The sequence below is a fragment of the Eulemur rufifrons genome, chromosome 9, assembly GCF_041146395.1.
Source record: "Eulemur rufifrons isolate Redbay chromosome 9, OSU_ERuf_1, whole genome shotgun sequence".
Lineage (NCBI taxonomy): Eukaryota > Metazoa > Chordata > Mammalia > Primates > Lemuridae > Eulemur > Eulemur rufifrons.
In genome coordinates this window covers 53,070,103-53,123,793 of record NC_090991.1, presented here as the reverse complement: position 1 = coordinate 53,123,793, position 53,691 = coordinate 53,070,103, and the positions used below count along the sequence as shown (strand labels likewise).

Genomic DNA, 53,691 nt, shown 5'->3' with positions numbered 1-53,691 from the left:
GAACGGTGAATGTTCAAACTTGGGGAGGCAGGGAAGGCCCCACTCTCCTCCCAGCTCTTTGTCCTCAGTGGGTCCCGCCAAGACAGTGCCAGCTCCCCTGAGCCCCCAGGAGCTTCCTGTCACCTTGAAGCAATGGAGGGAGACAGGAGGGGGCTGCAGGGAGGAAGAACAAGCCCGGAGGGGCTGCCACTTTGCCCCACACACGTCCCGAGACTCAGGAAGGGCCTCTGCACCCAAAATGGGACCATCTGGGGCTTCCGGGTGCCGCGCAGCCCCCTGGGACCCTTCTGCAGCCACCTGCTGGCCACTGACATGCAAACAGGCATGCCCCAGGCTCTGTGGCCCTCGTGGCTCAGGTGTGGGCTGGCTGTCCCTGTTCTCCCATCTTGCCCTCGCCCAGCAGTAGCCCGTGAGCCTGGGCCCTCTGGCTAAGAAGCCCCCTCACCCAGGCTACCCACAGGCAGGCGAGGCATGGCCCACACTCCGCCAGGGCACCCTCCCCCCACCCCACCCTCTGGGACCCCCAGGCCTGCCGGTTCAGGGTGGGGCATCAGGCGCTCAGGGTGCGGCAGAGTGGGTGGCCAGGGCCAGAGGGCATGGTGGCCTGCCCCCCGACAGGGGTCTGAGCGCCTGGACGCACTTGGGGAAAGTCACCCTCCAGGATCGGCAGGTGCACCCGGCCTGCTCAGGTCCCACCACCTGCAAACCCCCAGGGCTCCGAGGCCTGTCCCCACCTCCTCCCCACTGGGACCTGCCCTCTGGGGAGAGTGGACATAGCAGGGGCTGGGAGGCCCCTGGCCAGCGAGGGCACCTGGCTCTGCGTGATCTGGGTGGGTCCCTTGCTGCTCCGGGCCTCAGTCTCCGCCTCTGTAAAATGGGGAAAATGGGAACCACTGAGTAGGGCCATGGGGGCCTGGAGAGAGGGGAGCCCTCAGTGCCCAGCATGACGCCCACTTCTCTCTCTGGACTGCCCCAGGTCCTAGGAATGGGGGCAGCGGTGCACACGGGACTGCCCAGGGAAGCACGGGTGCAGGCCACACCCTCGGCAGCCTAGAGCACACGCTGGGTCCCCTAGGGCCACTTGCCTCCTCTTTCTGGACTTGCTTTTCTCCTAAGAAGCAGTTAAACCAGTTAGTCCCTAAAGTCCCTAAAGTCCCTAAATAGGGCAGGGAGCCTCCCCAAACACCTAGGGTGCTCCAAGCAGCCTGGACCCCTGGCTCTGCCCCCAGCCCCTGCCACCCCGGGCTCTCTCCCGTCCAGGACTCCACCTCCTGCCAGTGGCCAAAGGGAACCTGAGCCCGCTCCCCACCACAGCCTGCCTGCTGGGGACTCAGACGACCACAGAGTGGGGGGCCACCGGCCGGCTGAGGGCCCAGGCAGCCGTGAGCAGGAGGGCGCCGCTGAGCGCCTCCGAGGCGCAGGAGCCCCAGGCCAGGGCCACGGACCAGCCGAAGCTGACGCGGACGCTCTGCACGTGCTGCAGGCCGTACTGGCGGGCCGTCTCCGCGAAGGCCAGGTGCGAGTAGCTGATGTAGACGCTGATCCCCGCCAGGGTCAGGGCACCTGGGGGAGAAGGGCACAGGGCTGCACGGCTGCACCACGTGTCTGCACCAGGTGAGCTGGCCTTAGGCAGGTGTCCTTGGGGTGACATCCCTGCCTCAGAGCTCTCCGTGCTGCTGCCCACTGTGCCTGCCCTGGCCCCACCTGGACCACCTAGGGTGGGCCCTGAGAGTGCTGTGCAGCTGACCCAGTCCCCCGGGGACCGCCGTGGGAGGGAAGCAGTGGCAGGACCCTGAGCAAGGGGAGCTGGTGGACTGTCCTTCAAACAGGCCAGACTTGGACCCCACCTCCAGCCCTCAGAGGGGGACACCTTCTGCCTGGGGAGCCGCAGTGGGACGCCCCTCCTGCCACCTGCAGATCCCCGCCCCCTTGCCGGTGGCTTCATGGCCCATGACGTCTCCTAGTTATGAAACCAACCTAATTACTCCTGTGGCTGGCTTCCGAGGGTCCTCTTAATTGGATTTTGAACACTCACAGCTGACATTTTGGTTCCCCTGATTTCATTGTCTAGAGGAGACCTTGACTTCAATGCTGGTCTCATGTGGCCTGCGACCAAATCCAAGGCCACGGGCTTCCCCGCTGTAGGCTCCCAGTCAGCGCCCCACAAGGTGTCCCAAAGTTCAGGGAAGCAGGCCCGCCTGTAGGACGCCCCAGCCCCAGTGGTCTGGTCCCCGTGGCCACAGCTTGAGAGTGGAGCTGGCCTGAGACACCACCCAGCTCAGGCCTGGTCCTGGACAGCAGGGGCCCCCAGCCTCGGCAGTCAGGAGACGGCGGCTGGGCAGACAGCACCAAAAGGCGGTGAAGGGACCCCCAGCCTCGGCGAATCCTCGGACCCCTCCAAGCCTCCAATCTCTCCCGTGTGAGGTGGGACCAAGGAGCCCCTGGGGAGCACTGGCCCAGCGCCAGCAGGCGGTCAGTGCTGGGTCCGGGTCAGCTGGGAGACCCTCACTAGTAACACGTGGGCCTGGGCTGGGGTCAGCGCCAAGGACTCTGATGTCCCCTCTCACCCTGCCTGCCCTGCTCCTCCCAGGACAGTCTGGGAAGGAGAAGGGAGCAGTGGGGGCTGCCCCCACGTCCCCCCACCATGATCTGACCCAGCAGAGCAGGTCCTGGGGTCCCCGTGCAGCTCCTGATGCCCCCACATCCTGGTACCAATCCTGTCCCTGGCTCTGACCCCACAACTAGAAGCCCCTGTCAGGCCCCAGGGCCACCCAGGTACCGCCCTGTGGCTCCATCCCCAGGTGGGCTCAGGTTCTGCACCAGCCCAGAGGGGAGTGGGCGACGCGGCAGAGGAGAGGCAGCACCCGCTCCCAGGACCCACCCGGCTCCCGTCCTCCCAGCTGACCGCCCAGGGGCCCCAGGACTCACCCCCCAGCAGGAAGTAGCAGCCTGTGAAAAGCAGCAGGGGGGCGCTCCGGGCCAGGGAGCTGAGCAGGCCGCAGACCCAGCCGCACACGAGGAGGACCAGGCTCAGGGGCAGGACCACCATGACAGTGCGGTGCAGCGCTGCGGGAGAGGGGACTCAGGCCAGGCCCACCGGACCCTGCCCCACAGCACAGTGGAGGCGAGCTCGGCGCCAGTCTGCCCAGGGACAGATGTGCTGCCCCACCCTCTCCCCGTGCACAGGAACCGCCAGCCCCTCCCAGCGGCCACCTCTCCAAGGCACAGGCTTCCTGGGGCCGGGGAGGCTTCCTAGGCACTTTCCCCACCCCCACCCCTGGCTCTCTGGGGCAGCAGACACACACGCGTCCCCCGGCCCACCAGGGGGAGACGCCAGCCAGGCAGACCAGCAGCCCATTTGGAAAGACAAAGGAGAGTCCCAAAGTGGGGCCACAGGACACAGCCACGCTCAGGGCTGCCTCACTTCCCCCAGAGACAGTGGGGCGAGCCATTGTCACTGTAAGGGAAACTGAGGGACAGGGAGGGTGGGACACGCTGAGAGTCAGGTGCCTAGGTGCCCACAGCAGAGCACCGAGGCGGGTGCGTATGGAAATGTCCCCTGGGAAGTGCAGGGGCCAGCCGGAAGCAGTTCTGCCGGTCTGGGATGGGGGTGCCTCAGATGGGCCTTGCCCAAAGGCTCTGGGAGGACAGGGACAGGCCACCCCAGACTCACCGACGAGACGCTGCACTGCGGTGGAGACGTCCAGGCTCTCACTGGCGAAGGGGTCGACCAGCGGGATGCAGCTGTTCCGCCCTGGAAAGCAGGGATGCAGAGCCCGGCCAGACACCGCGGGGACCCACCGGAGCTGAGGGCCGACCGGCACCGCAGGGCCAGCCTCTCCCGGGGACGCGGAGCTGGGGCTCCAAGTGGGATGGGAGGCCCGAGGACTTTCCTGTTCTTTATTTCCACACCCAAGCCAAGCCCGCATGGAGGCTGGTTTCGGGGCTCAAACACTCCATGGAGACCCCTGGGGAATCCCTCGGGCAGGGCTCCTATAACGTGTTCACGTGTGGAAATCAGACTTGGCTTGAAAGGAAAAAGCTGTGCAAAATGGGCTCGCCGGGAAGCCTCACGCTCGGAATCCTCACGGCTCATGTCACTGGGCATGCGTGCTCTCTGAGCGTCACACACATGCACAGTCACCTGCATACGCACACACGTGTACGTCAGGAGGCACAGTCTGCCAGAGGGAGGAACAGCTCAGTCCCTGGTCCCCAGCTGCCTCCACCACACACACACTTCACACTTACACACATGCCCACTCGCGTGCGCACACACTCACACGTTCATAGTCACACGTGCACTCACACACGCTCACATTCCCACACACGCTCACACACATTCGTATTCACACACACATTTGTTCACACACACATGCATATCTACACACACATTTGTTCACACATGCACAGTCACACACATGCTCACACACATTCATATCCACATACACACTCATTTACACACACATAGTCACACACACACATTTATATCTACATACACACTCGTTCACACGCACACACACGATCACACACACATTCATATCTGCATATACATTTGTTCACACATGCAGTCACACACATGCTCACACACACGTTCATATCTACATACACACTTGTTTACACACGCACACACATGCTCACACACACATTCATATCTGCATACACACTCCTTCGCACACACTCACTCGCATCCTTTCCACCCCAGCACCTGCCCTGTGCCTGGGAAGCCCCCAGGCTGCCCCCACTTGGTGAGGAGGGAGCTGTGAGGGGCAGCAGTGGGGGGCACGTGGCCCCTCCAGCCTGCTGGGAACCCCTCCTCCCTCCTAGACCAAGGGTTTGAAACCCCCGCCCAGGCACTCCTCAGGCGGGCAGGCTGCGGGGTCCAACCCGGGCAAGGTGAGCAAGAACCGACTCCTGGTCACTTGGAGGAAACCCTGCAGCCGCCCTGGAGGACCCCCAGCTACACACATGGGGCCTCCGTCCCTGACATGCACTGCCACAGCCCCCTTCTCCAGCAAGGGTGCACCAGGGTCTCCGTGGAGACCTGAGGAACAGCCACCGCACCTGCACCCACCGGCACCCAGGGGCCCGGCCTTTCCCTCCCTCCTGCGATGACCCAGTCTCCCAGGGAGGCAGTGGCCTGGGCTCCCGCGGATGCACCCTTTTCTCCCCATCCCAGGGACTTGGAGGTTGAGTCCCTGAAGAAGATGTCAGGTCACCCAGCAGCAGGTGGCAGAGCCCCTGCCAGCTTCAGGAGACCTGCTGCCCCAATTGTGCGCCAGACAGGCTCCAGAAGCCAGGGGTCAGCCCCAGGTCCTGGTTTCCGCTCAGGAAGGTTCTCACGACCCTAACCTTGACCCTTACGGGGCCACACAGTGCCCGCCCACTTCCCCGCCCCTGGCCTGCCTGGGCAGGAGCCCCTTCCTCCGCACCACCCCTCCGCCCGACTGTCGCGGCCACAGGGGTGGGGGGCGCCTGGGGAGCCAGGGCGATGGGGAGGGAGCCGAGAGCCCTGGGGTCCGCGGTGCGGGGAGGAGGTCTGGAGGAGGGGGCATCCGGGGGGCGGCGCGGGCGGGGCGGAGGGGAGAGTCGCTGGAGGGGGGAGGTCGCTGGAGGGGGGCGGGCGGGGGCGGTTACCTTCGCAGATGCGCCACAGCCCTGAGTGCGAGGACAGCTGCTCGGCCAGCCCGGGCCCGCGGCTGCGGTTGCCGGCGTCCGCCACCTCCAGGATGTACCAGTAGTCGCTGGCCACCGCGGCGGCCAGCAGCGCGAAGCTGAGCAGCGCGCCCAGGGCGGCGGCCAGGAGCAGCGCGCCCAGCCGGGCCATGGGGCCGCGCCGGGCCGGGGCGGGCGCGCAGAGGCTCTCCGGGCACGGCCGCTCCTGCCGCCGCCGGCCTCGCGTGGCCCCCTCGGTTCGCCGGGAAGCCGTTCCCACCTCCCTGCGGTCGCCCGCCGAGCTCGTCCCTCGGGGAAGGAGCAGGAAGTCGCAGAGTCGCAGGTGGCCGTGCTGCAGTCTGGGTTCAAATCCCAGTGTCCCCAAGGCTGGCCGGGCGCAGGTTTTCCTGGGTGTATTTCCTTTTTTGGTTTGTTTTGTTTTTGAGACGGGGTCTCGCTCTGTCGCCCAGGCTGGCGTGCAGTGGCGTCATCACAGCTCACCGCAGCCTTGAACTAACTCCTGGGCTCAAGCCATCCCCACACCTCGGCCTCCCCAGTGGCTGGGACTACAAACGCCCACCACTATGCCCTGGGCATATTTCTGTTATCTCCTTTTTTTTTTTATAGGCAAGATTTCTTTATCTCTCGAAACCTGGTTCTCCAGCAGCGGAGAGGACGTGCCTGTCTGGCCAGGCTGTGCAGAGCTGGAGAGGAGGAGGAAGGATCTGGCCAGAGACAGGCCCAGACGGTGCTCAGCAGGACCCCGGCCACTGCGGTTCCTGGCAGCATCTGAGCCCCAACGTGGCAGGGACATGCGGTGCTGGCTGGCCCTGGGGCCCTGGTCTTAGCCCCGAGCACCAACCAGATGGGACCCAGGGAAGTGCAGTGGGTGGGCCAGGGCCTAGGCAGGCTGGCGAGGAGGCTGCTTCAGAAGGAAAACGCCTTGCTTGAGATTAGTTCCTGATTACAAACACACGTCCAGCAAGGCCAGCCTCTGCCGCATGGTCACTTCTGGACCAAACATGCATAAAGAACCTTCAAGAACAGGTGTGGAGGGAGACAGAGGAGCCAAGAGGAGACCTCCAGCCAGGAGCAGGTCTCTGGGAGGAGCCCATCATAGTGACGGTTGGGAGGGACGGGCCAGGCAGCCGTGGTGGGTGGTCTGGGGTTAAATCTTGGGTGCTCCTCTGGGTCACTGCACTGGGCTGGGCGGAGCCTGCAGGTAGGGGGGCGAGCCAGGGCTCTCATCTCAGTGTTTGGCCATTTTGTTCTCTGCTGGGCTTTTGTTGGTTTGAGGAATGTAGTCAGAAGGAAAAACAATCCCAGTGGTTATTGAAACCATATTTCAAACAGAATTTAGATAGAGTGGCATAGAATTGCTGGGGCATTTTGTAGGCCGTCCATCTTTCCATACACCTGCACTGAAGACCGTAGGGGTACGTGGGCCGCCCTGGGCTCTCCCGGCTGCATCAGTGCAGGTGCCTGACAGCCCCTGGAGCTTGCACTCCCTGCCCACAGCCCTGTGCTGGGAGCCCTTGGAAGGTGTTCAGAGGGCAGCAGCCCCTACAAAGGCAGGAGGGGTGGGGGGTAGGGCAGCTTCTCCCTGGGCCTCCTTCCAGCCCCAGACTCTGTTACGGCTGGGGAAAGAATGGTGAATAATGAAAACTCTAGTCACCTAGTGTTTATCCTGCAATAAAGCAATATAATAAGGATCAGTATTACGTTAGTTGGGTCGAAACCTCCTGTGTGTATGAGGTATGAACTGACTATGTTTAGGGAGAAAGAACGACAGGAACCTGTTTGGCTGCATGAGCCACGCTCCTCCCCAGTGACCCCTGCCACTTGAGCTGAGCTGGTTTGAGAGGGTCTGTCCTTTGCACCCACATAAAGCTTAAGCAGGACAGAATCCAGCTGTCGAGACCCCAGACAGGCACTGTTTGAGGCCACTGCTACCTAGGGGGAGGTTTTAGCAACAGGCGACACAGAGCCACACGCCTCTGTGGAAGGGATGCGTGTTTCACGCATGCTGCAGGGCAGGTTAGCAAGCTACACCCTGTCTGCTTTGAAGGCTGGGTTCAGTGTTTTAAACTCAGATTAGATTGTCTCCTCAGCAGCGGCGCTGCCTCGTCCTCAAGGGCTACTTTGATGAATTCCACTAGTTTACTTCCCTTGAGATAGACCCAAATTACACCTAGCGCAGTCTGAAAGATACTGCTTTAGACCGACCCATTATTTTCCACTCTCCGTCCTTCTTTCATCAACCGAGATGAAACGCCAAGCCTGCCTCCAGGCTGGCAGGGTCACTTCAAAGCCAGCGTCAGACCACTGCCACTGAAGTCAGGGGCAGGGATGGCCTTTTGATGGAGGACATTCCAATTACAAGTGACAAAACACAAGGCTGCATCCAGGCCTCTTTTCTTTAAAAACACATTTAACTACCGCATGCCAGCGGTCGGAGGAGCAGGATGCCGGCCCGGCCACGGCCACGGGCAGATGAGCCCTGCTTCAGGCTGGTGACACCTCACTGCCTCCAGCGAGGGGCTGGGGAAGCAGCTGAAACCATCAGCTCAGCTCAGCTCAGCCACACTATGACCAACGTCGCTGCTTTTGGCAAATATCCTGCAACAGAAAACGAACCTCACTGAATGTCCCTACCCGACAGGTCGAGTCATTCGCTGAGGGGCTTTTATGCAGCTCATCCATCCTGGAAGACTTGACACTGTTCTACTCAAAACCAAACATTCCAAAGGGCTCCCAGATGGCTGTGGGCACAGGTTGGAAACCTGCCTTCCATTCTGCAGAGAGCCCTTTGACATGTGGCCGTGACTGGGAGGCATAGCTGGGTGGTCTCATCCCCAAGCACAACTCACAGGCCTGAGGGGCTCAACGCGGCCGCCCTGGCCTCACCTGTCCAGAGAGCCCGGCAACCTCCGATAGGGTTTTGCTAACGGGGAAATCAGGCAGAGGCTCCTGGGGCCACATCCCTTCCCCCATTACAGGAATGCACATGCTCTTCTGTCCCTCTGCCCTGCACACCTGTCCCTTCCTGTCCACCCAGCAGCCTGCTCCATAGGTTTGGACAGACACAAGCTCAGTGAAACCTGTCCTGTTGCCACCCAAAGCGGTTAATCGCTCTTGTCTTGGTATCCCGCAGGCCTTTGCTACCTGCTAACCTGTCTTCCCACCATTCGGAAAACAAGAACAAGAAATCCGTGAGCTCACTGCAGGACCCAGCTCTCCTGGGCTTCAGTCCTGGATGCGGCACCTGTTGCACGGTGGGCCTGGAGGCGAATATCTGGGGGAACACATGGATTGATGTCACCACTTCAGACATGCGGTGGAAACCCCAGAAGCCAAGGGCCCAGTCTGGTCCCACCCAGCTGAAAATGGGTACAAATACTGTAGGCCAAGTCCAGCGGAGAGAAGACCCACAGGCCAGTTGGTTCTCTGCTTCAAGGGCTAGATTCGCCCAAGTCAAGACAAGATCCTTTATGATGGCAGGACTGGGTCAGGGCAAGCTGGGCTCCTCCTCTCAGCACGGACCGTGTGTGTCAAGTACAGATGTCGTGCTGTCACCATGGTGGGGAAATTAGGGAAGGGTACACAGGACCCCCCCCCCCGCAAATACCATCTTTATAACTTCATGTGAATCTTAAATTCAAAATAAAAGGCTAAAATGTTGTACGGTAAGGATCTCTGGAAGCCTTGGAAAGTGGGCTTCTGTTCCATCTGACTTTCTGAAAACGGAATGGGGACACTTTAAAGATAGCCCTCCTCCCTGGAACCAGGCGGCTGACCACACCTGAGGCCGGTCATTGTCAAGCAGTGAGGGCCCAGCTCTACAGCCAGACTGCCCGCGTTCAAACTGCAGGCCTAAGACTGTTAATACTAGTTCTATAATCCTGGACAGTTATTTCACCTCTTTAGGCTCCATTTCTGCATTTTAAAATGCAGATAAAAATCACATTAGGCCTTACTGGCAATTGTGTGTTCTTTTTAAGCGAGCACAGCCGCAGCGTGCAGCTCCAGCTTGGCACGCTCTCAGTCGGCAGGCATGGTTTTGCCCAACACCCTGCTGCCTCTGCTCCCTGCGAGATGGAGGAGTCTGGCCCGTGGGGCTCTAACCTGCCATTCGAACCCAACTTGGCAGCCTGAGAATCACCCTCCCAACTGCCAGCCCAGAGCCCCCACTTACAACCCTCCCAGACCCCACCGACTCAGAGAGCCTGAGAAGCAGACACATACTTGAAAGAAAGTTGAGGCGGTTGCCCTTAGACATGGGCCTCAGGCTTTATTAATAGATGTTGATTAACCTTTCAGACGCTGGTAGTCATTGAGGTCTGGTGACAAATACGCCTTTAGAAAACAAGTTTCTCTTCAGGTCGTATGTGGTGATCAGAAATAAAAATTAAAAAAAAAAGAAAAGAAAAGAAAAAGAAAACAAGTTTTTAGGCCAGGCACAGTGGCTCACGCCTGTAATCCTAGCACTCTGGAGCCGAGGCAGGAGGATCGCATGAGGTCAACAGTTTGAGATCAGCCTGAGCAAGAGCAAGACCCGTCTCTACCAAATAAATAGAAAGAAAAATTAGCTGGACAACAACAACAACAACAAAAAAAAATAGAAAAAATTAGCCGGGCATCATGTTGTGCACCTCTACTCGGGAGGCCGAGGCAGGAGGATCGCTTGAGCCCAGGAGTCTTGCTGTGAGCTAGGCTAATGCCACTGCACTCTAGCCCAGGTGACAGAGTGAGATTCTGTCTCAAAAAAAAAAAAAGAAAACAAGTTTCTAGAAGAGGAAAAGTGTGGGAGGGTGGACTGAGAGGGGCAGCTCCAGCTCAGCCTCGCCCACAGCACAGTCTGACAAAAGCCGAAATCTGCATCATCGCCCAGTGTGCAAGGGGACTGAGGACAAAAACGCTTTATTCCAGCTTCTCTACAAAGCCAATTTGTAAGCACCAGTTATTAAAGTGAAGTATGCACTTACAGACTGGCACAAATATAAAAAGCAAACAGCTTAGATGAGCATAGTGGCTGGAGTGTATTTTTCTCCTCACAAAAACCACTGCAATATTCTCCAAGTTCAGAGGGAAAAATACATCTCACTCTCTGAGACGTGGCAAAAACACACAAGCCAGCGGTGCATTTCCATAGGAGTCCAGACGATACAAATAGGTCTGGGGTCAAGTGGCGCTGGCCGGGAGCCTGAGGCGGGCTTTGCTCCTGCGCGGGAGGCATCCTCACTGCCACCGTCCAGGCGGGAGGCTCAGCTTGCAGGCTAAGAGGGCCGGCCACGAAAAACCGACAATATTTTAAAAACCCAGTAGGGGCTGCAGCCCTGTTTGAAATGACATGCTTTTATTTCTCAGAAACAACTGAGACACCCTCCAGAGGTTTCCAGTGGAGCTGTAACAACCCTCCCTGCAGCTTTACTTGAAGGAGGGTGAACCCGAATTTATCTTAACATCAGGACTCAGCCTGGGGGAGCTGCCTCCGGAGGCCCCTGGGGACCGGTGCAGGCCGCGCCTCCCACCACCCGCTCTGTGACAGATGTGCCGACGGAGCAGCAATGGAGGCGGCCAAACCTGCGCAGCCCGTCCAGGCTGACAGCCATGTGGCCTGCAGCAGCCCCGCCGGTCCCCACAGTGCCGAGCCAAGTCATCTAAAAAGGATTCAGGCCACTGCCTTTTTCAGGGAGGGAACAGCTGGCATGTGCCCTACGGCTCACGAGGCCTGTCTAATCCCGCGGCAATCTCATAAATGAGATCTGCTAGATGTTTCCTGCTACCTCACTTCATCTCCAAATCCACCTAACGCTCGCCCTTGTTTCCCCAGTGACTTAGAACGGCTTTGTGCTCGCCCCCAGCTGTAGTCTGTGCTGTTTTCTGAAATAATACTTCAAACAAAATAGGAAAACCATGTTCAGACATTAGGAGGAGCTGGGGGCTGTGTCTCAATTCCCCCCTCGTCACACAAAAATCGAGTATCTAGCGGGGAGGGGCGGTGTGGGAAAAGAAAGGAAGGAAGGAAACCCGCTGAAGCAGCACAGGCGTGTGACAGGTGAGGCACCTGCAGCTCAGATTCAACAAGCCCCGCCAAGTCCACGCTGGGGCTGAGAGTGACAGCGAGGCAAAGACCTGAGGTCACACAAACAAAGCCATCAGCCCTGCCTTCCTCCTCACCCGCGTCTCGCCTGCCAGGTCCGGGAATTAAAAAAGCAAAACCACCAAGGAAAGAAAGAGAATCGGTTACTGTAATTGGCAGCGGCAGCTGCCCAGGCGGAAGCAGCCTCTGGTGCCACTTTGCAAGAAAACAGAAATATAGTCAAAATATCTAAATTCAAAGTTCTGATGTTCTCTTTCCCCAGACATTGCTCAGGGGTCCCAGCGAACGGCTGGAGACACTGGGAACAGGCCTTGGAGATGAGGACCCCGGGGACCAGGTGAGCAGGTCGCAGGCCTCACTCCAGGGCAGCGAGCTGCTCAATGGCACAGCGCACTTTCTTTGCAGTTTCTTCAAATTCTTTCTTCTTGTTGCTGGTTTCCTTTGCCTAGAAATAAAGGATAAGCACACAAAACTGAAATAAGAGCTTCCAAATCATGCTTTGTAAGTAAGATCAAAAAGAAAGAAACAAAAGGGAACACTTATTAGCACCTAAATAAACTGGGCACTGTGCAAGGGTAGACACCCAGCCATCCGGGCCAAGATCCGATTCACCTCAGCTGCCTGCAATTTAAGCTGCCTCCTAACCGTTTCGTACTGAAAACACGCACGGAACACTTCGTACGTGCCAAGCGCTGAGCCACCTGCCTCATGATCTTAGCTGTTTATTGCTCACAGGGTCCCCGCGAGGAAGCGCTCACACTCATTACACAGCTGAGGAACCTGAGTCCAGGGTGACGCAGTCCGCTCCAGGCTGCTCTGCAGCTCTGCTCTCAGCCACCCTCTACCTTGCTTCTGAACCCCTAGAGGAAAAGTCCAGAGCCTTCCTCCTCTTATCCAATTCCACAGAGCCTATCAAACACCAGCTTTTTCCTCAGACAGAAATTCTTTATGCTTCCAGTCCCTCCATGAATCTGGCTTCCAACCGTTTCATTCTGCCAACAGCGCTCTCTGAGGGGCAAATGACAATCACATTAGCAAACCCCAATCCAGGGAACTCCTCCCTAACCTACTTTTTATTCTCCCTAACTTCTCTGCCACATTAAAGAGCAAACCAAAAGACCTTTCTTGGGTTAAATTTTTTTCTTTCTTTTTTTTGAGATAGGGTCTCACTCTGTCACCCCAGCTAGAGTACCATGGTGTCAGCCTAGCTTACTGCAACCTCAAACTCCTGGGCTCAAGCAATCCTCCTGGCCTCAGCCTCCCCGAGTAGCTGGGACTACAGGCGCCACCATCGCACCCAGCTAATTTTTCTATTTTTTATAGAGATGGATCTCGATATTGCCCAGGCTGGCCTGGAACTCCTGGGCTCAAGCGATCCTCCCACCTCAGCCTCCCAGAGTGCTGGGATTACAGGCGTGAGAACCGCGCCCGGCCCCTTTCATACATTTTCTAATAAAGGGAGGGGGTAAAGCAAAAACAGGAACTCTCACTATTGAAAAACAAAACTAAAACTCACAAAACCTCTGCCACCCAGGGCTACGACTGGCTTCTTTCAGTACTTCATTTTGTCCCTGTCACAGATACTTACAAACCAAAGTCTTACGAAATAAGTTTCTCTGTGGCCATATTTTGCAACAGGACTGTGTCAGAGCTCAGTGTCATCCCACTTGCAGCAGCCACGACCCTACTCCTTTGCCCTTCTCAGTGCTCCCCGAGCTGGCTGCCACCCTGCTGCACCGCCCCCCTTCCCCTCACTGAGCTCAGGCACCTGCCTTGTGACAGTTCCTCAGGGGCATAAGCCGCTCCGCCTCCTAGAACAGGGCTTGGCAAACTCCTTGGCCGACAGCCAAATCCATCCCGCCCATCAAGGCCTTTTCCTGCACAGCCCACAGGCTAAGAGTAAGAGTAGCTTTTATGTTTTTAAATGGTTATGAAAAAACAACAAAGAATAACATACAACACAGACTATGTGGCCTAGGAGGGGTTTGCTGACCCCTGACCCGGAAGGCTCCCCTTGCCCACTTTCCAACACTGCAGTTTCCAAAACCTCAAGTGAGTAACTAGTTTCTCCACAACACACTTGACTGGCCACTGATTTCTTTCCCTTTTCCTGACAAAACACAATTCCAGTCCTTAGCATTTAAAAGCTACTATAATAGATGGAGTTATTTTATACTGATCTCTAAAAGGGTACACAATTTTCAAGCTGAAAAAGGACCACAGAAACCATGGGGTGGGGGTCAGGGGGTCCTATCCTCTATGTAGCAAGGAAAGTGTGACCAAGACTGGCTTAAACTTGCAAAGTCTGTAAATAGCAGGAATAGAACTAGGGTGTCCCTGACTCCCCGCCCAGAGCTTCGCTACAAGGACATTACCCCCTCCCCATATCTGTTCTCGACAGAGCTGTCCAATTTAGCAAATAAGAGTCTAAGACGTCGCCGGGCCTGGTGGCTCACGCCTATGATCCTAGCACTGTGGGAGGCCAAGATAGGAGGATCTCTTGAGCCCAAGAGTTTGAGGCCAGACTGGGCAACAGAGTGAGACTCTGTCTCTACTAAAGACAAAAATGAGCCAGATGAGGTGGCATGTGCCTATAGTCCCAGCTACTCGGGAGGATCACTTGAGCCCAGGAGCTTGAGGTTACAGTAACTGTGCCCCTGCACTCCAGCCTGGGGGACAGAACAAGACCCTGTCTCTAAAAAAAGATACAAATGACTAAATTTTTAGTAAATACCTACACAAAATGTGACGATATACTTAAAACTAAGAAATGATTCCTTGATTATCTGAAATCCCAATTTAACTGGGAGCCCTGGTTTTCCCTAGCACGCCTCATTCTCCACAGCCTGGCTGCTTGGGAGCCACCTCTTTGTGGACTCATGCCTCCTGCTCTCGCGATAACCCAGTACCCCTGGCAGGAGCCAAGGTCCACCTGCAGAAACCCCTGCAGGTTCAGCTGCACTGCTGCCTCTTTCTCCCCCTTCCCATGCACTCCACTGTGCTTCCCCAAATCCTGTGCTCACACCACTAACACATGAACATACAACCATGTGACTTCCCATAAGATGGTCACTGAGGCATGAAGGCAGTCCTAACTCTACTGTGTCCCCACCAACCAAGGAACCTCACACTGAACACATCTTTCCTAAGGGAAGGTGTTCTTCCGACCACACAAGCCCAAGATTACACTCCAGGGGCTTTAAAAAAATCACTCACTCACACACACACACACACACATCCTTGGGGCTTTAAAAATGCTTCCTGAGGAAAACACAGTCCTTCTAGTGTTTTGGAGGGACTGGGTAGTTTAGCACTAAGACGTCCAGCAGGGTTTGCTTTCAGTTCTTATTCCCAGCAATACATACAATCTTGTTCTTGGCTCTTTCTCTGTCCAGTTTCAAAAATTCACTGAGGGTTAATTCTTCAAACTGCTTCTTGACAGAAAGGAAAGCACAACCAGATGAATGCTTTTTATGTTCCTCTCTAGAAAAACAAAGACAAGAGCACGTCAACAGAGGAAATCAGGTAAAGGGGGGAAAGCAGCCATCGCCTCCCATTGCCCACCCCTCTCAGGAGCACACCCTGTCCTGCTCCAAGAGTGAGGTGCTAAGTCTGAGCTTGATCGGATCAGTGCTGTGCCCCAAGCACATGCCCACATGGCTTGTCTCAGCTGCTAAGACTTAGCACATTCTCTCTCTGTGGACGTCTCCCCCATATCCTGTGGTTGATGTATTTTATCTGGACTCTTTTAGCAATAGTGGGAAAAGTGTTATATGGTGTAAGTCAAATCCCTCTACAGTCCTCAAGGAACTGTTTGAAGTGGTTTCATTTCCCTAGAATTTTACATAATCCACTGATTCAGAACAAGGACTTCATTGGCCAGGCTTCCCAGGGGACCCTTCCACCTTATACCATCATTCTCTGCCATTGGAATCTCCCTGAACAGCTGACTGTCACCCTAACCAGAATAGTATTATCTAACAGAATGAAAATAGCCACACAAAGTCCACAAGGATGGTCAACAGTAACTATAATCTGAAAATATTATAACACTTAGAAATTCACCCAGTGATCACTGGTATAATTACCATGCCATTCCAATCAACACTTGATCATAATAGCAGAAAATATCAAGAAAAAAAATAGCAACTCTTTTCTGACCAAGAAGAGAAATAATTTCTCCAGGGGAAAAAAAGTTGTGGAAACAATTGATTCTGACGGGAAAACAAGGTGAGAAAAGAACACGGCATTACACTACGAAGACACAGATATAGTACATCAGGAATGCATATGGCCGGGCGCAGTGGCTCACGCCTGTAATCCTAGCACTCTGGGAGGCCGAGGTGGGCGGATCGTTTGAGCTCAAGAGTTTGAGACCAGCCTGAGCAAGAGCGAGACCCCATCTCTACTAAAAATAGAAAGAAATTATATGGACAGCTAAAAATATATATAGAAAAAATTAGCCGGGCATGGTGGTGCATGCCTGTAGTCCCAGCTACTCGGGAGGCTGAGACAGGAGGATCGCTTGAGCTCAGGAGTTTGAGGTTGCTGTGAGCTAGGCTGACGCCACGGCACTCACTCTAGCCTGGGCAACAGAGTGAGACTCTGTCTCAAAAAAAAAAAAAAAAAAAAAAAAGGAATGCATACACAGCATTTTTTTCGAAATAACTAGGTGTCTTGAAGAAAAAAGTACCTAACACTGAAAATGTGCACTTTAAAAGGGTGATTTTTGTGCTGTGTGGATTACATCTCAGTAAAGTTTGTTTTTCAAAAAATCTCAAGAAAAGCACTAGGAAATTCCTGGGAGTTCAGGACAACAGCATCTGCTAAAGTATTTCTGTTAAACCTTAAAGGCATCAAGCACCTGCATGAATGAGACTTTCTTCAACCTCCACCCCGGGACCTTCTGGCCAGATTTGAAGAGGGTGCAGGTGACCAAAGCACCACAGAGAGGTATCCGTTCACAACAGCGTATACGAAACAACACGAGCCTGGGATGCCTTCGCTCCTGCACTAAGTGTCTCCAGTGCAAATCGTTTTCGCGAGCCCAGTTCCGAAAGGATAGGGCCTGGGAAACCCATCGACGCTGGCTTTAAGGGACTTACATAGGGTCGTCATCTGGCTCCCAGCCCTCCAGCTCCTTGAAGCAGAAGAAACACTGGGCTAAATCGGGCTCGTTCTCAGTGGGACAGTGGATGAAGCCGGCCTCGGCCATCTGCAAGGGACAGCACAGTCGTGAGTGGACGCGGCTGCCCAGACCCCGGGGGCCCAGCCACAGTGGGGCCGGAAGCCCCCGGGAAGGCCGGGGAGGGAAGGCTTCGCCGGGGGCGGGCCGGAGCGGGCCTAGGGGACCCCGAGGACCCGGGCAGTCTCACCCGCTCTGGAGTGCAGGCGCAGCCGTCCAAGAAGGGCCAGTTCTTGAACGTTGAGATGCGGTGGTCCTTGAGAAAGAGCTGCCAGGCCGGGGGCAACGTCGGGGCCCCCATGCCGCCGCGCCGCCAAGCGGTCCCGCGATTCAAATCCGGCGGTTAATGGCGCGCCGCGGAGCACGTCGGGAACGCCCCGCCCCTTGAGCGAGCCGCTCCCGCGGCCTTCTGGGAAAGCGCGGCTGGGCGCGGGGCGTGCCGGGAGTTGCAGTCCGCCCGCCGTGCGGCTCCGCCCCCGCTCGCTGGAGACCCCGCCCCTTCCCACGCTTAATGACTCCCGGGTTGCTCTCAAAGAGGGGTGCGGAAACGGAGAGGGACGTGCTGGCGTCCCCGTAGTGGGGTCGGGGATGGCCATGTCCAGCGCATAAGTCCAGGCCATACCACCTTTCGGCCTGCAAACTCGCCTTAGTTTTGGTTTTGGTTTTGGGGGCTCCCCACTCCTGGAACAGCCTCGTGCCGCTTCTCCTCCCCTTGCTCCGCGTCCACGTGGAGGTCCCGCTTCTGCTAGGAAAGACGTCAGTGAGATTGAATAAATCCACAGCTAACCTTCACCCTCAAGAGAGCTACTAACTTGCTTACCAAGACTTTTCATTGAAGCTTCTTGAAGTCCAGAAGTTGACCCTTGGAGGTTTGTTCTCCCTTCCCACCGGAATTCCACCAGAGTTAGCTATTCCTAAAGGTCAATAGCTGGAGCTCAGAGCCCAGATCCGAACAAACTCAGTTATTCAATTAGAATCCCTTCAGCAAAGGACCCCCAAAGAGGGGTCCAATTTTGTGCCACTACAAATAACACTGCAATAAATATCTTTGTATGAATAGTCTTGTGTCTTGGCATTTTTGCTCCTGTAGGCTAGTTTTTCAAATGTGGATTGCTAAACTGACTGTGTGCATTTAAAATGTTAATGCTGGCTGGATGCAGTGGCTCAAGCCTGTAGTTCCACCACTTTGGGAGGAGAAGGCATGAGGATTACTTTAGCCAGGAGTTCAGACCAGCCTAGGCAGCATAGCGAGACCCCCATCTCTACAGAAAAATTAAAAATTATCCCGGTGTGGTGGCCGAAGTCTGTAGTCCCAGCTACCCAGGAGGCTGAGGCAGAAGGATCACTTTATTTATTTATTTATTTATTTTTGAGACAGAGTCTCACTCTGTTGCCGGGGCTAGAGTGCCATGGCGTCTGCCTAGCTCACAGCAACGTCAAACTCCTGGGCTTAAGCAATCCTCCTGCCTCAGCCTCCCGAGTAGCTGGGACTACAGGCATGCGCCACCATGCCCGGCTAATTTTTCTATATATATTTTTATCTGTCCAAATCATTTCTTTCTATTTTTAGTAGAGACGGGGTCTCGCTCTTGCTCAGGCTGGTCTTGTACTCCTGAGCTCAAACCATCCTCCCGCCTCAGCCTCCCAGAGTGCTAGGATTACAGGCGTGAGCCACCGTGCCGGGCCTACATTATTTCATTTCTACCCAGTTCCAATTGTCTGGGGGCCAAATTTTTAACATATAAATTTAGTAGCTAAAAAAACCTTGAGGTTTTTATCTGCTTTAGTAAAGACATTTACCATGTGCAGCTTTAGCTCTTATCAAATTAATTTTGTTTTGTTCATTTCTACCAGTAACAGTCATTATGCATCGGACGAGAGGCTGGTAGCTTATGGGAGGCTGAGGCAGGAGGGTGGCTTGAGCCCAGGAGTCCCAGCCTGCAGTGAGCTACGATTGCACCACAACATTCCAGCCCCGGGCGACAGAGCCGACAGAGCAAGACCCCATCTCTAAAAAAAAAAAAAAAACCTGGTAGCTTGGGTTTATGTATCAGCTCAATTCGCAAGACAATTGTGAGTGATTTTGTGAAACAGAATTGGGAAAGAAAATGAGGGAGAGTAAAACGCACAGATATTGACACAGAGAGACCCTAAACGGGTGGGAAGACAGCGAGAGGTCATATCTATTCTGTTGGTTGCTGAGTTTTCAGGGTCCAAGTTCTCCCTGGTCAACCTGAAAAGGCCAAGACCACCCTTGAGAGCTCTTGTTTTCCCGAAATACAGACTAAGGCTGAGGGCAGCAGCTCATGCCTGTAATCTCAGTACTTTAATGTTGGAGACCAGCCTGGGCAACATAGCAAGACCACATCTCTACAAAAAAAAATTTTTTTATTAATAATTAGCCAGACGAGGTGGTGTGCGATTGTAGTTCCAGCTGATTGGGAGGCTGACGCGGGAGGAACCCCTGAGCCCAGGGGTTGGAGGCTGCGGTGAGCTGTGATTGCACCACTGCACTCCAGCCTGGGCAACAGGGTGAGCCTGTCTGTAAAAAAATTAAAAATTGAAAAAGAAAAACCGCTGGGTAAGCTAACAGCAAACAAAACAGCATGTGTTTAATTTGTCTTTCTTCACTTAAAACGGAGGCTGATCACTTCTCAGCTTCACTGGTAACTGAACTTCATTTCTGCGAATTGCCGGTTCGTGTGTGTCCTTTGCCCACTTCTCGCTAGATTAGGGACATTTTTCCAATTGCTTGCCAAGGGTTTTTATACAGAGGGACTTAGCTTCACTTGTTACGCCCCAACCCCAACCCCATTTGTTATTTGCCCTTTGACTTTGTGGTACGGTTTTTTTTTTTTTTAAGTACATTCCAGAGAAGGGCCAGGTCAACCCCCAGGAGTGGAGGGGACGGTGGTATGGTTTTTCCCTGCAAAAGGTTAAAAATTTTGTGCAGTCATATTATCAGCTTCTCTCTCTGAGTTTTGGTTTCTGTTTTCTGGCCAGTTCGTTGTGCGTTGTTTCTGCCCTGCCTTGGATGGGCCTTTCCACTCTAACATGCTTTCGAAAAGAGGTTCCTTGATGATTTCCTCTAGGTTTCTCCTGGTTTTGTTTTTCTCTTGTATAAACAGAGCCAAAGCTTATAAATCCTGGTTTTGGTTTTTGTGTTTGCCCTCTCCACCCCTCTGGGAAGAACGTCAGTGGAAGGTGAGTGAAAAGGGTTCAGATTGACGTTTCCCAAGGTCTGGACAGTTTGTTCAGTAACCGGCTCTGTACGACAGGTTGAGCACACGTGCTTTCCCATGTGGGCTGGGCCTGTTCCCCAGTCCGGTCCCTCATCGATCTGTTTGCCGCCTCCTGCTCCAGCCACTTGTTTCATGTGGGGACGAATGGGGACCCCAGCCATGGGCAGAGATCTGGACGGGGAGAGGAGTCAGGGAGTGAAATCAGGTGCTGGGAGCAAGTCCTCGGGCAGTTCCTGGGCGCTGGGCCCTGGCCAAGCCAGACAGGCACGGTTTATAGCGCTCCACCTCCGCGGGAAGGAAAACTCCACGTGGGCACAAAGGGCTAATGGCAGGGAAGGAGCGCAATCGCTGACTGCAGAGACGTGGGTTTCCGGGAAGCCACCCTCTGTGGCCAGGGTCCAGGTGCTGGGTCACCCCGTCATGAGCCGGGGCAAGAGTGGGCCAGGGTGGGCTGACCCACGGCGCAGACGCCCCCTTTCCCTCCTCCAAGCAGGAGGCCTCAGCAATGGTAAACCCTGCAGCCTGCTAAAAAGAAAACCTGTTGTTTAAAAAAAAAAAAAAAATCAGTGGTGTCCTCTGTGTTGGAACAGGGTGTTCTGAGAGTCACTTCCCGAGCTGCGGGGTGGAGGGGTCGGTCTGCCCATCCTCGCACTTCCCTGGCCAGAAATTTGCGGCCGCCCCATGAACCCTCTAGCCCCGTGGCCCACGGACCTCTATTCTTTTAATGTTTTAACTTTCTTGTAACTTTTTATTTTGATGTCACTTTAAGGAAAAGTTGCAAGAAATAGTACAAGGATTGCTCACATACCCTTCACCCAGATTTTCCGTTTATGTTTTTGCCATTTGCTCTATCACCGTCTCTCAGCTTTCTCTCTATCCACACACACATTCAGGTGTGTATATAGCATATAATGCACACTTATATATATGTATCTGGGTTCTTTACCTGAAGCATTTATGAGTAAGTTCAAGGCCTTGTGACACTTTACCCCTAAATACTTCATTCTCTCACATAACCACAGTACATTCATCAAAATCAGAAACATTGACACAGTTATCAAATCCAGTGTATTTAATATAACTCTATATTAAATAAAAGTCCAGGTCTGGCCCAGTGGCTCACGCCTGTAATCCTAGCACTCTGGGAGGCCGAGGTGAGAGGATTGCTCGAGGTCAGGAGTTCAAGACCAGCCTGAGCAAGAGCGAGACCCTGTCTCTACTAAAAAATAGAAATGATTTGGACAGCTAAAAAATATATATATAGAAAAAATTAGCCAGGCATGGTGGCGCATGCCTGTAGTCCCAGCTACTCGGGAGGCTGAGGCAGTAGGATCGCTTGAGCCCAGGAGTTTGAGGTTGCTGTGAGCTAGGCAGACGCCATGGCACTCTAGCCCGGGCAACAGAGTGAGACTCTGTCTATAAAAAAAAGTCCAATGAAATGAAACAGTTGGCCAGGTACAGTGACTCATGCCTGTAATCCCAGCACTGTGGGAGGCCAAGGCAGGAGGATCTCTTGAGGCCAGGAGTTCAAGACCAGCCTGAGCAATATTTTGAGACCCTGTTTCTACAAAAGGGAAAATTAAGGCTGGGCACAGTGGCTCCCGCCTGTAATCCTAGCACTCCGGTAGGCCAAGGCGGGAGGATCGCTTGAAACCAGGAGTTCGAGATCAGGCTGAGCAAGAGCGAGACCTCGTCTCTACAAAAAATAGAAAAATTAGTTGGGTGTGGTGGCTTATGCCTACAGTCCCAGCTACCTGGGAGGCTAAGGCAGGAGGATCCCTTGAACCCAGGAGTTCAAGGCTGCAGTGAGCTGTGATACCGCCACTAGAGCTTGGGTGACAGAGTGAGACCCTGTCTCAAAAAAGAAAGAAAGAAATATAAATAAGTTAATTAAAGTATTGAAGCAATGGCTCTGCTAAAAAAAATTTAGCAATCAAAAAATAAACTTAATGTAAAAATGTTTATTAAATAAAAGGAAGAAAATTTAAATTGCCCACTATGTCACCCTGGAGGTTAACACGTGTGTACCCTTCCCGTCTTGTCTTCTGTACCTACATACCTGGAAACATGCCTGCCACATGCCTGTACACACGTCTAGGTGTGCACTTATGTCTTGCTTACCTGAGTGTTTGACCTCGCAGCACAGCCTACGGAGCAAGGCTCAACCCAGGTGTGGTGAGGAGTGAGTTTCGGGCAGCCTGAGGTTCTCGCAGGTGAGTTGTTAATATTTTAACACATTGACTGCCACACTAGAAAAAATATTTTTCCCTGGGGCCATGGTGTTTTATTAAAACAAAGCGATCCTTTCTAGTTTGTTATTTTTTATTGTTTTCTGTGCAAGAGTTATGTGAAACATCCACATTTTTAGAATTAAATTGTCAGTATTAATTGTAATAATGAGAACATCAACAAGTAAGATTTTTACCAACCAACTGCAGGGTTTTGCTTCACGCCGCCCTGGGTTCAAAACTAGCCTGAGTTAAATACAATTCACGTGGCAGTCGATGTGTTAAAAATCTAGAGTGAGGCTGTGGGGTCTGTATACCCTATATACACCATGTGTGTTCCTACAGATGTATGGCTGATCTGTGGGGATATGTTCCAAGACCCCCACTTGGAACATATGCCTGAAACCAAAGACAGTATCGAACCCTGTATCATGTGGTATATAATTGTATAATCAATGCCACGGGGACATTCTTGGTTTTTTTTTCCTTTTTAAAGACAGTCTCGCTCTGTCATCCAGGCTGGAGTGCAGTGGAGTCATCATAGCTCACTGCAACCTACAACTCCTGGGCTGAAGTGATCCTGCTACCTCAGCCTCCCGAGTAGCTGGGACTACAGGTGTGTGCCATCACACCCGGATAATTTTTCTACTTTTAGTAGAGGCAGGGTCTTGCTCTTGCTCAGGCTGGTTTCCAACTCCTGGCCTCAAGGGATCCTCCCGCCTTGGCCTCCCAGAGTGCTGGAATTATAGGTGTGAGCCACCGTGCCCAGCCCACAGGGAAAATTCTTGAATTGCTAGATATTCAGAGCGGGAGAAAGAGGAGGTGGGCTGGGCTGGGGTGTGGGAGCCACATACTGGCTCCTTGGGAATTGCACACAGACCTGGGGTGGGCAGAGGAAGCTTGTCCTACCTGTGGATGGCACTGTCCTCACTGTCAAGGTGCTAGCCCGAAGGCTAAGATCCCAGGGTATTTAGGGACAGACCCAAATGTCAAGTAGGACCCAGGACAGAGCAGAGAGAAGACAGAAGCAAAGCAAAACAAAACCGGTTTGGGGAAGCCCTCACTCACAGCAGCGTGTCCTATAAAGGCCAGGATAGGCAGTGCCCTATGCACTAGGGCCAGGCTTGAAGCTCTGCTTGAAGCTGTCACACAACATGTAAACAATTGAGCAGGGCTGTGTCCTAGCAAAGAAAAAGAAGCCAAACTCTGTAACATAATTTTAAAGAGATTTATTCTGAGCCAAATTTGAGGACCATGACCCGGAGCCACATCCAAGAAGCCTTGAGCAAGTGGAACTTGCTGTGGTTGGGTTACAGTTCGGTTTTATACATTTCAGGGAGACAGGGGTTACAGGTAAAGTCATAAATCAATACATGGGAGGCATACTTTGGTTTGGCCCCAAAAGGTGGGCCATCTCAAAGTGGGGCTTACAGGTTATAGGTGGGTTTAAAGACTCTTTGACTTTTAATTGGTTAAACACATGACTTTGTCTAAAGGCTTGGAATGTTAAGATAAAGTAAGTCTGTAAATCAGAGAAAAGCCACTGGACATACATTTGTTGTGTAAACTGAGGACCTGCAGGTGTGTCTTGCATAGCCTTAGGCCTGGTAATGGGTTACAAAGGATGTCCCCAAGAAGGGAGGGGCCATGAAGAGGCAGGCAATTCAGTTTTAGGATAGCCCCTTGGCCAGGAGGGGGGTCCATTCAGTCACTGGTTGGTGGGGGTCGGGGGGAATCTTAAGATTTGATTTTAGTTCACAGTTCTAATACAGCTTCATTTATGAATGCTGAAATTTGAGTTTTACATGCTATGAAATTTTGGGTTCTTTGTGAACACTCTAAAAATGTAAAACCATTCTTAACCTAAGGGTCATACAAAAACAGGTGGCAAGCTGGGGCTAAGTCATTTTTGTCATGCCGTGTCAGCAGGCAGTGTCAGAGAGGCAGCTCTGGGTGTGACCTGTGGACCTTCCCCAGAGCAGGATCCAGGAGGGAGGACATGGAGACCGTCACGAGTGTCCACGGCAGTGGGAAGAAGGGCTCCTGCCAGGGGAGGAGGCCCCCCCCCCCGGGCCATGCTGGGCGCTGTGGGAAGCCGGCTTCGCTCCGAAGGCTGCTTGAGTGGGCACCCGAAGTTGGGGTGCACTCGGGCTGGGGCCTGGGTGTCGTCAGAACTCCCGAAAGATTGTTTTCAATATAATCTGCAGCAGGAAGAGACGACACAAAAGCCTCAGAATTGGAGCCGCTCTCCCCAGGGATTAAAGAAACGGGGTGTCTTTCTTAGGCTCGTTCCTTTCTTAGGTTTTCTGGATGTTTGTTCTTTCCTCAGTTAAAAAAAGTAATATGTGATTTTAAGCTGTAGTATAAAGAATTAAAATTAAAATAGAAAAAAAATAAAATAAGAGAAACAAAAAGAGGAAGGAAAAAGAAAATAATGTGATGAACTAAAAAAATCAATAAAAAAACTAATACGTCCACATTCGTGGTAGAAACTGTAGATTTTTAAAATGTGGACTTTTAATACCACGGATAGATGGTTTTTCATATGCACACTGCGCCTCTAACGGCCCAGCTACTTACGCAGCAGGAAACCAGGAATACACTAGATCAGTTGTTTCTCGGGTTTTTGCTCTCACAACATCTGCTCTGAACCAGTTTCTCATATCCTAAGTAGTTTTCACAAATGTGATCTTGTTGCCTGATTATAACATAATTCAACCTTCCTAGATACTTAGGTTGTTTCCAAGTTCTAAACATTAACAAAGAATGTCTTTGAGTGTCTCATTGACAACACTGAAGTGACATTCCAAGCGGTAGAATTACTGGGTCGGTGGGTTTGGACGCTCTTTGCCACCCTGAGCCCCAGACATGTTGGGCAAACTCAAGCTCCCAACAGCAGAACCCTGGGGAGCTCAGGGCATTAATTTTTCTTTTCTTTCTTTTTTTTTTTTTTTTGAGGCAGAGTCTTGTTCTGTCATCCTGGCTGGAGGACAGCGGTGTCAGCCTAGCTCACACAGCAACCTCAGACTCCTGGGCTCAAACGATCCTCCTGCCTCTGCCTCCCACAGTGCTGGGATTACAGGCCACTGCACTCATCCGGTTTTTGCTTTTATTCTAGACACGGACAGGCCAACACTTTCTCCACCTGTCTCTCTCCCCCCAGGTAGCCACGCGCAGATCCCCTCTGTGTGCCCAGGACCAGACTCCCCACGGATCAGCTGGGGCTGCTCCAGAGGGAGGAGAAGTGTGTAGGAGACAAGTGCAGCATTCAACTCTGGCATCAGCACCCAGGGGTCCCCCAGCCTGCTGGATGCCAAAGAACCAGGGGTGGCCCCTTTGTGCAGCGCTGCCCACCATCCCTGCTTGCGTCTGAGGGGCTGGGACGGGAGCCCCACTGTCCACCGTGAAGGGGGCTGCTGGGCAGCTGGGAAGGGACGAGGCCCCACCTGCGTGAGCACGTCGTCCTTCTGGGTCAGATTCTCAATGATTTCAAAGTGATCCACATTGCGGAGCTCTTCAAACGAGGCTTTCCACCCGCCTCGGCGCAGGGTCTGGGCAGGAGAAACGCGGGAAGGGGAAGGGTGAGGCTGCAGGAGGGGAGGCTGGGACCCTCCTCACCAGGCCCGGCCTGCTCGGGAGCTCAGTAGGTATTTGCTGAATGAATGACTGATAGTCTTCGGGTCCACTTGGGTGAAGGCAAGAAGATAATGAGAAGATCACATGACCCTTGACCTCCGGCCGCAAACTGGGTGCTGGGAGTACCTGATAAAACTCCCTGGACTGTCGCTGGAATTCGGGGGAGTCGTGCTGGCCCACGATCACCAGCACCTGGCAGGTGGGATCCGCCGGCTGCGTCAGGGCCGTCAACAGCTGGGGGCTGTTCCTCTGAGCATCCTCTCTGGTGGAGGGGTGTGCGGGGTGTGTGGGAGTCAGGGCAGGGAGCAGCCAGGCTCCAGCTGGGGCTGGGGTGGGTGGGGGACTCACAGTGTCAAGTGGAGAGGGGCGTTCTGCGAGGTGCACAGGATGGGCTCCAGGTCGTAGACCCCACTCACCAGGAAAAAGCCTGGGAAGGGGAAGAACAGTCCCATGGCCAGGCTCAGGTGGAGCGAGACAGGCAGCCCACCCTCCAGGCCAGAGGGGCAAACGGGGGGGGGGGGGGTGGCAAGAGGAAGCAGAGAAGGCCCTGCTCACAGGGCTCAAAGCCCTTATGGTCAAGCCACTCCCAGCTGTGGGGATTTGGAACAGCTGGTCCAAACCCTCAGGCCCGTCTGGAGGGTGAAGGCCGCCCAGCCAGGCTGCAGTCCCCGTGGAAACCTTTGAGGTTGGGCATGACTCCAAGCTTGGTCCAGTCGGTCAGGAGCATCATGGCAGCCAGCTGGGCCCCTGCTGAATGTCCACACAGGTAAATTCCCCTGCAATGGGACAGAGCAAAGAGCTGCATTTGCATTAAGTTTCCCCAAAGTGTCAGGCCAGTACCGAGAGGTCCCACTTTGCCTTCTGCTCCACAGGCCAGAGGGGCAGCGTGGCTGCGTCCAGTGGGCATGGTCCTCCCACCCAGCATGGTCCAGCAAGCAGGAAACGTGCAGCAACACCCACTCATTGCACGGGTACCGCTTCTGCACAAACGCGGTGCTCCGCACCACCTGGTCTACCATCCGGTCCAGGTTGCCTGCACAGAGAGCACGAGCCAGGTTGGGGGCTCCCGCCCCATCAAAGCCCACAGGCCCTCGGACCTGCAGCAACCACCCCTGTTACCTCTGGGGGCAATGTCATAAGCCACTGTCACCACGGCCACTCCTTGTGCTGTCAGGGGCTCCACCATGAAGGCAGATTCGTCTTTACTGCAGAAAGAGACAGACAGTTGGAGGCAGCTTGACCACTGTGCTGCTTCCCCGTGTCCTGGGCACGCCACGTGCCCTACGTTCGGCCACTCAGAGTGTGGCCTCTCTCACTGCAAGCGCACGTCCTGGGAGAACTCTGCTCGGTCACTCTGGCTTTTCCCTTGACTGGAGAGTGGGCTGGACGTGCTTCTCACTGTGGGGACTGGGTTGAACTGCGTCCCCCAAAAAGACATGTCCAAGTCACAACCCCCAGATCTTATGAATGTGACCGTGTTTGAAAATAGGGTCTTTGCAGATGGCATTAAGAATCTTGAGGTGAGATCATCCTGGATTAGGGTGGGCCCTGAATCCAATGACTGGTGTCCTTGTAAGAAAAAAGAAGGGGGATTTCAGGCACAGAAACTCAGAGTGCAGCTGTGGACGGAGCAGACCGCAGGGTTGCAGCCGCAGGCCAGCGAGCATCTGGGCCAGCCGAAGCTGGAGGAGGCAGGAAGGACCGTGCTGAGAGCTTCGGAGGGAGCCCGGCCCTGCCCACTGCTTGCTGTCTGGCGTCTGGCCTCCAGGATGTGGGAGGACATGCTCCGTTGAAGCCGCCAGCGTGTCGTGTTGCAGTTGCAGCGGCTGCAGGAGACCAACCCAGCTGGGAAAGCACAATCTCCCTTTTGCTCCAGGATCCGAATGCCCCACTCACCTTCCACACTGCCAGTATCCTCCGTGGACAAACACGAAGATAGGCAAGGCTGTAAAACCAAGGGGGTGCGTGGGTGGGGCTGGCCCCTGAGCCCTGCGGCAGAACCCCCAGCCCCTGCGCTGACCTTCAGGTGCCTCGGGGGGAAGGTAGATGTCCAGTGTCTCCCCTTTGGCGTCTCCGTAGGGGACGTGCAGCAGGCTCCTCCCGGTGGCCCGGGCCCTCCTGGTGGCTGTCTCAGAAACAGACACGTCACTGTCAGCACAAGCTCAAGTGGCAGCAATTTCTGATTCTGCTGGGGTAGAGCCCTTTTGGCTGAAAGCTCCCTTGGGTTGACAAGTCAGCTTCAGCTGTGAGCACCCCCCAGGAAAGAGGACTCCCCAGTCCTGGCGTCTGTCTCCGAGGGAACCGGGTTCTGGGTGGCACCTCTCAGCACCACGTTACCACATGCTTATTGTCTGCACTTCGCTGTGCTGTGCGCTCTAGGAAGCACAAATGTTCCCAAATATTTGGAAAAATAATCTTCTAGGGAAACAGGATAGAAACTCACTTGAAACCAACAGAAAATGGAGCAATATGAATATATAATGAGTGCCACAACGGAAGAGCTCAGAGCAATGCGGACATTGGCTACGGCCCAGGTGGGGAGAAAGGACGAAGGGCGCCGCGAGGGAAACAGGTGTGGAGGCGGGAGCAGCTCTGCTCACGTTTGAGTGCGGAAGTGCCCTCCAGATGTTCCCCGACATCACCAAACCCAGGCAGATGAGCTCCTCCAACCCTGGGCTGGAGACAGTGTAGACTGTAAACTCTTCGGGAAGGCAACTTGAAAATATGCAACAAAGCCCCCAAGTCCTTATCTGCATTTATTACAAGGGAATAATCAGAAATATTGCCAAGGGTTTGTCTTAAGGATGCTCGCAGCAATGCTGTGTGTAAGAGCAACAGCACTGGACACAGCCCACGTGACCTGGAACGGACCCGTCACTACGGTACGGTGCACCCGTCCCTCTGTGCTTTCCATCCAGGCATTCATCATTCTTGACAGACACTTTTCCAGGTGACCACCTGTCCACCACCATCACTGGAGCAAACTCTGTGAGGACAAGGGCTTTGTTTTGCCCACCTCTGTACACCCAGGACTGGATACACAGTAAGCATTTGAAAGAAAACTGTGTAAAAAGAAAAGGAAATTGTGTAATGAATCTGTACTTCAAATAAGCAAGGCTCGGTCAACTGAATATCTGAATGAAAACGTTCTTGACCCCTACCTCAGCCCACACACAGAGAGCCACTCCAGATCGGACCAGAAAGCTTTTAGAAAAGAAAACAGATCTCTGGAACCTCCCAGTCAGCAAAGACTGCATGAGCAGGACCCCAAACGTGCTAATCAAAAAGAAAAAACTGAAGAGTATTTTGTTATGTAAAGAGTCAAAACGGGTCCCACAAATACCACATGGCATGAGCTGAAGATAAATTCTGAATCAATCTGGCCAGGCGTGGTGGCTCACACCTGTCATCCTAGCACTCTGGGAGGCCGAGGCTGGAGGATCACATGAGGCCAGGAGTTCGAGACCAGCCTGAGCAAGAGCAAGACCACCGTCTCTACTAAAAATAGAAATAATTAGCCAGGAACTACTAAAAATAGAAAAAATTATCCAGGTGTGGTGGTGCACACCTGTAGTCCCAGCTACTTGGGAGGCTGAGGCAGTAGGATTGCTTGAGCCCAGGAGTCTGAGGTTGCTGTGAGCTAGGCTGACGCCATGGCACTCTACCCGGGCAACAGAACCAGACTCTGTCTCAAAAAAAAAAAAAATTCTGAATTCGACTGGGTGTGGGGGGCAGCCAGCAGGTCCGGGGCGGACGCAGCATCTTTCTGTGTAACTTCCCTTTGCTGCCCCAGACTGCAGCTGGGCACAGCGACATTCATCACGAGGTGGGGGCCCCCAGAATCTGGAAAGGTCTGTTGCTGCAGCATCACCAGTTATGGGCTGAACTGTGTCTGCCTCCCACCCCAAATTCCTATGTTGAAGTCCTAATCCTGGTACCTCAGAACGTGACCTTATTTAGAGATAGTGTCGTCGCAGATGTAATTAGTTAAGATAGTCATTAGAGTGGACCCGTAACCTAATATGGCTGCTGTCCTAATAAAATGAAGAAATTTGGACACAGACACACACAGACACACACACACACACACACACACACACACACAGGCATTACACCTCCACAAGCCAAGGAGCTACCAGGATCTCAGAGGCTGAGGTCTTCCCTAGCGCCCTAAGAGGGAGCACCGCCCTGCCAACACCTGATTTTGCACTTTTGGCCTCCAGAAGTATAAGAGTATTCTCTAACACTTCTAAGAATCTGTAAAAATTTTAAAAAAATAAAACTAAATTAAAAAAACCCAGCACTGTGAGAGAATCCCTTTCCGTTGCTAAAGCTACCCAGTTTGTGGTGCTTTGTTATGGCAGCCCCAGCAAACTGATAGACCACTCCCTTTCTTCGCAGAGTGGACACCATTGTTCTAGAAGGCCGTAGCCACTTCAGGGGGTGTTGGCAGATACAAGACTCTCTGGCTCTTGAGACAAATCTCCATCGGGGGGCCCCTGACCAGAATATTGGCTTCCACCCCCTTCCCTGCAGCCCACCCCCACCTGGACTGAAGAAGGACACGCTGATAAAATGATCCCCAAGAGATGTTAGTAAGTCGGGCACTGTCAGGGGACCCTTGGGGTGCTGGGTTGATCTCCCCAAAAGATATGCAGTCCAGCTCCCAGCAGACACCACGAGGAGCCTGCATCTCAGAGAGAGCTCTGAGTATTAACCTGCAACTTGGGGTCCCCGACCTCAGTGGCCACCGGGGGGGCCCCCCAAAAACTATGCTTCCCTCAAGTAGGGGATTGATTCTGCAACTCCAGAGGGGTGAATGGTAGGAGGGGAGTAAGCATCAGACTGAGAGCTCACAGAAGCAGTGTTGGCGCCAGTGTGCGCGAACTGTCACGGCGGCTGTCTGCATTCTGGCTGGACTGCCCAAAACCAGGAGAAGTCAAAGTGATGGCAGATGCCAAGTTTCCCGTGTGCCAAAACCCAGCACGAGTCTGCCTTCCCAGGACACCAGAGTGGTTGCAAAACCAGTTTTGCCAGCACCAAGCACGTCAGCAACCCCTGCCTTCAGAGGGGCTCTGGGTGAACTGATAAGGTGCTCTCTGTGTACTGATAAGGACAGGTCTCCAAGAAATACTAAGTGAAACAGCATGGCAATGCCTTTTACCGTGTGCCTTCTGGATTAAAGGGAGGGAGCGCGTGTCCCTGTCAATAGAAGCCGCCTCCTAGAAGCTGCCTTGGAGGGTGGGAGACGCTGGGCAGATGAAGAGGGCAGGGAACGCTTCACTGATAATGCTTTTGTGCAGTTTTTAACCATGTAAACATATTATTTCTTCAAGAGAAAGTGCCATTCACTTATTTTTTAATCAGTGCTCCATTATTATATTATAGCTCATGACCTTCACAGGTGAAATTCCCCTAAACCTTTAAACATAGTTACAAAATAGGATTCAATTCTAATAAACACTTCAAAGTTTAATCACAGGTCAGTGTGGTGGTGGCTCAGGGCTCGAGGGTGGGGAACCGCCTGAGGCCAGGAGCTGGAGACCAGCCTGGCCACACAGCAAGACCTCGTCTCTACAGTAAATAAATAAATAATGATAATAAAGAAGAAACTAGAATCACATACTGGATTCACTTAACAGAATCTTGTGGCTCTAATCGATTAAAACGTACCCATTTGGAAATGGCCTGATTCTGCTCAGGGTGTCCTGTGCGTGAGGACGCACAGACAGCTTCTCTTTATTTCCTCTTTCCCAGTTACTCGATACTCTGTTCATGGCTGCATGTTAATTTATTCAACCAGCTACTCTGGTTGCTCTGGACGAACACCCTGGGGTCACTGAAGACCCCGCTCTTTCTCAAACTACATCTGATCCCTGGGAAGTCCTGTTGGCTTTTGTCCTGAATCCAGAGTCTCCTTCTCACCCTGGCTGGACCTCCCTTCACCTGTCCCCTGAAAGGCAGGGACCACCGCCCTCCCCATGGCTGTCCCTGCCTCCACCTGGACTCCCTACAGCCACAGCACCAGCCAGTTACAACGTGCACAAACCCCTCCCGGGGCCTGTCTGAGTCAGCTCAGGCTGCCATAACAAAATACCACAGCTTGGGTGGCTCTAACGACCGGAAATCTATTTTCTCACAGTTCTGGAGACTGGAGGGCTGGTGTCTGGTGAGGGCCGTTCCCTGGCCTTGCAGACTCAAAAACCATCCTTTGCTGAAGGCGTCTGGGCTGTCTCCAAGGCCACGAAATCACAAGCAACCCTGCCGTGAACAGCCTTGTGCATCCATTACTGCACCGTGAGCAAGCGTCTGGAGGAAGTGCTCTCAGGAGCGGAATTCTGGGTCAAAAGGTAGATGCATCCATCATTCTGAGGCCATTGCCAACTGCCCTCCCTGAGGGTTTGCCAACAACCCTGCCCTGGCACATTGTGAAGGTGCCTGAGCCACACATTCTCACGGGAATGGGGTAACCCGAAGGTAGTGATTTAATTAACACAAGAGTTCTCAAAGCATATGAACAGACTGCGTTAATGTGCTAAAACTAAGAAAAAGATCATGAAATTTATGTTCTAAATTGAATAGCAATTAAACCAGGCAGCTGTAGGAGTTCATTAGCACATATAAATCTCCCCAAATATTAAAAACCTCTACTGACCCTGAGAAAGGTAAATCGCCTCTCTCTAGGAGGTGGCTCAGCGGGCAGCGGGTGGGAGGGCAGCTGGGGTGCAGAGACAGAAATGAGGTGACCTCATTCCAGAGGTCACCATTGTGCCTCGCTCCAGAGTGTGACTCCTGCTAGCCCCCAGGGCCCTGAACACAAGGGCAGGAACACAGGAGGGCTTCAACGAGACACACCAGAATAAACCTTATTGCAAACTTCCTTTCTCATTAAAACAAAAATTGGGTTTCTATTATTCACAACCCAAAGTCTCCATCCAAACTCTTACAGATAAAAACTCCAGGCCCCAAGAAGCCGGCTCCACGGACCTGACCTGAGCATTGTGTTAGAGCTGTTAGGGGACATGGAGGCCAGAACCCCTGGGAGTAACCCAAGTATGGAGCAGAGAGGCCAGACAGATGGTCGCAGAAGGCTGAAGCTCCAGGGTTTATTACCTCATCTGGTTTCAGAGCTAATCACTCCCAGTTTTCCAATTCATTTAGGAAACAATTATTTGCATAAGCATCAGCCATGGGCCTGCACTGCTCTAGATGTTTGAGATAGAGTGGTGACTAAAATAGTCCAAAACCCCTACTGTGCCCAGCTGGCTGCTTAGTGAGGGCGACAGACCCTGAGAGATTGGATCAGGTTGGGGCCATGGAAGGCTGGGAAGAAGGTGCTGGGCAGAGACCTGAGCCACCCTTGAGCAAGGAGGCCTCAGGGACCTCACCTCTCCCCGGGCAGAAGGGAGTGCCTCTGGCCTGAGTGTCTGCCAGGGCCCGGGGCCAAGCTGGACAGGCTGGGCACCAGCTCAGGGTGGAGGGGAAGGTCTGGGGCTCAAGTCACAGTGAGTTCTTGGCCAAATCCCTGAGAACCAAAGTGAGAAAAGCCACGTGTTGCAGGAGGAGGGGAGGAGCACAGCAGAGGCTGGGAGGCAAGGGCTGCGGGACCAGGGGCAGGGGTCCGAGAAGACAGAGGCCTGGCCCCCAACAGCCAAAGTGGGCAACGACCCAGTGTCCGTGGGGTGAACAAAGTGTGAAACACGGCTTGGTCATAGGAAGGAGTGAAGCACTGACACGTGCCACAGGAAGGAGGAGCCTAGAAAACCCCGAGCCAGAGACGGCAGACACAGGCCACCCTGGCATAAGGATGGCATGCTCCCACTTACAGGACAGGCAGACCCGCGGGACTGAAAGCAAAGGGATCGTGGGGGGAGAGGGAGCGCCCGCGCACGCGCGTGGGGTTTCCTCTGGGAGTGATGAAAATGTCCTGTAAGTCGCCAGTGGCGACAGCTGCACAGCGCTGTCAATGTACGAAATGCTCCTGAATTTCCAAATGGTTAAAATGGTAAATTTTAAGTTATGAGTATTTTACTACGGTAAAAAAAAAAAAAAAAATGGGGGTTTGTATTTCCTACGCCTTCGTTTCCTTCCTTTCGTTTTTCTAAAGGAGAAGAGATGCAGCACGCCAAGGATGGAAAGGTCCGGGGAGACCGGAGCCTGTCAATCACGAGGCCACGCCCACCGCACCGGCGATTGGCTGTCCCGGGGAGGGGCGGGGCGGGGCCTGAGCACGGCGTTCAGGGCCGTCCGCGCCCGCGGGCCCGGGCGCCCTGAGGTTCGGGGACAGCGGGTCAGTTTACCCAGGGCCTCCCGAGAATGGCCCCATGCCCCCACTTCCCACTGCGGGACAGGGGCCGCGGCGCGACACCAACATCCTCGCGGCCCAGACCTGCCGGTGTCGCGAACCGGAGCTCGCCAAGCAACGTGATGAGCACCAAATAGGCTGAGAACGCGGTAGAAAATAGCGCGTCCCCCATCAAGAAGAGTTTTGTGCAACCTTTTTAACTATGCCTGTGTATTAAAATAGCATGTAAACTACTTTTTAAATTGTGGTAAAATATACATAAAATTCACCATCTTAACCATTTTTAAGTGTACAGTTCAGTGGCATTAGGCACATTCGCATTATTGTTTGACCAACTCCAGAACTCTTTTCGTCTTGTATGACTGAAACTGTCCCCATTCAACAATAACCCCCCATTCCTCCCGGCCTGCAGCCACTTGGCAACCATCCTACTTCCTGTCCTTATAAATCTGACTCTTCCGGGAGCCTCATTTAAATGGAATCATACAGTGTTTGACGTTTTGCATCTCGAAAAAATATATAGGCTGCATTTCGTTTATTGTAAAGTGTATGTTTACTGAAGGTCATGGTGAAACAAATTTAAAAGCTATTGGTAAGGAAATAGTTCTTAACACCACGCTTTGCTGGCTTCCTCCTGCTCTCTGTCCACTCAACAGCAATCAGACTCTGTCCCCCATGTCCCTGCCAAGGGAGGCCAGGCCTTGGTGGGGGATGAAGGGAGTCAGCGAAGAGAACATCCCCACTGCAAGCTAACATATCAACGTTTTAAGGATGAACGCAAATCAAAAATAAGAAAAAGATTTGCTTCTCCCTGGTATAAAAAAGGAAAGGCATTTATATCCCCTCCCTTTTCTTAGAGCATTTATTTTAGGAAAGTTATTGTAAATCTTTTCTCTGCTTCTTTGAGAGGGACGTAAATATTTTTAAAAGCTAAATAAGTCTCTGGCCAGTTTTGCAGTCTAGGAATGTCTTTCTCAAGGACATGGGGCCATTCTGAAATGCAATTCTCAAAGAAGATAACTCCAGATTCCGTGGGAGGGTAGGAGCAAAATGCCAAAAAGTCCATGATGAACAAAATATAAAAATTTTAAGCAGAGACAGGCTCCAACTTGGCACGTGCTTTACGTGCCTCACCCTAACCCCTGCCCTGTCGGCTTGCGATCTTCATCTGTGAGATGGGCCAGTTGTCCTTGCAGCACCCCCTGTCTACCAGGGCCGCAGTCAAAGGAAGGCAGGCGAAAGCCGGTTAAATCACAGCACTCCCCAGCCTACTGAGATTACTAAAGAGCGTTTCTGAGCACACAGGGCAGCACACTCCTTAGCTCCTGCTTTTTACACCCCACTCCCTTTCTCAATGGGGTTAGCTCTTTTATCCCTCAAAACAATTAAGGTCGGCAAACAGGTTTCCTTCAAAATCATGTATGTTTCACCACATGAACTTCCATCTCTATCAGGCAAATAGAGATGTATTTGGCACAGAGTTGGGCACAGCAAGGAACCCTAGGAAACAGCTCTATCCCTTATCTATTGGGACAAGGGGGATGGTGGAATGTGCTGGAAGAAATCCCCAACAAGTCTGTTCCTCCTCCTGGGTTATCTCTGTTTAGAAAACCACTAATCCCAGGAACCCAGGCAGCTGCCTCTGAAAGGCTGGTCCAGCCTGCTGAAGCACAGCAGACTCGCCAACACCCAGTGTTCCCGACTGGGCAAACACAGGCTGGCTGTGTCCATAACCACACTTCTTCCTTGGTGCCTGCTGTCCAACCCAGCACAAATACTTCCCCAAGTGTTCAAATCGTGGTGCAGCACTCTGCAGACACAGGGCAGAGATGAAAATTTTCCTTAAGACTTTACTAGTTTATGGGTTCCCAAGCCCTGATTTTATTAAAGAAAAAAAAAAAAAAAGCCTTCCTTGCTTTTTATAAATGGCAACAGCATTCCACATTCAGCAGTGGAGGGAGAATCTTCCTTTTTCCACTTTACCTTCCTATGAACCATGGCATATGGCCTCATGGGCCTGGGTATGGTTGGCTAAGAGGGGAGGTTGAGCATGGTCAACCCAGTCCTGGACTCTACCCAGGCCTCCCCTGCTCCACTGGTCCTTGCATTGAAGGGCCCTGGGCACCCACCCATAAGCAGGGGAAGCTTACAAAGCACCTGGTGGCGGGGAAACGGCCCTCAAGGCTCAGGTGGTGCAGCACCTCCTCCCTCCCTGCAGCATTCTGAACCACTGCCACATGCACCCATGCCACCCAACTCGGCCACGGAGAGGTCACACCAGTACCCTCGATTCCTATCTGTGAGTGAGTCCTCAAGGCTTCCTCTGCTCCCAGTCGGACGACCCATCTGCTCGGGGAGTATTGATTCTCCAACTCCTGTAGGACACAGACACAGGCTCTGTAAGACCTTCATTCTCAACACAGAGTGTGCCTCACCCCTGCACATGCCTGGATGTTCCTCTCTGCCTTCAGAAGCCCCCTCCCCAGTATCCCAGGCTCCTGAATATGCCCTCAGCTTCCTTCAATCTCCTCCAGCCTCCAGCCTGGCAATCTGCCCCCCACCCTCCTCCCACAGGGTACCCCATTAGCTGCCTCAGACACAACATCGAAGATGCCCTCAGATCCATGGTCTAGAGGTACCCCAGCAACAGCTGTGCCTTTAACCAGCCAACCACCTTAAGGGGAGACAAGGTTCCATAAATGTGTCCAGTTAATGCCATCGGGTGGGCACCACTCCCACAGCAGCTAGGACTACAGGAGGCCAGGCGGCTGGGGTGGCCACTGCAAAGGAGCTCATCTTCCTGGAAGGGGTGCAATTCTGACTGCAGGAGGACCCAGCACAGTCAAAGGCACAAAAGTGAGGGGGAAGGAATCAAAGGTCAGTTTGCAAATGCTGAAGTAGTCTGGTAAGACTGGGAAGCTGGGGCTGGAGGAGGGAGGGCCGTGGATGTCAGGCTAATATGTTCAGACTTAATGCAGAAACTAACAAGGAACAGGGTTTGGGAGAAAGGCCTCAAAGCCCACATCATGGGAAAACTGAAGACCTGCCTGAGGCCAAACACCATCACTTCCTGGCGTTTTATCCTGGGCAAGTTAGGTAGTCTCTAGGACTCAGTACCCTTATTGGTAGAATGGACATAATGGCCGCCTCACAAGGTTACAGCGATAAGGGACAGAGAAGGGAAGCGAACACCCAAGTGTGGGTTGTCTCCTCGGCCAGTTGAATGGGGCTCTTGGCCAGAGGTCCTTGGATCTGCACAATCTATACCTGTGAAGTTTATTATCTGTAGGATGCTTACAGCCACACCTGACCTACTCCGTGATTGCTACTGTCATCTTTATTCCCATTATTTATGATAATGATAACGCAGTCGGTTTCTGAGAGTCCCCTGATCGTGTAGGGAAGTGTGTGTGTGTGTGTGTGTGTGCGTGCGAGAGACAGAGAGAGAGAGATAAATATGATTTCTGGGGGCAGGATCTATAACTTTCGCCAGATTTTCAGATGTGTCCACGACTGGAAAAAGAACCACTGCCTAAAATGCAGGAACACTAGTTAGGAAATTATAATCGAATGATAATCAAAACAAGTGCCAGGTACCGTACCATGTACTCTGCGTCATTTCCAAAACAGACCTGAACACATTGCATAAGCTCAGTTCAAGATCGGAAACTTTGGCCTCTAACCTCCTGCGGGCCTGTGGATATTAACCAGGACTTCCATGTTCTCTATCCTTAAAATCGGGCTAACAAAAATCTCCCTGCGGCAAGAAGTAAAACAGATCACAGTGCTCAAAAATGCGCGACCTGGCACACAGTAGACGCTCAACGTGCCCCGTGGAGTGATCTAGAAGGCCGCTGTCTCCTTCTTGGAATTCCAGTGTAATCACTGAGCTGATGACAGTAATCAGCTCCCGGGTCACCAATGAGTGGAGCTCGCGGCGCAGCCCCCCGCCCCTCCCTGCAGCCCGCCTACCTCTGCAGACATACTCTTCCAGGGAGCCTCGGGCCCGCGGCCCGCCCCGTGCACATCCATCACGAGGTCCAGCCAGCGGCGCGCGCCCAGCCACTTTATCCTCGGCGGGTGAGGCGGGGCTCAGATCAGGCCCCGCCTCAGGCCCCGCCCACTCCCGGAGCCCGTCGGGTCCTAGCGCGTTAACCCGCCCTCTCCTGTGGGCGGGACCAATTTCCCGCCGCGCCCGCTGATTGGCCCTGAGTGGCGGCTCGCGATTGGCCAACGTTCGGTGCTTAAAGGCCAGCAGCGCGGGAAAACGCGATCCCCTGGGGCTCAGGCGGGAGGGTCTGGGGTCTTGCGTGCTTCGCGGAGGTGCCATGAGCTGCATCAGCCTGCCTGCCGTGCTGCCCGGCTCCCCGAGCAAGACCCGGGGGCAGATCCAGGTGCGCGCGCCGGGCGGGGCCGGGCCTGGGGGGCTGGGGGTGCGGGTTCGGGCTGTAGCCCGTGCCTGGTGTCTGTGCGGAGCGGGCCCCGAAGTGACATCTTCTCTCCTAGGTGATTCTCGGGCCCATGTTCTCAGGAAAAAGGTAACGACTTCTTGGGGTGGGGCTGGGCCACCTCCTCCCCAGGGACCCCCGCCCTCCTCCCGGCCTGCTGCGCATCTTGGAGGAGATCCCCCTCCGCGCAGCCAGGCCCTGCCCGGGGTACTCCTCCCCCTGGAATCGGTCCCGGAGGAAGCCCCGCCCAGGTCGAACCCTCCTCCCATCGTAGACACGCGGTACCGCCCCAGCTGGTCACGCCCCCACCCTGGGCCGGGCAAGTCTGTACATCCCTTTTCAGTGTGACAGTCTCCTTACGTGGCCGAGAACCACTCCCTGACTGAGGCGGGGCTGGTGAGCCCCCTTGAGTAAACCCCGCACCCCAAACCCCTTTCTCAGGAGGTGAGGCTCGGGGTTGGACTTCTTGGACCCAGAAACAAGGGCTTTGGATGTTACCCACAAAAGCCTTGTGAGATTAATTCAGAAAAGCTCTGAGCTCTTTGAACAATTCTGTGATGAGATTACCTTGGAATGCACCTGCAGGCACCCTCTGCACGTGACCTTTGCCTCTGGCCACCTTCCCCACCGTATGCCTGAAAAACTTACTCCTCCCACCCTTCCTGGGACCATCTGAGGGCCATTCCTGGCTACCCTCCCCAACCCCATTCCGGGGAGTATTATACCCAGCACACTGTGCCTGGCTGCCTCTCCGCGCTTTGGGGTTGGGGGGCGCTGGGGAGCCCAGCTTGTACCCTGGGGTCTTCCTCGCCCTCCTTCCTGTGGTGGGCCTCACCAGACCCTCTACTCTTGCAGCTCGGAGCTGATGAGACGGGTCCGTCGCTTCCAGATTGCCCAGTACAAGTGCCTGGTCATCAAATATGCCAAAGACACTCGCTACAGCAGCAGCTTCTGCACACATGACCGGTCAGTCCCTGTCCCTTTGGTCCTCTCCAGGCACAGGACACACGGTCAGAGCTCTCTTTAGTGGGGTGGTAGACAGTGCTGACGCCTGGCATTGAACAGTTCAAATCAGCAAACTTACCCCGCTGTTCACAGGGCTCTAGCCCAGTGGTTCTCAACCAGGGGCGATTTTGCCACTCAGAGTCCATCTGACAGTATCTGGAGACATTTCTAGTTGTCACAACTAGAGGAGGAGGGGACTCTACTGGCCTTTAATGGGTAGATCTCAGGGGTGATGCTGCTAACCATCTTGCAGCGCACAGGACAGACCCCACAACAAAGAATGATCCGGCCCCAGATGTCAGTAGTGCCTGCCGTGGGTGAGAAACTCTGCTCTAGAGTTTATCCTATACAGAGACTGCAAAGTGGTTTTGTTTGGCGTGCACATTGATTTTTTTTTTTTTTTTTTTTGAGACAGAGTCTTGCTCTGTTGCCCTGGCTAGAGTGAAGAGGCGTCATCATAGCTCACTGCAACCTCAAACTTAGGATTAAATCTGAGTTCTGCCCATGTGTCACAGCTTATCTCCAACACAGGCTGCAGAGGCGCGGGCTGGCGGCATGGACACAGCGCCAGAGACGCTGCCCTCGCGGAAGCCACAGCTGGCTTGCTGCCTGCCCTCTCTCTGGCTCTCTCCATCTGGGGAGGGAAGAGGGAAAAGCACATGAAATATTGTTTCATTCTCTTCCCAGATCTTGAAGTAGGATTATAGCAAGATAATAACTAAGCAGTAGTTGTAAAGTATTTTATTTTTTATAAATAAAGCCACAAACTGCTGAGCTTTCAGGAAACTGCCTGTTGCTCTGAAGGCTAGTTCAGAGGAGCAGGCAAAAATGGGAACAAAAGAAAACAACATTGTAGAAAAACACAGAAGCTATTTAGAAAGGCAGAGGACACAGCACAGCATTCCTCTTCAGAAAAGGCCCTGGGCGTGTGACCATAATCCCAGCTACTTGGGAGGCTGAGGCGGGAGCATTGCTTGAGACCAGGAGTTTGAGACCAACCTGGACAACGTAGTGAGACCCTCAAGTGTTTAAAAAAAAAAAAAAGGCCCTGGCTGTGGGGATAGGGTGGGGTTCAAAGTGTCATTTAATGGCACTAGAACATTCTTACACACCACCTCTCCCCTTCAACCTCTGCTGGGTAGGATTCTCTCTGCAGGCCGGGGGGCCCTATGACAGCAGACCCACACTCATGTCCTGAAATCACACTAATTGCATCCTGGCTTTGCCAGTTAGTAGCTGTATGATCTTGGAGAAATCCTTTCATCTGCTGGGGGAGCCAAACAGGAATTCTTCTAGGTCATTGTTCTGCCTATTGGGGCTCCCGGCTTATCTCTGCTGGGGCGGGGCTCCCATGGTCTGTCTGGAATCTGGTGTTAAATGGACTGCCCAGGGCCAGCCGCCTCTGAGTCTCGCTCTGTCTCCTGGGCTAGAGTGCAGTGGCTTTATCACAGCTCCCTGCAACCTCAAACTCGGTGGGCTCAAGCTATCCTCCTGCCTCAACCTCCGGGTAGCTGGGTTGAGTGGGGCTTTCTTTGATTCCGGACACTTTTGCCTGCATGGACCCCTTCCTCCATTAAAAAAATCTTTTTTTTTTTTATTTTTTTTTATTTTTTTTTTTGAGACAGAGTGTCGCTTTGTTGTTCAGGCTAGAGTGAGTGCCATGGCGTCAGCCTAGCTCACAGCAACCTCAAACGCCTGGGCTTAAGCAATCCTACTGCCTCAGCCTCCCGAGTAGCTGGGACTACAGGCATGCGCCACCATGCCCGGCTAATTTTTTTTTTCTATATATATTTTAGTTGGCCAGATAATTTCTTTCTATTTTTAGTAGAGACGAGGTCTCGCTCATTGCTCAGGCTGGTCTTGAACTCCTGACCTTGAGCGATCCACCCGCCTCAGCCTCCCAGAGTGCTAGGATTACAGGCGTGAGCCACCGCGCCCGGCCAAAAAAATCTTTTTAATTATATTTTATGACAGCATTGATATAAAGACAAATATAACGCAGATCAAGTTATACTTACTTATTCTTCTGAATTTTAGAAGAAATGAAAGCACTTTGCTGGCTCCTAATGGCATCACGGGCCCTGGGCGCTGTGCCTGATGAGGAAGTAGGCCTTTTCTGTCCCCGTGTCAGCCTTGTCTGGACAGAAACATAGCAGAGTTTTTGAGTCTCTGTTGAGCTTTATATTGGACATTGCTAATTTCTAGTCTGAAGCATCAAGTGCAATAGCTTGTATTAAATAACTGGTTTTCTGAACAAGAGCCTTTGTTCTCCCCACGCCCTTTCCATAGGCGCTGGCCTCTCAAAGCGCTGCCGTTCCCGGCCCCCATGCTGGTGTCTGGTCTCCCAGTCCTCCTTGCTCACGCTCTGGCTTCCTCCTCCCAGGAACACCATGGAGGCGCTGCCAGCCTGCCTGCTCCGGGACGTGGCCCAGGAGGCTCTGGGCGTGGCTGTCATAGGCATCGATGAAGGGCAGTTTGTAAGTTGGCCTGGCCTGGCCTTGTTCTTCCTATCAGCTCCTGCCTGTCCCGGCTTTCCCCCTGCTGCTTTGGAAGTTATCCGTTCTATTTCAGATCTTTTAGTAAAAGTAACAAGGTTAAGTTGCTTCAACCAGTGTCTGAACACTCTTTGAATTCCCCTTGCTGCTTTCCATGTTATTGTCATATAGGATATATTTTACCTTTTTTAGAAAAAAATATGTACAGTGGAAAAACAGAGCTTTCTCAGCACTGGTGCATAGGGGGTGTTTTGTTTGGTTCATTGTTGCTTTTGCTTGTTCCATATGGGTTTATTTGGAAGCTCTGCCAATCTTTGCATGAAAATGTCTTCATTGTGTCTTCCAGTTTAAGCTGGTAACAGATGTTAGGTTGAGCTGGTTGCTTTGAAAAGTAAGGGGAAGGCTGCTATCAGTCCAGTGGTTACTCCCCGCGCAGATAATTGGTCTGTTCTCAGAACAGTGTGTCTAGGGGAGATTTTGCTTTTATTTATCCTGTTTTGTATTTGGTAGGTCTTTTCATTTCTGGGAAGGAAATTAAGCCATTGTCACTTCAAATGTCTCTCCTCATCCCTCTGTGTACTATTTTCCAAAGTGTGTTCAATAACTCTATTTCTATGTCTTCTACTCTAATTCAGAACACTCATTTTTGTTTAACAATTTACTGTTGTTTTTTTTTTTAATTTATCCTATTCCTTCCATTAGTTTTCCAAAAATCTTGTTTCAGCCTGTTCCAGCTAACTCTTTCCATTTCTTTATGAGCACATTCTCTGGTTGAGTTTGTTGTTTGTCTTTTATGGTCTTAATTTCTCTCCTGTGCTTTGGAGTTTGTTTTTGCCAGTTTATCGTGAGTGAATGAAACTAAAACCCGCTCTCAAAGGGGCTTAGCTCACTTAACCCCTCAGGCAGCTTTAGGGTTGCCCCTGGTATACTGGGGAGGGCAAAAAGAGCTGCCATAACAAAAACACCCCAAATGGGAGTAGCTTAACATGGTAGAAACTGCTTTAGAAATATTTAATTGTCAAAGAGCGAATATATTCCAGGTATGCAGTGTGATGATTTGATACAAGTATACAACACAATGGGGATTTATTCCTTGCTCACCTACTGCTACGTGGCTCCACGGCAGTTGATGGGCAGGCCGGCTGAGAGGCTCACCACCGTCAGCACATGGCATCGGTGATCGCCCTGGGTGGCTGCTCCAGATGGCAGGAGGGGACAGACGTGGTGGATCCCCTGGGTGTGAGGTTGTCATGAGCTAGGCTGGAAATTGTGCACGTCACCTCTGCTGACCCGAAGACTGGAACTTGGGCACATGGCCCCCCAGCTGTACATTTAGTCTAGCTCCACACCCTGGAGGAAGAAGAAATCTGTTTGGTGAGTGGTTAGGAATCTCCGCCTGCCCTGCCTCCCAGTACAGAATCAGGCGGCTCCGACTATAATATCCTACAGGGACAGAACAGGTCCTGTCCCCTGAGGCCAGTCCTGCCTTTCTGGCCCTGTTCTTGCCCAACATCCTCAATGAATCACAACCCCAACTCCATCCCCACAGGGAGGCTGATGGGTCCCCTGCACCGTGTGGGGCGTCTCCTCCGTGTGGGGTGTCTCCTCCCGGGAGATGGGCTCCAGGCCAGCCGGCAGCTGACACCTGCTCCCGCCGTGGGTGCCCGTTCCATTTCGGATCCTCAGAGGTGTGCTCCTGGGCACCCCTGCGTCTGCACACACCGTTCCCAACAGTGAGCCCAGGCTGGGAATGAGGTCACAGCTCTTCCCTTTCTCTTCCAAACTGTGGTCTCCGAACGGATCCGGGGATACTGCATCACCGTTTGGGGCATGGCCCTGTCGGAGAGAGGCGGCTTCGACTGTGGGCGGGCGCTCCCTTCAGACCTGCTGCTGCGAGTTGCCCCCAGCTCTGCTCTCCTGGCTTTGCGTAAGCCTCGTTCGCAGAGGCCCACCCGGACACCCCAGGCAGGGCCCTTTCTCTTCCTACCCCTCGTTGGTTGATGTCCAAATGCCCCAGGAACAAGTGAACCAAGTCCTGCTCCCCATTGTAACCTGTAGGAGGGATTTGTTTGTCTACTTCCTCCCTGGCAAGCAAACATAACTTGAGTTCATTCGGCGAGTGTTTATTATACCCACTGTGCAAACATCACCGTTCTCCCATTCTGCCCTGGCCTCTGCGGGCCTTATTCTCGACAAGGTCAGAGTCTTCCTGTTGCTCCTAACACAGGGCCCAGCAAAAGGACTGCCCCTACCCCGCTTTACCCTCTGTGTGGACAGTGAACGAAGCCAAGCTTTGCCCGTGTTCTGGGTCTGCAGGGAAGAAAAGGCTTGTCATAGAGCAGCCGCCCTCCTGAGGAAGCCCGGGGTCGGGTTGGAGCTTCAGTGCTTACTCGTGCCCCCGGGCAAGGCACAGCAGCACTCGGCTGCTTTGTAGGAATTGCTGGCATCGGGAAGCGACTCATCTGGAGATCCCACGGCCACAAGCTGAGGGCGCTCGGCCCCTGGGTCTGCCCCCCGTACGTGTTCTTGAACCAGCTACTCAGCAGGGTTGTGGCAACAGTGGAAGCTATGATTTTTCACAAACAGTTTTTTTGTGTTTTATTTCTGTTTTACTATACAAGTAATACAGGTTGAGTATCCCTTATCCAAAATGCTTGGGACCTGAAATGTTTAGGATTTCAGATTTTCTCAGATCTTGGAACACTTGCATGTATATAATGATATCTTAGGGATGGGACCCAAATGTAAACACAGAATTCATTTATGTTGTATATACACCTTATACACATGGTCTGAAGGTAATTTTATACAACGTTTAACAATTTTGTGCATGAACCAAAGTTCTGACTGACGTGTCACATGAGGTCAGGTGTGGAATTTTCCAACTTGTGTCGTGTCAGTCGTGCTCAGAAAATTTCCGATTTTGGAGCATTTGGGATTAGGGATGTTCAACCGGTAACAGAAGTTAGGACTACACATGAGAAAAAAAGTCCATAATTTGCCACCGTCAAAGTCTTCTAGAGACCACCAGAAACCCCCCTCACTTGGGTTTATTCCTCGGGGCACCGTGGGGAGGGTTAGATTGGGCTCCTAGGAGGGTGCACGAGGATGGCTGTGCTGTCGGGCAGGCGCCCTGGGCAAGGTGATTCGGTACCTTAAGCCATATCCACGGGGAGGGCAGGTGACAGCCAGGCTGTCGCTGCCATCAGCAGCAGCAGCTCCTCGGCCAGGAGCGGCAGGTGTTCGCTGCTTTGTGGCTCGGACAGTGCCATACTTTTGTCTGTGCTCAGACGTGATTATGGAGGGGTCTCGTTTTCATCTTGACTTCCTGGTCACAGAATGGCCTTGCCTGATGCTGGTCCCCCGTGACATTGAGGACATCCCGCCAAGCCAGGGCCCACCCTGAGTCCCGGGCCAGCCGCTGGCTGCTGGGGCTGCTCTGCTCTTTCTCCCCACCCAGAAAAACAACAAAACCCCCATAACATGTTGGCTTAGATCCTTCTAATCTTCATACGTATATATTTTTTTAATAGATCAGGCTCCTATCACACGCTGTGACCATTTTTCCATGTCCACAAATACCCATCCCCACGAATACGCCGTGTCTTCTCCAAGCTTCCTTGTCTGTGGCATTTAGACACACAGACGTCTGACGCTGCTGCCTGATGCACGGGGACGCACCCACTGAGTGGAAAGGCTAGGCCAGGGGGCCGATCTCTTTCATTCGGTCAGTTTTTCAAGCTCGAACCATACGGCAGCAACATCCTAGGTACTGGGGGTGAGAACCAGAGCCCCCGCCCTTGAGCGTACACTCTAGCTACGGGAGAAAGTATGTCAGGTGGTGACAACTGCTATACATTAGAGGAAAAGGCAGCGTGAGGGGCACAGAGTTAAGGTGGGGGGATGCTTCATGGGCTTGGGGCCAGCAGGAATCTGGGTGCCACAAGCCGGGCCCGAGGCAGGAACGTGCCTGTGGGAGCCAGTGAGGTGGAGAGGTAGCCAGGGCCAGGTGCCTGGGAAAGACGTGGGCTTAACCCTGGGGGAGACCCAGAGGGCAGTGGTGAGACCAGCAAGGCCAACACCTTTTCCCACATTTTATCAGCTACTTATATTTATTTCTTCCTCTGCAAATTGCCTGTTTAGGGCTTCCACTCATTTTTCTCTTAGTTTATCTTTTTTCTAGTAGACATGGGAGTGTTAAGAGTCGCTCCAGGCTAATCCGAGTGGCTGGAGTTGTCGGACCGGGCACATCTTCTCTGAGGCCCCAGCGAGCTGCTCAGGGAGACGCTCACACTCTTCCTCCCCCCGCTCTCCCCAGTTCCCCGACATCACAGACTTCTGTGAGACCATGGCCAACGCCGGGAAGATCGTGATCGTGGCCGCACTGGACGGGACCTTCCAGAGGAAGGTAAGGGGTCTCATCCAGGTCTTGGGTGGGATTGGAGGCAGGAAGGGGCTTCTCGGTGGGTGCAGGAACGTGCACAGAGACACCAGCCCAGCACGCCCTTGCCTGTCCCAACTCGGCACTCCCTGGGTGACCTGGGCTCGCCACTAAGGGGCATAGCCGAGCTGCTCAATCCAGGCCTCGCCCAAGCCCAGGGACTCCCTGGTCTGCCCAGGAGTGAGTCTGTCCAGACCAGAGGCCATCCGCTGTGGCAGGTGCTTTGAGCTGGCAAAGGGACAGAGCAGGGCTTGGTGCTCTTTGGGGGACCAAAGTCAGGGCAAGCTTTCCTGGCTTCAGTGCTTGTGAATCAGAGGGTTTAAAAGAGAAACCCACCCGGCAAGGTGACTGAGTGCACCGGCTGTCTTTCTGCGGGAGTGCAGGCTTTCGGGGCCATCCTGAACCTGGTGCCCCTGGCCGAGAGCGTGGTGAAGCTGACCGCGGTGTGCATGGAGTGCTTCCGGGAAGCCGCCTACACCAAGAGGCTGGGCACGGAGAAAGAGGTAGCTCCACCTGCCTTCTCCCCGCGGGGCGGGTAGGGGCCCAGCTCTGCCTCCTTCCAAGTCCAGGCCCTTCACGTCCTTTCTGTGTCCCTGTGGCCAGGTTGAGGTGATCGGTGGAGCAGACAAGTACCACTCCGTGTGTCGCCTCTGCTACTTCAAGGCCTCAGGCCAGCCCGCTGGGCCGGACAACAAAGAGAACTGCCCAGTGCTGGGAAGGCCGGGGGAGGCGGCCGCGGCGGCCACCAGGAAGCTCTTTGCCCCTCAGCAGATCCTGCAGTGCAGCCCTGTCAACTGAGACGGGCTACCTGCTCCCGTTCCTGCTGCCGCCTAGTGGACGCCCGCGCCCAGCCTGCTGTGTGGCCCGCTGGGGAGGAAGTCAAGGAGGGCTACCGTGCCTGGGGGACTTTCTGAGGCTGCCCCACACGTCACATGTCCCTCCTTGCCTGCCCACCGGCCCTGTCTTGGTTCCCTTCCCGGCCGCTGGGATGATCCGCCTCAGGCTGGAGCTGGCCTGTGGCTGGCTGGGGGCTGGGGTCTGTCTGCCGCAGACCCGCCCCTCCTCCTCTGGGGTGCCGAGCAGAGCCACATGCTGTTGTGACATCAGCGCTGCTGGCTTCTTCCCCCTTTGTGGCTTTCACTGTTGAGTTTCTGTTCTCCCTGGGAAGTCTGGGCACCAGCACTTCGAGCCTCAGCCCTCTGCCGGGACGGGCTCCCGGCCTCTGGGGATGGTTGTACTCCTGTCCTCCCGCTCCCTTTGGGCTCAAAGCACTTCCTACACTCTGGCTTTCTCCAGAACTGCGGCGCCTTTCACGTTGGTGGCACTGTCCCTGCTGGGGGCAGGGCCCGTGCTTCTGCCGTAGTGTGTGGAATTAGTAAGTAATATTAAAATTCACTAGTTGGTGAAAGCACATTTAACTTGGGTTTCCCCGGGTCTCATTTTGGACGGCTCTGATGTGATTTGGGTGGGGATTATTTTCCAGATCTTTCTGTAGTACTAGTGATCTCTTAACCACCACCCCTTTTAACTGAGAAAGGATCATGGAGTGCGTCCTAAGAGGAACGCTCACCTACCTTCCTGTCTGGGGCAAGGCTGGAGGACGCCGCTGTCCCGCTGCCAGCTGGGGCTGCCAGGTCAGGTTTTGTTTGTGAAACAGACACTTGATAGTCGAGGAGCCGAGAAGATGCAGCTCAGCTGTGCCTCGGGAGATGGGCTGTTGGCAGCTCGCTTGGAGGTAGGAATCCACGGGGCGGGGTGGGGGGGAGTGCTCAGACTAGGTGCCTGCCCACGTGTTCCCAGATGGCCTCCCCGCCGCTCTCCTTGGCACACCCCCATTTGCTAGTGATCTGCCCCAGGCCACAGCTGTGGGGTCCCTTGCAGCAGTAAGGCCCGGAATTCCTGGAGTCGGGTCCTGTTGGTTCGCACTCAGGATTTTGAAACTACAAGGGCCCACTGTTGACAGCTCCCTCTGCCATTGCCCAAAAGGGGAAGCTAGAGTTGCTTCAGGGGCCATGGCCTCTCCCGCGTCTCTGGCGCACTTGGGTGGGCTGGGCGGCCGAGCCCTCCCAACACCATGGCCTGGGAAGGGCCCCAGGCCCCGCAAGTGCTGCGCCCTGGGGGAAAGTGGAAACCTGGCACCCCTGTGGTACCCCTCACTCTGCTGTGAGAGGGGCAACTCCCAGGTGCCCTCCCCCATCCCTGGGGAGGGAACAGGACTCTGGCAAGGCAGTCCAGAAAAATCATCTTGTTTACCAGCTGAGCGAAGTTGCTATTTTAAGATGCTGATGAAAGGCCTGTAGGAATGGGACCCCAGACTGGGGAGGGGCTGCCTCTGCTTTGTTCAAAACACAAGTTCCATAAAGCTGGCCCTCAACACCCCTCTGGGGTGTTCCCAGAGCGGAATCTCTTCCTCCCGTCCCAAGGCTAAGGCCCAGCCAATGACAATGGAGAAAACATTTATTCCATCTCCAACCGTCTAGCAGAATCCATGGAGGGAGGGCAGGGCATCTTCAAGGCATTATAATACATTCCGAATAGCCCCTGCCCCTCCCCACGTTAACGAGCAATGGCGGGATATTTACATAAAGCTGGGTGTTGTCAGGCAGAGTCCCTCCCTGCCGCCAGGGGGTGGGAGCAAGAAGGGCACCAGCTCCGCCCCCACGCCACCGAGGCAGCGCAAGGGCACTGGCACAGGGTGGTGACCCCAGACCAAACAGCAGTGAGCACGAGGCCCAGCCCGAGGCCAGGCAGGGGCAGCGGGGTGTGGGAGACAAACCTGAGTGAGGAGGAGGCCGGGAGCCGGAGCCCAGCACCAGCAGCACCAGCAGTGAGGCCCCCAACCTGTCTTTGGCAGAGAACCCCCGCAACTGCAGCTGCCGCAGCCTTGACCTGGGCTCTGCGCCTTCGCGCTGGGGGAGAAGCTAAGGCACTTGTCGAAATGGCACAGGGGGCACCTTCCCACTTCTAGCTACTCCAAGCAGGGCTGGGGTCATTTAAAGCAACAAGGAAACCCATCTAGTAAAAACCCTCTCCTGAAAAATGCCCTTGAGTGAGTGGGTGCCTGGGAAGCCCTCTGGGCACAGCACTTGGGGGCTCTTTAGCTGCGTGGTAGCCACAGCAGGCACCGGGGAGGGGCTGGCAGCTCCGGGGAGCAGGCCATGTGGGGAAAGTCCAGGGCGGAGCGAAGGCCCAGTGCTCCCTGTCCCCTTCCCACCCCCTGCTCCTCAGTACACAGGGGGCGGCTGGTAGCCCTCGGTGGTCTCGGCGCTCTGGGTGAAGGGCGGCTGCTGGTAGGTGTCCACGGGTGCCCCCGGGTAGGAGGCATAGGCTGTGCTGGGGTCCGGAGTGGGGTCCACGTAGTTCTGGGTGAAGTCGTCCACGCCGGCCTTGTAGCGCTGGTAGGCCAGGGAGGCCAGCACCCCCTGCAGGGAGCCCCAAGGCCTGAGTTAGGGAGGGAAAAAGGGGTGCAGGGGGAACAGGACCTCGGGACTCCATAAACCTGCCCGCCGCAGGCCCACCTACCCAGGAGAATATGGAGAAGAAGCTGAAGGCGATGGCTGCCCGGGCGGAGTCGGCGCCCACCAGCACGTCCTCTGCCCTGGTGGCTACCCACTGGTTGGTAAGGAAGCAGAAACCAACAAACCACAGGAAGGTCCAGAGAGCTGGGGAGAAGACAGGCAGGGCTGAGCTCCACGGAGGAGCAGGGGCTTTCCAGGGCCTGGGGATGTGGACGCTGCAGAGGCAGGAGGGAGGCCCGGGTGGAGGGCTCCGCAGGGATTCCACCCCGCAGGCCTGGCTCCCAAGCCCCGAACTCATGCCACAACACCAGTGACGCTCAGAATCCCTTATATGCCAGCCCAAGGAATAAAAGGGACATAGGCAATGCCTGTCCACTCAAGTGGGTCTGGGGACCCCAAGCTGCTCCCAGTTCCTCCCAAGGGGGCCCTCGATCTCAGAACCCTAGAGCTAATACCTCCCACTCCTGTTCACCTCCCAAGCTCAAACGTAGGTGCCACAGGTGGATACCTGAGAAGAGCAGATCGCCAACGACCAGGTACTTGCGGTCAGTGACGTTGCTCATCTGGGGGAAATACACGTCGACCACCAAGAAGAAGGCCGAGGCCAGGAAGGCCAGCACGCCAATGGCACTGCCGTAGCGGCAGGCGTCCTCGTTGTGGTTGAACACGCAGTACATCTGTTTCGACGAATGGGTGTTGCTGTAGCCCTCGCCGAAAATGCACGAGAACACGATCAAGGCGAAGACCTGTGGGAGAGGAGGGCCCAGTAGGGCTGTGTGGCCGCTGGACAGACCCCCGTGGGGGCACAGCAGGGACGCCTCCCGAGACTCAGACAGGGGACACTCGCCTCCACTACCACTGTCCCCTTTTGGAGGCTGGCATCTTAGCCCCTCTGGACTGGCAGGCTGAGCTGATGAGCACATTGCTTCCTCCTGTGCTACCCGATCTCGCTCCCATCACAAAGGGGGTGGTGGGACCTCAGCAGTTGCCCCAGCTGCCTGCCTGCAGGGTTGCCTTGTTTGGGAACCTGCGGGCATGAAGGGCAACCCCCCACCCCCACTTTGAACCAGTTTGGAGATTTGTTTGTTTTGGGGGGGGTTAATACATTCAGTTTGCCTTTATTGAACCATTTTTTTTTTGTTGTTGTTTGTTTGTTTGAAACAGTCTTGTTCTGTTGCCCGGGCTAGCGTGCCAGGGCATCAGCCTAGCTCACAGCAACCTCAAACTCCTGGGCTCAAGCGATCCTCCTGCCTCAGCCTCCCGAGTAGCTGGGACTACATGCATGTGCTACCATGCCTGGCTAATTTTTTCTACTTTTAGTAGAAATGGGGTCTCACTCTTGCTCAGGCTGGTCTTAAACTCCTGACCTCAAGTGATCCTCCTGCCTCGGCCTCCCAGAGTGCTAGGATTACAGGTGTGAGCCACCGCGCCCGGCCTATTGAACCAATTTTAAACAAGAGGGGCCACAAAGTCACAGAAACCCAAGCTTGGGGTCTCACCCCCCCTCATCCCATCACCTTCTGCCCGAGTCACCTCTATAGTGCCCAACCTCTGCCTGAACACCCTGGGGAGCACCTCAGGAAAGCCACGCTCGTGCCCCTGGGGCTCCCACCTCCTGGAGCCCCCTCCCAGCCTCAGTACCCTCTGACTCTCCTCACCCCCAGTCCAGGCTGGACTCCCCACTTTGGCCAGCTTTCTTCATACAAGGACTTCCGGCCTCTTTGGCATCCCGGTCCCTCCTTGAGAGCCCAGTCTGTCTCCACCCCACAGTGGGTCCTGCCTGGCCCCAGGTCACATGGTGAGTGGGCGTCTGTCCAGCAGGCCTAGGGACACAGCTGTGAACTCAGACCCCTGGAGGACCCGGGGTAGGGGTGGGGGAGTCCAACCCTTAGAAACAGACACATGCCACCTGTTGAAACTTCAAGGCCTACCCCACCTCAGCACATGCAGGAGGGACCCCTGCCCCTGCCGTACAGGGCACTCCACAGGGCTCCGGCCGGCAGTCACAGGCCCCACCCCCAGCTGGAACTGAAGCCGGAACTCCGGGATGCTGGGAGAAGGGTGCCCATCCAAGACTCCTGGCACTGCTGTCCCGACCCACTGGGCATCTGTTCCTTGGGCACAGCCCAGGACAAAGGCTGTCAGACCCCACAGCCAGGCTGGGAGGGGACGTGGGGCACCTCAAAGGCTCGGCTGTCAGGCTTGCTCCCCGCAGAGGAGGCACACACCCTCTGCCTGTCCCCTTCTGACACCGTGTCCAGCTTCCAGCGCTGGTTGTCCAAGAACGTGGACCAGAACCTAGCGTTGAAGGGTTTGTCCCGCTTATGGGAAGGGGGTATGCCTTGGGGACACCCAATCTTGGGTGGGGAAGCAGACCTCTGGCTTTCTCCTTAATAGGAAGGAGACCTTGTTTTAGGGCGCGAGGCCGCCCCCCACCCCCACACCCCGTACCCCACGTGGCTTCGGAAAGCCCCTTCCTGGTGAATTCCCCAAGCTGGGAGTCGCGGCGTGCGGGCCACCTGTCCAGGAGCTGCCCCCAGGCTCCTCCCACTCCGCTGCCAGCGGGGCGAGGGCCTGCTCCCCGCGGCGCCTCCCGACTCCCCGCGCCAGGGCGGCGGGGCCGGGACTGGGGAGTGGGGTAGGCTACGGGACCCGCGGCCGGGACCGAGGAGTGGGGTAGGCGGCGAGAGCCAGGGCCGGGTGTGGGGGTGGACAGCGCGACCCAGGACTTAGAGGGAGGGAAGGCGGCGTCGGGACGCTGGACGCTGGCCCCACTCCGCCGCCAGGCCCGGGACGCGCGGCCGTCGCCACCTGTCGCGCCCGCGGGCCCGCAGACTCGAGGCCCCCGCCGGGAGCGAAAGGTGTCCCCGCGGCGCCCAGCCCGCCCCCGGGGCTCACCATGCACACGGCGCGCGCCACCACCTGCGGCTGCGTCAGGAAGCGCCGCAGGTCGAAGGAGCCGCCCGCCTTGGCCGCGCCGTAGGCCCCGCTCTCCATGTCGCCGCCGCCGCCGCCGCCGCGGAACGCAGAGGAACCGGCCGGGCGGCCCCGCGTGCCCCGCCTCGCGCCCCGCCCCCGGCCCGCCCACGGGGCGTGGCCAGCGGCCGCCGCGGACCCCAGTGCACTGCCGGGCCCGAGCGCACGCCGGGCGGCCTGCGTCTCCAGCCATGCTCGGCTCCACCCGCCCCCTAGCTGGGGGCGCGCCCTCCTGCTGCGCTGTCCCGCAGCACGGCCAGAAAGGGGCAGGGAGTCCTCCCTCGCCGTCTCGCCCCCACCCTCCCGTCTCCTCCTCCAGGAAGCCCGCCAGACGCCCGTTCCGGATCCTCCCAGCCCGGGACCCAGGCTCCCATCCCACTCAGAACCCCAGGGCACAGCCTGGGCCCCTCGCTGCCTGCCGATCACTCTTCCCTGCTCCCTGGGGTCAGCCTGG

The 53,691-nt window shown here is 54.5% G+C and overlaps 5 protein-coding genes across 12 annotated transcripts; 1 reads left to right on the top strand and 4 right to left on the bottom strand.

Annotated features, from left to right (window-relative positions):
• Nucleotides 1–1,330: 1,330 nt before the first annotated feature.
• TMEM235 (transmembrane protein 235) lies at nt 1,331–5,827 on the bottom strand. Of its 3 annotated transcripts, XM_069481752.1 has the most exons (4): nt 5,638–5,827; nt 3,674–3,754; nt 2,929–3,066; nt 1,331–1,563 (listed from the first exon to the last, which is right to left on the bottom strand). In XM_069481752.1, exons 1-4 carry the CDS (start codon nt 5,825–5,827, stop codon nt 1,331–1,333), a joined length of 642 nt encoding a protein of 213 aa, XP_069337853.1. The 3 variants fall into 3 exon arrangements, with proteins under 3 accessions (XP_069337853.1, XP_069337854.1, XP_069337855.1); XM_069481753.1 differs by lacking the exon at nt 3,674–3,754; XM_069481754.1 differs by lacking the exons at nt 2,929–3,066; nt 3,674–3,754.
• A 6,246-nt stretch (nt 5,828–12,073) lies between these two features.
• Nucleotides 12,074–17,244, bottom strand: BIRC5 (baculoviral IAP repeat containing 5). The gene is made up of 4 exons (XM_069482918.1): nt 17,134–17,244; nt 16,864–16,973; nt 15,124–15,241; nt 12,074–12,203 (listed from the first exon to the last, which is right to left on the bottom strand). The coding sequence occupies exons 1-4, from the start codon at nt 17,242–17,244 to the stop codon at nt 12,114–12,116; spliced, it is 429 nt and encodes a 142-aa protein (XP_069339019.1). The 3' UTR covers nt 12,074–12,113.
• Nucleotides 17,245–23,618: 6,374 nt separating this feature from the next.
• AFMID (arylformamidase) lies at nt 23,619–38,405 on the bottom strand. 4 transcript variants are annotated; one of them, XM_069482914.1, is made up of 11 exons: nt 38,327–38,405; nt 36,639–36,729; nt 28,070–28,174; nt 27,946–27,994; nt 27,169–27,254; nt 27,010–27,082; nt 26,728–26,825; nt 26,398–26,476; nt 26,146–26,311; nt 25,860–25,964; nt 23,620–24,614 (listed from the first exon to the last, which is right to left on the bottom strand). In XM_069482914.1, the coding sequence occupies exons 1-11, from the start codon at nt 38,384–38,386 to the stop codon at nt 24,582–24,584; spliced, it is 945 nt and encodes a 314-aa protein (XP_069339015.1). In that variant the 5' UTR covers nt 38,387–38,405; the 3' UTR covers nt 23,620–24,581. The 4 variants fall into 4 exon arrangements, with proteins under 4 accessions (XP_069339018.1, XP_069339015.1, XP_069339016.1 ...); XM_069482915.1 differs by having other exon boundaries at nt 26,176–26,311; XM_069482916.1 differs by lacking the exons at nt 26,398–26,476; nt 26,728–26,825; nt 27,010–27,082; nt 27,169–27,254 and having other exon boundaries at nt 26,176–26,311.
• A 253-nt stretch (nt 38,406–38,658) lies between these two features.
• Nucleotides 38,659–48,128, top strand: TK1 (thymidine kinase 1). 2 transcript variants are annotated; one of them, XM_069481751.1, is made up of 7 exons: nt 38,659–38,748; nt 38,861–38,892; nt 39,658–39,768; nt 42,191–42,284; nt 46,621–46,710; nt 47,127–47,246; nt 47,512–48,128. In XM_069481751.1, exons 1-7 carry the CDS (start codon nt 38,683–38,685, stop codon nt 47,539–47,541), a joined length of 543 nt encoding a protein of 180 aa, XP_069337852.1. In that variant the 5' UTR covers nt 38,659–38,682; the 3' UTR covers nt 47,542–48,128. The 2 variants fall into 2 exon arrangements, with proteins under 2 accessions (XP_069337852.1, XP_069337851.1); XM_069481750.1 differs by having other exon boundaries at nt 47,347–48,128.
• A 1,041-nt stretch (nt 48,129–49,169) lies between these two features.
• Nucleotides 49,170–53,325, bottom strand: SYNGR2 (synaptogyrin 2). 2 transcript variants are annotated; one of them, XM_069481749.1, is made up of 4 exons: nt 53,160–53,288; nt 50,770–51,007; nt 50,266–50,405; nt 49,835–50,165 (listed from the first exon to the last, which is right to left on the bottom strand). In XM_069481749.1, the coding sequence occupies exons 1-4, from the start codon at nt 53,256–53,258 to the stop codon at nt 49,968–49,970; spliced, it is 675 nt and encodes a 224-aa protein (XP_069337850.1). In that variant the 5' UTR covers nt 53,259–53,288; the 3' UTR covers nt 49,835–49,967. The 2 variants fall into 2 exon arrangements, with proteins under 2 accessions (XP_069337849.1, XP_069337850.1); XM_069481748.1 differs by lacking the exon at nt 50,266–50,405 and having other exon boundaries at nt 49,170–50,165; nt 53,160–53,325.
• Between the last annotated feature and the right edge of the window lie 366 nt (nt 53,326–53,691).

Coding starts and splice junctions, on each gene's coding strand:
- TMEM235 (XM_069481752.1), bottom strand. CDS start 5,827: ATGGCCCGGCTGGGCGCGCTGCTCCTGGCCGCCGCCCTGGGCGCGCTG. Junction 3,067..3,673: donor CGCAGTGCAGCGTCTCGTCG/GTGAGTCTGGGG, acceptor CCTCTCCCGCAG/CGCTGCACCGCACTGTCATG. Junction 1,564..2,928: donor CTGCTACTTCCTGCTGGGGG/GTGAGTCCTGGG, acceptor CTTCTCCCCCAG/GTGCCCTGACCCTGGCGGGG.
- BIRC5 (XM_069482918.1), bottom strand. CDS start 17,244: ATGGGGGCCCCGACGTTGCCCCCGGCCTGGCAGCTCTTTCTCAAGGAC. Junction 15,242..16,863: donor GAGCCAGATGACGACCCTAT/GTAAGTCCCTTA, acceptor TTGTTTTTCTAG/AGAGGAACATAAAAAGCATT. Junction 12,204..15,123: donor AAAGAGCCAAGAACAAGATT/GTATGTATTGCT, acceptor CTTTATTTCTAG/GCAAAGGAAACCAGCAACAA.
- AFMID (XM_069482914.1), bottom strand. CDS start 38,386: ATGGATGTGCACGGGGCGGGCCGCGGGCCCGAGGCTCCCTGGAAGAGT. Junction 26,477..26,727: donor AGTCATGCCCAACCTCAAAG/GTTTCCACGGGG, acceptor TCCCCTTCCCAG/GCTTTTTCCTGGTGAGTGGG. Junction 25,965..26,145: donor CACCCAGTTTGCGGCCGGAG/GTCAAGGGTCAT, acceptor TCTCCTGCCCAG/ACCCTGCGCCGAGGCGGGTG.
- TK1 (XM_069481750.1), top strand. CDS start 38,683: ATGAGCTGCATCAGCCTGCCTGCCGTGCTGCCCGGCTCCCCGAGCAAG. Junction 38,749..38,860: donor AGACCCGGGGGCAGATCCAG/GTGCGCGCGCCG, acceptor CTTCTCTCCTAG/GTGATTCTCGGGCCCATGTT. Junction 38,893..39,657: donor CCCATGTTCTCAGGAAAAAG/GTAACGACTTCT, acceptor CTACTCTTGCAG/CTCGGAGCTGATGAGACGGG.
- SYNGR2 (XM_069481748.1), bottom strand. CDS start 53,258: ATGGAGAGCGGGGCCTACGGCGCGGCCAAGGCGGGCGGCTCCTTCGAC. Junction 51,008..53,159: donor TGGCGCGCGCCGTGTGCATG/GTGAGCCCCGGG, acceptor CCTCTCCCACAG/GTCTTCGCCTTGATCGTGTT. Junction 50,166..50,769: donor TGGCGATCTGCTCTTCTCAG/GTATCCACCTGT, acceptor GGCTCCCTGCAG/GGGGTGCTGGCCTCCCTGGC.